Source organism: Rutidosis leptorrhynchoides, chromosome 8 (assembly GCF_046630445.1).
Source record: "Rutidosis leptorrhynchoides isolate AG116_Rl617_1_P2 chromosome 8, CSIRO_AGI_Rlap_v1, whole genome shotgun sequence".
NCBI lineage: Eukaryota > Viridiplantae > Streptophyta > Magnoliopsida > Asterales > Asteraceae > Rutidosis > Rutidosis leptorrhynchoides.
The window spans coordinates 305,920,683-305,992,771 of record NC_092340.1 but is presented as its reverse complement, the minus strand read 5'-3'; the positions used below and the strand labels follow the sequence as shown (position 1 = coordinate 305,992,771).

At 36.2% G+C, this 72,089-nt stretch overlaps 4 protein-coding genes and 1 long non-coding RNA gene across 5 annotated transcripts; 2 read left to right on the top strand and 3 right to left on the bottom strand.

The window, feature by feature from the left end:
- Positions 1–25,336: 25,336 nt before the first annotated feature.
- Positions 25,337–26,830, bottom strand: LOC139864385 (uncharacterized). The gene is made up of 3 exons (XM_071852963.1): positions 26,079–26,830; positions 25,478–25,968; positions 25,337–25,419 (listed from the first exon to the last, which is right to left on the bottom strand). The coding sequence occupies exons 1-3, from the start codon at positions 26,828–26,830 to the stop codon at positions 25,337–25,339; spliced, it is 1,326 nt and encodes a 441-aa protein (XP_071709064.1).
- A 2,565-nt stretch (positions 26,831–29,395) lies between these two features.
- Positions 29,396–32,631, top strand: LOC139864384 (transcription factor bHLH130-like). Its single transcript, XM_071852962.1, has 6 exons — positions 29,396–29,958; positions 30,718–30,887; positions 30,978–31,154; positions 31,473–31,538; positions 32,078–32,146; positions 32,235–32,631. Exons 1-6 carry the CDS (start codon positions 29,448–29,450, stop codon positions 32,301–32,303), a joined length of 1,062 nt encoding a protein of 353 aa, XP_071709063.1. The 5' UTR covers positions 29,396–29,447; the 3' UTR covers positions 32,304–32,631.
- A 310-nt stretch (positions 32,632–32,941) lies between these two features.
- LOC139864383 (uncharacterized) lies at positions 32,942–33,355 on the bottom strand. The gene is made up of 2 exons (XM_071852961.1): positions 33,058–33,355; positions 32,942–32,967 (listed from the first exon to the last, which is right to left on the bottom strand). The coding sequence occupies exons 1-2, from the start codon at positions 33,353–33,355 to the stop codon at positions 32,942–32,944; spliced, it is 324 nt and encodes a 107-aa protein (XP_071709062.1).
- A 1,027-nt stretch (positions 33,356–34,382) lies between these two features.
- LOC139861970 (large ribosomal subunit protein eL6) lies at positions 34,383–36,472 on the bottom strand. Its single transcript, XM_071850501.1, has 4 exons — positions 36,216–36,472; positions 35,976–36,082; positions 35,053–35,234; positions 34,383–34,709 (listed from the first exon to the last, which is right to left on the bottom strand). The coding sequence occupies exons 1-4, from the start codon at positions 36,470–36,472 to the stop codon at positions 34,554–34,556; spliced, it is 702 nt and encodes a 233-aa protein (XP_071706602.1). The 3' UTR covers positions 34,383–34,553.
- A 1,097-nt stretch (positions 36,473–37,569) lies between these two features.
- LOC139861109 (uncharacterized) lies at positions 37,570–39,932 on the top strand. Its single transcript, XR_011763653.1, has 5 exons — positions 37,570–37,696; positions 38,212–38,356; positions 38,459–38,530; positions 38,689–38,772; positions 39,542–39,932. It is a non-coding gene; the product is annotated as an uncharacterized lncRNA (long non-coding RNA).
- Positions 39,933–72,089: the final 32,157 nt, after the last annotated feature.

Here is a 72,089-nt window from a genome sequence, read left to right as displayed (position 1 = left end):
ATGGTGTTCATGTTACAAAGACTCCAATCTACTGTGACAACACAAGTGCAATAGCTATCACCAACAATCCTGTGATGCATTCAAGAACAAAGCACATTGACGTTCGATATCACTTCATAATGTAGTGACCCGAACTTTTCCATGTTTATATATATATTAAATGAAATTTTTATTTACATAATTAAGTGTTTCCAACATGTTAAGCAATCAAACTTGTTGAGACTTGATTAATTGAAATAGGTTTCATATAGACAATTGACCACCCAAGTTGACCGGTGATTCACGAACGTTAAAACTTGTAAAAACTATATGATGACATATATATGGTTATATATATAGTTAACATGATATTATGATAAGAAAACATATCATTAAGTATATTAATAATGAACTACATATGTAAAAACAAGACTACTAACTTAATGATTTTGAAACGAGACATATATGTAACGATTATCGTTGTAACGACATTTAATGTATATATATCATATTAAGAGATATTCGTACATCATAATATCATGATAATATAATAATTTAAAATCTCATTTGATATTATAAACATTGGGTTAACAACATTTAACAAGATCGTTAACCTAAAGGTTTCAAAACAACACTTACATGTAACGACTAACGATGACTTAACGACTCAGTTAAAATGTATATACATGTAGTGTTTTAATATGTATTCATACACTTTTGAAAGACTTCAAGACACTTATCAAAATACTTCTACTTAACAAAAATGCTTACAATTACATTCTCGTTCAGTTTCATCAACAATTCTACTCGTATGCACCCGTATTCGTACTCGTACAATACACAGCTTTTAGATGTATGTACTATTGGTATATACACTCCAATTATCAGCTCTTAGCAGCCCATGCGAGTCACCTAACACATGTGGGAACCATCATTTGGCAACTAGCATGAAATATCTCATAAAATTACAAAAATATGAGTAATCATTCATGACTTATTTACATGAAAACAAAATTACATATCCTTTATATCTAATTCATACACCAACGACCAAAAACACCTAAAAACACTTTCATTCTTCAATTTTCTTCATCTAATTGATCTCTCTCAAGTTCTATCTTCAAGTTCTAAGTGTTCTTCATAAATTCTACAAGTTCTAGTTTCATAAAATCAAGAATACTTCCAAGTTTGCTAGCTTACTTCCAATCTTGTAGAGTGATCATCCAACCTCAAGAAATCTTTCTTATTTATAGTAAGATATCTTTCTAATACAAGGTAATACTCATATTCAAACTTTGATTCAATTTCTATAACTATAACAATCTTATTTCGAGTGAAAATCTTACTTGAACTGTTTTCGTGTCATGATTCTGCTTCAAGAACTTTCAAGCCATCCAAGGATCCTTTGAAGCTAGATCCATTTTTCTCATTTTCAGTAGCTTTATCCAGAAAACTTGAGATAGTAGTGATGTTCATAACATCATTCGATTCATACATATAAAGCTATCTTATTCGAAGGTTTAAACTTGTAATCACTAGAACATAGTTTAGTTAATTCTAAACTTGTTCGCAAACAAAAGTTAATCCTTCTAACTTGACTTTTAAAATCAACTAAACACATGTTCTATATCTATATGATATGCTAACTTAATGATTTAAAACCTGGAAACACGAAAAACACCGTAAAACTGGATTTACGCCGTCGTAGTAACACCGTGGGCTGTTTTGGGTTAGTTAATTAAAAACTATGATAAACTTTGATTTAAAAGTTGTTATTCTGGGAAAATGATTTTTCTTATGAACATGAAACTATATCCAAAAATCATGGTTAAACTCAAAGTGGAAGTATGTTTTCTAAAATGGTCATCTAGACGTCGTTCTTTCGACTGAAATGACTACCTTTACAAAAACAACTTGTAACTTATATTTCAGACTATAAACCTATACTTTTTATGTTTAGATTCATAAAATATAGTTCAATATGAAACCATAGCAATTTGATTCACTCAAAACGGATTTAAAATGAAGAAGTTATGGGTAAAACAAGATTGGATAATTTTTCTTGTTGTAGCAACGTGAAAATTGGTAACAAATCTATATTAATCATATCCTAGCTAACTTATATTGTATTATACATGTATTCTAATATATTATGTAATCTTGGGATACCATAGACACGTATGCAAATGTTTTGACATATCATATCGACCCATGTGTATATATTATTTGGAACAACCATAGACACTCTATATGCAATAATGTGGGAGTTAGCTATACAGGGTTGAGGTTGATTCCAAAAATATATATACTTTGAGTTGTGATCTAGCCTGAGACGTGTATACACTGGGTCGTGGATTGATTCAAGATAATATATATCAATTTTTTTCTGTACATCTAACGTTGGACAACTAGTTGTAGGTTACTAACGAGGACAGCTGACTTAATAAACTTAAAACATCAAAATGTATTAAAAGTGTTGTAAATATATTTTGAATATACTTTGATATATATGTACATATTTGTTATAGGTTCGTGAATCGACCAGTGGCCAAGTCTTACTTCTCGACGAAGTAAAAATCTGTGAAAGTGAGTTATAGTCCCACTTTTAAAATCTAATATTTTTGGAATGAGAATACATGCAGATTTTATAAATGATTTACAAAATAGACACAAGTACGTGAAACTACATTCTATATTTGAATTATCGAAATCGAATATGTCCCTTTTTATTAAGTCTGGTAATCTAAGAATTAGGGAACAGACACCCTAATTGACGCGAATCCTAAAGATAGATCTATTGGGCCTAACAAACCCCATCCAAAGTACCGGATGCTTTAGTACTTCGAAATTTATATCATATCCGAAGGGTGTCCCGGAATGATGGGGATATTCTTATATATGCATCTTGTTAATGTCAGTTACCAGGTGTTCACCATATGAATGATTTTTATCTCTATGTATGGGATGTATATTGAAATATGAAATCTTGTGGTCTATTGTTACGATTTGATAAATATAGGTTAAACCTATAACTCACCAACATTTTTGTTGACGTTTAAAGCATGTTTATTCTCAGGTGAATATTAAGAGCTTCCGCTGTTGCATACTAAAATAAGGACAAGATTTGGAGTCCATGTTTGTATGATATTATGTAAAAACTGCATTCAAGAAACATATGTCGATGTAATATATTTTTATTGTAAACCATTATGTAATGGTCGTGTGTAAACAGTATATTTTAGATTATCATTATTTGATAATCTACGTAATGCTTTTAAAACCTTTATTGATAAAATAAAGGTTATGGTTGTTTTAAAATTGAATGCAGTCTTTGAAAAACGTCTCATATAGAGGTCAAAACCTCGCAACGAAATCAATTAATATGGAACGTTTATAATCAATATGAACGGGACATTTCAGTTGGTATCAGAGCATTGGTCTTAGAGAACCAGAATTTTGTATTAGTGTGTCTTATCGAGTTTGTTAGGATGCATTAGTGAGTCTGGACTTCGACCGTGTTTACTTGAAAAATGATTGCTTAACAAATTTTGTTGAAAACTATATATTTTTAACATGTGAATATTATGTGATATATTAATCTCTTAACGCGTTTGATATTATGTGATAGATGTATACCTCTAGAACAAGTCCCATTGACTCATCTAATAATAATGAAGAGTCAAATGTAAATTGGAATGATTCGTGGACTGATTCACAAGTTCCCGAAGAGGAACCGGAAGAAGAGTCGGAACCGGAAGAAGAATCGGAACCGGAAGAAGAATCGGAACCGGAAGAAGAAATAGAACCAGTGGGGGAAATAATAAAACGGTTAAGTAGAAGAAAATCCTCAACCAACCGACCAAAGTTAATTATGGTCAATGGTGTTTCCGCCAAGGAAGCAAAGTATTGGGAGGATTACCAATTCTCCGATGAATCGGATCCCGACAAGGATTCCGATGATGTTATAGAAATTACCCCAACACAATTTAATAAGGTAAAAGAGAACAATAAGGGAAAGGGCATAAAAATAGAGAAATTTGATCCCAAACCCGATGAACTTTATATGTATCGTCAACACCCGTATTTCTTAAGTTGTGACAATAACCCGGGAACCTCTAAACCACCAGGTTTTTCTAAACCAATGTGGAAAACAACGGCTCGTATTAGGGGAACATCATATATCCCTAGAAACTTGGCAAAATGAACCAAAATCGAAGAAGAAGAAACGAGCGAGTCGGAATAAGATAGTTGTATTCGTGTGGTGTAATATATGTAATATAGTGTGCTTATGCTTTATGATATATGTAAAAATTGCTTGTATTAATAAGTATTTTTTTTATGAATCTAACTTTTGTCTATTTTACAGTATAAAAACACAAAATGGATAGACAACCCAATATTTTAAGAGACCTACCCGGAGACATGATTGATGAAATCTTGTCTAGAGTCGGTCAGAATTCCTCGGCACAACTATTTAAGGCGAGATCAGTTTGTAAGACATTCAAAGAACGTTCCAAGAATGCCTTGATTTATAAAAGGCTTTCGTTCGAAAGATGGGGGATATCACATTGGAAAATCCATAAGTTACGATGTGTTTACTTTGACGCATATATTGCGGGGAACCCAAATGCTATTTTACGCGACGGGTTAAGAAATTATTTTGACTCAATATATCAGAATATAGGACTTCGTGATTTAGAAAAAGCGGCTAACATGCAACATAAAGAAGCATGTTATGCTTACGGGTTAGTAATATTCACTTCTCACCAAAGTGAGAACAAGAACATCGGGCTACAACTATTAAACAAAACGTTCCCACAAGTGACGGAGTCGGTAATTGGGGTAAGAAATGAGGTTTTTAGGTTATTACGAGACTGTTGGTCATTACGTAACCTTCATCCTTTTGACGATGTTACAACACATTATCTTACTATCGGTCACAACGGTTATGTTCCATAAAACCAAGGATGGGAAGTGGTATTAGTAAAACCAGAATGCATGACTGTTTCTGGACGTATGAATTACGTGTCTTTATTGCCTTTGCTGAACGCCTTATTTATTAACTAGAATTATCTTCGCAACTACTTTGTATCAAAGTTTTATGTGCTATATTTCATGCTATATGTAAAAAAAAGCGGTATTGTAAGTTTGCAAGTTATTGTATAAAGGTTTGAATATGATATTTTTTTTTGTGATTAGTTTTTCATATAGAATTGTAGTAGTTGAAATAGTATGTTAGTTACTAAGTATGAACTTAACGGGTAGGTACTACCCGAATTAAAGAGTATAAAACGCTAATATGAAGAAAGAGCTTTTATAAATAAGTTCATATTACGCTACGAAATACTATTGACTACTCTTGATATTCTATATGATTAACTCGTTTCATTTGACTATTTTGAAGGAAATGGCACCGACTACTCGACACACCTTGAATATGAGCGAAGAGGAATTTCGTGCCTTTCTTGCTTCAAACATAGCCGCAGTACAGGCTGCGCTACATACCAACAATAACCTTGGATCTAGCAGTACAGGAAATCGTGTAGGATGCACCTATAAAGAATTCACTGCCTGCAAACCTTTAGAATTTGATGGAACCGAAGGACCGATCGGATTGAAACGGTGGACCGAGAAGGTCGAATCGGTGTTTGCCATAAGTAAGTGTACTAAAGAGGACAAAGTGAAGTACGCTACGCATACCTTCACAGGTTCTACGTTAACATGGTGGAATACCTATCTAGAGCAAGTGGGACAAGATGATGCTTACGCACTACCGTGGTCAGCATTCAAGCACTTGATGAACGAGAAGTACCGTCCCAGAACCGAGGTCAATAAGCTCAAGACAGAACTTAGAGGGTTACGAACCCAAGGATTTGATATTACCACGTACGAAAGACGATTCACAGAATTATGCCTATTGTGTCCGGGAGCGTTCGAAGATGAGGAAGAGAAGATCGACGCGTTTGTGAAAGGATTACCGAAAAGAATCCAAGAAGATATAAGTTCACACGAGCCCGCCTCCACACAACAGGCATGTAGAATGGCTCACAAACTAGTGAACCAGATTGAAGAAAGAATTAAAGAACAGACTGCTGAAGAGGCCAATGTGAAGCAAGTCAAAAGAATGTGGGAGGAAAACGGTGATAAGAATCACCAATACAACAACAGCAATTACAACAATAATCGCAACAACTATCCCAACAATCGCAACATCAATCGCAACTACAACAAACGGCCCAACAACAACAACAACAACAACAACAGCAACTACAACAATCATCCCAACAACAATAATAACCACAACAACAACAACAATCAGAAGCAGTTATGCCAAAGGTGTGAAAAGTATCACTCGGGGTTCTGCACCAAATTTTGCAACAAGTGTAAAAGAAATGGTCATAGCGCGGCGAAGTGTGAGGTCTACGGACCAGGGGTTAATAGAACAAAATGAACAAATGGCGTCAGAACGAGTAATGGCGGAGCAAGTAGTGTCGGAGCAAGTTATGCCAATGTAGTTTGTTATAAATTTGGAAAACCGGGCCACATTATTAGAAATTGCCCGAACCAGGAGAACACGAATGGACAAGGCCGCGGAAGAGTTTTCAATATTAATGCGGCAGAGGCACAGGAAGACCCGGAGCTTGTTACGGGTACGTTTCTTATTGACAATAAATCTGCTTACGTTTTATTTGATTCGGGTGCAGATAGAAGCTATATGAGTAGAGATTTTTGTGCTAAATTAAGTTGTCCATTGACGCCTTTGGATAGTAAATTTTTACTCGAATTAGCAAATGGTAAATTAATTTCAGCAGATAATATATGTCGGAATCGAGAAATTAAACTGGTTAGCGAAACATTTAAGATTGACTTGATACCAGTAGAGTTAGGGAGTTTTGATGTGATAATCGGTATGGACTGGTTGAAAGAAGTGAAAGCAGAGATCGTTTGTTACAAAAATGCAATTCGCATTATACGAGAAAAAGGAAAACCCTTAATGGTGTACGGAGAAAAGGGCAACACGAAGCTACATCTTATTAGTAATTTGAAGGCACAAAACTAATAAGAAAAGGTTGCTATGCTATTCTAGCACACGTCGAGAAAGTACAAACTGAAGAAAAGAGCATCAATGATGTTCCCGTCGCAAAAGAATTTCCCGATGTATTTCCGAATGAATTACCGAGATTACCCCCACATCGATCCGTTGAATTTCAAATAGATCTTGTCCCAGGAGCTGCACCAATAGCTCGTGCTCCTTACAGACTCACACCCAGCGAGATGAAAGAACTGCAAAGCCAATTACAAGAACTTTTAGAGCGTGGTTTCATTCGACCAAGCACATCACCGTGGAGAGCTCCTGTTTTGTTTGTCAAGAAGAAAGATGGTACATTCAGGTTGTGTATCGACTATCGAGAGTTGAACAAACTTACCATCAAGAACCGCTACCCACTACCGAGAATCGATGACTTATTTGATCAACTACAAGGCTCGTCTGTTTATTCAAAGATTGACTTACGTTCTGGGTATCATCAAATGCGGGTGAAAGAAGATGATATTCCAAAGACTGCTTTCAGAACACGTTACGATCATTACGAGTTTATGGTCATGCCGTTTGGTTTAACTAATGCACCAGCTATGTTCATGGACCTTATGAACCGAGTGTGTGGACCATACCTTGACAAGTTTGTCATTGTTTTCATTGATGACATACTTATTTACTCAAAGAATGACCAAGAACACGGTGAACATTTGAGAAAGGTGTTAGAAGTATTGAGGAAGGAAGAATTGTACGCTAAGTTTTCAAAGTGTGCATTTTGGTTGGAAGAAGTTCAATTCCTCGGTCACATAGTGAACAAAGAAGGTATTAAGGTGGATCCGGCAAAGATAGAAACTATTGAAAAGTGGGAAACCCCGAAAACTCCGAAACACATACGCTAGTTTTTAGGACTAGCTGGTTACTACAGAAGGTTCATCCAAGACTTTTCCAGAATAGCAAAACCCTTGACTGCATTAACGCATAAAGGGACGAAATTTGAATGAAAGGATGAACAAGAGAAAGCGTTTCAGTTATTGAAGAAAAAGCTAACTACGGCACCTATATTGCCATTGCCTGAAGGGAATGATGATTTTGTAATTTATTGTGACACATCAAAGCAAGGTCTCGGTTGTGTATTAATGCAACGAACGAAGGTGATTGCTTATGCGTCTAGATAATTGAAGATTCACGAACAAAATTATACGACGCATGATTTGGAATTAGGCGCAGTTGTTTTTGCATTAAAGACTTAGAGGCACTACTTATATGGGGTCAAAAGCATTATACATACCGACCACAAAAGTCTTCAACACATATTTAGTCAGAAACAACTGAATATGAGGCAGCGTATGTGGATTGAATTGTTGAATGATTACGACTTTGAGATTCGTTACCACCCGGGGAAGGCAAATGTGGTAGCCGACGCCTTGAGCAGGAAGGACAGAGAACCCATTCGAGTAAAATCTATGAATATAATGATTCACAATAACCTTACTACTCAAATAAAGGAGGCGCAACAAGGAGTTTTAAAAGAGGGAAATTTAAAGGATGAAATACCCAAAGGATCGGAGAAGCATCTTAATATTTGGGAAGACGGAACCCGGTATAGGGCTGAAAGGATTTGGGTACCAAAATTTGGAGATATGAGAGAAATGGTACTTAGAGAAGCTCATAAAACCAGATACTCAATACATCCTGGAACGGGGAAGATGTACAAGGATCTCAAGAAACATTTTTGGTGGCCGGGTATGAAAGCCGATGTTGCTAAATACGTAGGAGAATGTTTGAAGTGTTCTAAGGTCAAAGATGAGCATCAGAAACCATCAGGTCTACTTCAACAACCCGAAATCCCGAAATGGAAATGGGAAAACATTACCATGGATTTCATCACTAAATTGCCAAGGACTGCAAGTGGTTTTGATACTATTTGGATAATAGTTGATCGTCTCACCAAATCAGCACACTTCCTGCCAATAAGAGAAGATGACAAGATAGAGAAGTTAGCACGACTGTATTTGAAGGAAGTCGTCTCCAGACATGGAATACCAATCTCTATTATCTCAGATAGGGATGGCAGATTTATTTCAAGATTCTGGCAGACATTACAGCAAGCATTAGGAACTCGTCTAGACATGAGTACTGCCTATCATCCACAAACTGATGGGCAGAGTGAAAGAACGATACAAATGCTTGAAGACATGCTACGAGCATGTGTTATTGATTTCGGAAACAGTTGGGATCGACATCTACCGTTTGTAGAATTTTCCTACAACAACAGCTACCATTCAAGCATTGAGATGGCGCCGTTTGAAGCACTTTATGGTAGAAAGTGCAGGTCTCTGATTTGTTGGAGTGAAGTGGGGGATAGACAGATTACGGATCCGGAGATAATACAAGAAACTACCGAGAAGGTCATCCAAATTCAACAACGGTTGAAAACCGCCCAAAGTCGACAAAAGAGCTACGCTGACATTAAAAGAAAAGATATAGAATTTGAAATTGGAGAGATGGTCATGCTTAAAGTTGCACCTTGGAAAGATGTTGTTCGATTTGGTAAACGAGGGAAATTAAATCCAAGGTATATCGGACCATTCAAGATTATTGATCGTGTCGGACCAGTAGCGTACCGACTTGAGTTACCTCAACAACTCGCAGCTGTACATAACACTTTCCACATCTCGAATTTGAAGAAATGTTTTACTAAAGAAGATCTCACTATTACGTTAGATGAAATCCAAATCAACGAAAAACTTCAATTCATCGAAGAACCCATCGAAATAATGGATCGTGAGGTTAAAAGACTTAAGCAAAACAAGATACCAATTGTTAAGGTTCGATGGAATGCTCGTAAAGGACCCGAGTTCACCTGGGAATGAGAAGATCAGATGAAGAAGAAATACCCTCATTTATTTCCAGAAGATACGTCAACACCTCCAACTGCTTAAAATTTCGGGACGAAATTTATTTAACTGGTAGGTACTGTAGTGGCCCGAACTTTTCCATGTTTATATATATATTAAATGAAATTGTTATTTACATGATTAAGTGTTTCCAACATATTAATCAATCAAACTTGTTAAGACTTGATTAATTGAAATAGGTTTCATATAGACAATTGACCACCCAAGTTGACCGGTGATTCACGAACGTTAAAACTTGTAAAAACTATATGATGACATATATATGGTTATATATATAGTTAACATGATATTATGATAAGAAAACATATCATTAAGTATATTAATAATGAACTACATATGTAAAAACATGACTACTAACTTAATGATTTTGAAACGAGACATATATGTAACGATTATCGTTGTAACGACATTTAATGTATATATATCATATTAAGAGATATTTGTACATCATAATATCATGATAATATAATAATTTAAAATCTCATTTGATATTATAAACATTGGGTTAACAACATTTAACAAGATCGTTAACCTAAAGGTTTCAAAACAACACTTACATGTAACGACTAACGATGACTTAACGACTCAGTTAAAATGTATATACATGTAGTGTTTTAATATGTATTCATACACTTTTGAAAGACTTCAAGACACTTATCAAAATACTTCTACTTAACAAAAATGCTTACAATTACATTCTCGTTCAGTTTCATCAACAATTCTACTCGTATGCACCCGTATTCGTACTCGTACAATACACAGCTTTTAGATGTATGTACTATTGGTATATACACTCTAATGATCAGCTCTTAGCAGCCCATGTGAGTCACCTAACACATGTGGGAACCATCATTTGGCAACTAGCATGAAATATCTCATAAAATTACAAAAATATGAGTAATCATTCATGACTTATTTACATGAAAACAAAATTACATATCCTTTATATATAATCCATACACCAACGACCAAAAACACCTACAAATACTTTCATTCTTCAATTTTATTCATCTAATTGATCTCTCTCAAGTTCTATCTTCAAGTTCTAAGTGTTCTTCATAAATTCTACAAGTTCTAGTTTCATAAAATCAAGAATACTTCCATGTTTGCTAGCTTACTCCCAATCTTGTAGAGTGATCATCCAACCTCAAGAAATCTTCTTATTTACAGTAAGATATCTTTCTAATACAAGGTAATACTCATGTTCAAACTTTGATTCAATTTCTATAACTATAACAATCTTATTTCGAGTGAAAATCTTACTTGAACTGTTTTCGTGTCATGATTCTGCTTCAAGAACTTTCAAGCCATCCAAGGATCCTTTGAAGCTAGATCCATTTTTCTCATTTTCAGTAGCTTTATCCAGAAAACTTTAGATAGTAATGATGTTCATAACATCATTCGATTCATACATATAAAGCTATCTTATTCGAAGGTTTAAACTTGTAATCACTAGAACATAGTTTAGTTAATTCTAAACTTGTTCGCAAACAAAAGTTAATCCTTCTACCTTGACTTTTAAAATCAACTAAACACATTTTCTATATCTATATGATATACTAACTTAATGATTTAAAACCTGGAAACACGAAAAACACCGTAAAACCGGATTTACGCCGTCGTAGTAACACCGCGGGCTGTTTTGGGTTAGTTAATTAAAAACTATGATAAACTTTGATTTAAAAGTTGTTCTTCTGGGAAAATGATTTTTCTTATGAACATGAAACTATATCCAAAAATCATGGTTAAACTCAAAGTGGAAGTATGTTTTCTAAAATGGTCATCAAGACGTCGTTCTTTCGACTGAAATGACTACCTTTACAAAAACAACTTGTAACTTATATTTCAGACTATAAACCTATACGTTTTCTATTTAGATTCATAAAATAGAGTTCAATATAAAACCATAGCAATTTGATTCACTCAAAACGGATTTAAAATGAAGAAGTTATGGGTAAAACAAGATTGGATAATTTTTCTTGTTGTAGCAACGTAAAAATTGGTAACAAATCTATATTAATCATATCCTAGCTAACTTATATTGTATTATACATGTATTCTAATATATTATATAATCTTGAGATACCATAGACACGTATGCAAATGTTTTGACATATCATATCGACCCATGTGTATATATTATTTGGAACAACCATAGACACTCTATATGCAATAATGTGGGAGTTAGCTATACAGGGTTGAGGTTGATTCCAAAAATATATATACTTTGAGTTGTGATCTAGCCTGAGACGTGTATACACTGGGTTGTGGATTGATTCAAGATAATATATATCAATTTTTTTCTATACATCTAACGTTGGACAACTAGTTGTAGGTTACTAACGAGGACAGCTGACTTAATAAACTTAAAACATCAAAATGTATTAAAAGTGTTGTAAATATATTTTGAATATACTTTGATATATATGTACATATTTGTTATAGGTTCGTGAATCGACCAGTGGCCAAGTCTTACTTCCCGACGAAGTAAAAATCTGTGAAAGTGAGTTATAGTCCACTTTTAAAATCTAATATTTTTGGGATGAGAATACATGCAGGTTTTATAAATGATTTACAAAATAGACACAAGTACGTGAAACTACATTCTATAGTTGAATTATCGAAATCGAATATGCCCCTTTTTATTAAGTCTGGTAATCTAAGAATTAGGGAACAGACATCCTAATTGACGCGAGATAGATCTATTGGGCCTAACAAACCCCATCCAAAGTACCGGATGCTTTAGTACTTCGAAATTTATATCATATCCGAAGGGTGTCCCGGAATGATGGGGATATTCTTATTTATGCATCTTGTTAATGTCGATTACCAGGTGTTCACCATATGAATGATTTTTATCTCTATGTATGGGATGTATATTGAAATATGAAATCTTGTGGTCTATTGTTACGATTTGATATATATAGGTTAAACCTATAACTCACCAACATTTTTGTTGACGTTTAAAGCATGTTTATTCTCAGGTGAATATTAAGAGCTTCCGCTGTTGCATACTAAAATAAGGACAAGATTTGGAGTCCATGTTTGTATGATATTATGTAAAAACTGCATTCAAGAAACATATGTCGATGTAATATATTTCTATTGTAAACCATTATGTAATGGTCGTGTGTAAACAATATATTTTAGATTATCATTATTTGATAATCTACGTAATGCTTTTGAAACCTTTATTGATAAAATAAAGGTTATGGTTGTTTTAAAAATGAATGCAGTCTTTGAAAAACGTCTCATATAGAGGTCAAAACCTCGCAACGAAATCAATTAATATGGAACGTTTATAATCAATATGAACGGGATATTTCACATAAGGGATCATTTTCAAAAAGGAGATGTGGAGCTACACTTTATTTCAACAGACCAGCAGTTAGCAGATCTATTCACATAGCCCTTAGATGAGAAACATTTTAACTATCTCATCTCTGAGCTGGGTATGCTTGAACTTTAAATAAAAGACAATTTTTGTTGGTGTGCTGACTCTACAACATGTAGGCCAAACCAGTAAGTCATTTTTGTGAACTTACTGCCTACATGTAAAACACTCAGCACAATAAGGTCTTTTATATTTTGGTTACTCAAAATGTTTTTTTTTTTTAAATAATAATTAGCTCACAAAATTAAATGATTCCTTAAATCTGAAACTCATTTACTCCTAATGATTTAAATTAAATTCATGACATATTAAATGTAACAAAGTATTTTGTATTTAATACAAAACTTATTTTGTGGTTTTTAATTTTTTTTTTAAATTAAAACCCGCTGCATTTAATGTTGAATGGGAGGTATGAGTGTTCAAGCCATATATACGTCAAATCATCAGTCTGTGTCCCCTCGAGTGTGCCAGTCTGTCACATCTGCCCACGCGCCTGCTAATGGCAGTTGTCATTTTCTCTCTCCTGCCTTTTTTACCCAATCACAACGGTTAAAAGAGTGTTTTATCTTCCATAATAACCTTCGGTTATTCAGTTTTCAGATTCACACTCTTGTTCTTCTCTCTAAAAATCCCCAAATCTTCAAATCAATTCATACATCCATCTTCTATGAAATCATCAATGGCAGAACAACAACAACATCAATCACCACCTGCTTCAAACCAGCCAGAGGAACAACAACCACAGCAACAACAACCAGTAGCACCACAACAACCGGAATAGCAACCACCACCGGTCATCGAAGAACAAGTGGTGCAGGGCCCTCTATTCAACCTGCACCCAAGCCTTGTTAGGGCTGCAAATGCACCAGAACACTCTTCCATTCGCCTATCAAGAGGCAATGCTGCTCATGCCCTTTCAATTCCCAAATCCAAATCCAACTTGGGCTATGATACGCTTATCGATTACATAAGACAATCACCACTGGCTCGAGCTATTACCGGTGTACCTTCTCGTCTTTATCCGACTTGTTTGGCCAGATTCTGGTATACTGCCACCACGGCCACCACTCAACAGAACGTTCCATGTATTCGTGGCATGGTGACTGAAACCCTAGCCTGCTCCATCACTGTTGATGCCATCCGACGTGCTCTCCAATTACCCATTGGTCCGTTCGTTAATTCACCAACCAGTGATGAGTTTAGAAGAGAGGTACTGGAGATTATAGGGTTTGATGGACCAGTGGCTCATACGCCCTTAAGGAAGCAGATGCCACCTCTGTGGAATTATTTCTTTGGCTTGCTGACTCATTGCATCAGTCAGAAGTTCGGGAGCTTTGATCAGTGCTCATATTTTGAGCTGAAGATTGGTCATGGGATGCTGTTCAATCGAAATATTGATTATGCCGGTGAAATTTACTTAAGGCTAAGGGAAATGGTGCTTGCACCTAAACGAACACACTTAATCCCCCTTTCAAGGTTTTTGAGCCTTGTTTTTGAAAATGAGCTGCGTGAAGGTTACCAGCAGATTGCTGATGAATCATTTGACTTAACTCCAAAACAAGGGGGAATGCCAAAAGATGCTCCTGCTGCTCCATATAATGTCCTGACACCAGGCATGCTTGAGTATCTTGCTGCTCGAGGTAGAGTGAACCAACCGGCTACCTCTGGTGCTGCACCAGCTGAGGGGGAGGGACCTCAGTGAAAGCCAGCTGTAAAAAGGAAGAAGCCAGCTACCTCAACTAGTACATCCACTGTCTTACATACTGGTAAAGCAGTAGTTGTATTAGAATCTAGTGCTCTCTGATCATAAAGAACAACCCTAGTCTTATATACTGACTATCCACTTCTAGTATTGGAATCTGTTGCTTAACTATTTCTTGGTAACAGGCAAATCCAAACAAGCAAAAGCTGGCTCCAGGCTCACCACAGGGTAGATTGCACCAGTCTCAACTGCTGCTCCTGCAAAGGATGTGGCTATGGAACCTGGTGCGTTTCTAGAGCAAACAGCAAAAAATTATAACATAATTAAAAATCTTTTATCTGCTGACTTGAAAAATAAAAGAGGAGTTCAAGGTATAACCCTGGCTCCCAAGCTGACTGGTTTTAAAACTAGTGTTAAAAAGAGTAGCAACCCATACTCTTCTAGCCAGACACTTCCACATTTTTCAAAATTGAACTTAATGCTATATCCTCTGCTGCCAGTACAACCAGCAGAGCACATACCTGACCCCCAAAGTAAACTTGAGCTGGGTCCTCATCGTGTTGAACCAGCTCAGGATACTGCACAGCCATTATGTTACTCGGATCATGATAAGAGTCTCACTCCTACATCATTACCAGCCATAACTCTTACACTATCTGGGTCAACATGTGTCGCCAATGAGTCAGCAGAGTCACAGCTGTACTTACAGACACCTTATTCTGTCTCATTCGAAGGGCTGACCAAATCACCAGTCTGTCCCCAGTGACCAACACCAGATGTAATTGTTGAGTCAAATTTATTTGGTTCTACAGTTGTTAACATAAAATGTTCTATTGTTTCAGTTCTTAGCAGGGTAGATGAACAGGCAGAGGGGGAGCAAGTTAAAGATGATATTATTCCTACTGAGCAGATTGCTACCTCTGCTACTGGTATTGGTGCTACTATTTCTCCTACTGGTGGTGTTGATGCTAGTACTGTTGCTTCTACAGCTGCTGGTGATACTGCTCCCAGTATTGCTGCTTCCACTACTACACCTGAAGTGGAAGATGAAATCATAGTGGATCCTCCTGTTCTTAAAAAGGTAATTGAAAATATTGTCAAGGATGTTCTACTTGATGAACCTGTCACTGAACCAAAGGGTGACATTGCGTCTGCTGCTGCTACTGATGCACAAAATGTTATTGTAGATGCTAGTACTTGTGCTACTTTTCCATCTGATGTTATCATGGAAGCTGGTACAAGTGCTACTTTTCCATCTGATGCTATCATGGATGCTGGTAAAAGTTCTACTTTTCCATCAGATTCTGGTTCACAGGGTAATACTGTTCTGGAGGGTCTTGATTTTGTTAATGCTGGCTATGTTGGCTATGTCTCCACAGAGCCAACGGTGGATACTGATGCTACTAGTGTTATTTCGGATGTTTCTGATCTTCAATCGAGACACTTTATTACTGTGGATTCCACTGGTAATCTACATGTGTCTGATTCCACACCGGATACTTTCTTTAAAGATGCTGCAGATGCTGCTTCTTCACCTACTGCACAGTTATCTACCGCTGCTACTGGTTCTACGGAACCCATTGTGGATGCTGGTACCTCTGCTATTGGCACTACTGATTCTTCTCAGGCTTCTGTTTCCGCGGAGAAGAAACCTTATGTGTGCCAGGTACCAGATCCTGATGAAGTTGTACCTAACTTCATCTATTGGGGAGCGTCTATTACTCCCAGAGTTGCTCTGCTGGTGGATCAGCTAACTATTGATCCTCAAACTGCCATAGTCTCAGCCAGCAAATTGCCTCGCGAGGAGCTGACTGAACTATTGTCTCAGCTTGATCGACCAGCTCGAGAAGAAGTTTATGAGAGGCTGGCTACTTTAGAACAGATCAACGAGCAGCTATATTATCATTTTTTTTGGCATGGCTCCAGCTGCTTCTCCATGGCCTGGTACATGGAGGCCTCTCAAGTTCATCAGAGATCCATCTACTGGTAAATATGTTATGCAGAATATTCCTGATTCACCAGTACCTTTTAATTCATCAGCTTTTTCCTCATCATCTTCTTCTTCTGATGGTGATGCTGATAAAGGTACTGGTAAGGATGAACCAGTCACTCATGATAATGTGACTGGTACCAAAGATAAACCAGTGGATCTCACTGATGATGCTGATCTTGATGCTGACAAGGATACCAGTGGTTCTAAACTTTTGGGTGAAGGTAAAAATGATGGTGATCATGGTGACGAGTCAGATTCTGACCTTTCACCTCCACCACCCCGCGGAGGTAATCCTGTGGTAGCTGCTTCTGACCACCCCTCAACCAGCTATGTTAAATTTAATGCTGATGAGGTGGCTAACATCTCCACCCTGGCTGTCTATAAGACACTAGCCGAGGTTACACCTGATCTACAATCCACCATTCGCACTGCTATTGCTGATAGTGTGACTGGAAGCCATAAGTAACGCTGGGCAAGCTACCACTTCCAATATTGAAGCCCAGATCAAATAAGTATGTGCCTTTGCAGATCTTGCGGTGGCTGCCATTGTCAAACAACATGAAGAGGAGGAGGACTTAAAGAAACGAATCATCTCTCACAATGAGTATAATGAGGACATTACCCGTCTTCAAGCTGATTTAGATGCTGCTAATCGCAGAATTCTTTTTCTTAATGAAGAAAATACGGTGCTACATGAGAGATTGGATTCACAGGAACAGCAAATGGCTAACATGATTCCTGCTTCTGCCTATGTTCAGATGGTTGAAAATATGCATCGACTGGCTACCCTACAGGGTGATGTTAGGGCCATGGTTGAGCAGATGGTTATGGGTGTTGCAAGGAATGAAGTTAGGTCTTCCAACCTCCTTCTTCGACAATTTGGCGTGGATCCTGGTGCCCATCTTACTCCTGAAGTTGCTGACTGAAACAATTTTGCATTCTCTGTTCCAGATTCAGATAGTGACCTTGATGCACAGGTCTCCCCTGTTCACCTTTCTGCCCCTGCTGATGACAAAAAGGGGGAGAAGAAATCTAAAAATAAACTCAAAAAGAGAAAACAATCAGAGGGGGAGTATGAGCATGAAAAGGCTCCAAAACAACCAAGGAGAGATGGTGATGGTGATGGTGATGGTGGTGATGGTTCTACTGGTCAAGACTCTGGCACTAAGCCCAGCAACGCTCATACTGAAGCTGGTGTACAGGCAGCTGGTGAATCTCAACCCAGTGTGTCTGCCACATCAGTAGATGATATTGGTTCTGGTAGTAAGCCCAGTGATGTTTCTGCACTGGCTGTTGCTGAAGCTTTTGTTGTCTCTCAAACTATTGAAAGAAGAATGAAAAGAAAACTGGAGAGACATCAGAAGAGACAGCAAGAATTAAATGATGCCTTCAATGTCAAATGGGATGCCTATGTTGCTCTTAAACGCCACAGAATTGAGCATAGGAGATGGCTGACCCCGAAAAAGAGGGACATTGATGATGACCTAATTGGCATTGATAAATTCAAAAAGGATGAAAAGAAATGCCAAATTCATGGTCAAATACGACAAAAAGAGGGCAAAGCTGTATGCTGAGCGAGCAGATAGGATCAAACGGATGACTCCAGAAGAAATGAAAGATTATCTTGCATCTACTGAGTCAGGGGGAGGAGTTAGAGCTGACATTTTTATGAAGTGGTTAGATGCTATGCTAGAAACCAGCTCATCTTCTCGCCCAACATCTTCTGCACAGCCTGCTACACAACATAAGCCAGCAGAAACAATCAATCTTGTTAATAATGATATTCAGGGGGAGCATCTTGCTATCGTTCCCTACCTACCTCCACTTGAGCCAGTATCAACACAAGAACCATCAGCTGAACCCATGCCCATAGATAAACAAAGGGTAAAATCTGCTCCTAGGGACAATCAGCCCCTAAGGAAAGGACCCTTATTTGAGGCAGCTGATGAAGATACTGAGGTGGTTGTACCAGCTGATACTAATCAGTCATCTAGTACTGAAGACACAGAAAGGAGTGCTGTGAATGAAGACCCAGCCAGAAGTGTGCTGCTGGGTGTTACAAGTGTTGAAGACCCAGCCAAGGTGGTTGAGCTGGGTGCTAATCAAGATGATGATACGGTTAATCCTGCTGACTTTACAGTCTGGGGTAGTGGAGATCATTTATTTGTTCAATCACCTATCTCTCCCCAGACCCTCACTTATTTTAACAGAACAAAGGATAATCGTGTCAATCAGTTTCCAGTGAGTTCATCTGGCATAGGTGAATCAATCATGTATCCTCCATCTTCCCCAAAACGTCATGGTAAACACAGAACTTGGAAAGATGATTCAGTTACCCGTGGTGAGCCAAACTTATTTAAAATGAATCCAGATGAAAGAGATGCTTACCGACTGGAGATCACTGTACAGGAATTGCTTGAGCAAAGACAAGCTGCTATCAAAGAAAGGATACACCAAGTTAGATTGTTGCATCATCCCCTTGATCAGCCACTCTACATTACTGCCTTGACTTATGGTATTGAAATTGGTGTATACTTTAACAACAGTGGTCAAAGGCTCTCTACTAATGAGGAGAAAGCTCAATTTCTAGAGGCTCACCAGCTGGGTATGGATCTAAGGGAGTATCGTGCTGCCCTGAGAACTGAAGAGGGTAGAAAGATGATTGAAACAGCAAAATCCCTGAAAATCTGTAACACCCGTGTTACATCCGTCCCACATCGGTTGCAGAGGGGAACGAAGCATGCCTTATAAGGGTGTGGAGACCTTTCCTAGCATGACGCGTTTTGGGACCACAAGCGCAGCAGATCTCATGATAACTCTGCAGTTAAGCGTGCTCAGGCGATAGCACTACCAGGATGGGTGACCTCCTGGGAAAGTGCTCGTCGTGTGTGGTTGCCAAGAAAAATCCGTGCGCCTACGGGCAAAGCGGACAATATCATGCGACGGGGAACGTTTTACCTGGGGTGTTACAGATGGTATCAGAGCCAGGCCCCGGACCAAACGTGCACAGCGAGGACGCTGTGTCCCATTAGGGGGAGGATTGTAACACCCGTGTTACATCTGTCCCACATCGGTTGGAGAGGGGAACGAAGCATGCCTTATAAGGGTGTGGAGACCTTTCCTAGCAAGATGCGTTTTGGGACCACAAGCGCAGCAGATCTCATGAGAACTCTGCAGTTAAGCGTGCTCAGGCGAGAGCACTACCAGGATGGGTGACCTCCTGGGAAAGTGCTCGTCGTGTGTGGTTGCCAAGAAAAATCCGTGCGCCTACGGGCAAAGCGGACAATATCATGCTACGGGGAACGTTTACCTGGGATGTTACAAAATCACTGTCGACGATTATTTGTTGGGTCTACAAGCTGAAATTCAAAGAAGGGAGGCTGCTGATGCTGAACTCGCTGAGACGGTAAGGCTCCAGGATATAGAAGACAAATTGGCTGCTGATAGAAAGCAAGAGGCTGAGTCCCTAGAATTAGCCAAAGTCATTGTCAAAGAACAGGATAAGGCATTTGATAAGATGGAAGCTGCTGAGAAAGCACCTGCTACTACTCCTATAGAATCTGTTCGTACCAGTAAATTTCCTGATCATTATTATAGGAGTAGGTATGGTGATGTGATGAATAGAAGATCCAATCCCAGCAGGATCATCAAAGTAAACAGAGGGTCAAAAAGTGCGTTCAATGTTGTAAGGGAGAATAAAGTTCAAGAAAGAATAAACTATAATGAGTTAAGATCCCTTGGATTTAGTGAATGGATGGAGATCTTGGAGTATTTCATTGGTAAAGGTGAAAGTGCTATCAAAAATACACTTAAATCTGAACTCCAACAGCTCTTCAAGAAAGCAACAAGGTTGGGAATGCACCAGTGGTGAATGTAGATGAAGTCCTCTCTCAAAAACCTAAAGGAAAGCAATCCACTGGTGAAGGACCAACCGGAAAAGGCCCCATCATTCTACCTCCCCATATCCCTGTATTTGACCCTGCTGATGTACCTTATCTGTTCCCTGAAGCCTGGAGAATCAAACAAGAGGAGCTATCTGAAGAAGAACGAGAAAAAGATAAAGATAGATAGTCTCCTATGTGCTCAAATTGTATCTTTTGTTTAATTCACTTTTCATTCTGCTGTTGTTGTAATTACTGTACATATTGTGTTGTAATGAAAGTGAAATGAGTTTATCTTCCAAGTCATATCAAATTATAAGATATGGATAACTCAGCAAAAGATCCCAAAACAAACTTAAAAAGGGACAAATTTACTGCCTATTTTTATTAGGTACCTCCGTGCTGACTTTAGTGTTTTCTTTACATGTCATAGGTTTTGTCATCATCAAATAGGGGGAGATTGTTAAGTCCCTAAAATAATTAAGAATTTAATTATGACAAAACTATAATTTATTTGCACTAAAGTGTTATGTGCAGTCAGCAGAAGTTTGTTCATGTATAGACAGCAGATATTGCTATGTCGAGTGTTTAGTTTGCTGCTCAGTCTACCAGCACAAGGTAGACAGTGTTCTTTAATCAGCACAGGATGTGTACTCAGCAAATCAAGAACATAAAGTGGCTCAGCAATGAAGAACCAGCACAGCTGGAATGCAGCTCACTACACAAGACAGCTATGCTCCATTATAAGCATAGTCGTTTCCCGAATGGTCTACATCAATGGTACTATTCAACAGAAGTCAAAGACAAAGTTGAACAGAAAAGGACACGCGTCGGCGGCTGACAAGTGACCTTACAAGACCACGTGGGAATGCAGAAGTTTAACGCATGTGCAGACATGGGTTATACTTTGTCATCACCTAGGGAACACAACATTCTATTTGTTTAATCAAATAGTGGTGCCAAACCGAATTGGGGTGTTCCTGCAAATAGCTACCAAAGAGGAAAGAAGAGAGCATGCTCTCTGATATAGTTGTCTCCACAAGTACAGACATCCTATATACCAGTGGACAATAGAACCATTACACGGTTAATAGGACTACTATAAATTGTTGTATCCACTATTGTAACAACTAGTGGTGTGGGTGTATTTTTATAGAGTCAAAACGTGTAATAGCTGTTAGTTTACCTCTTAGCTATAATCTAGATAATCTGTATCAACCAACTATCATTCCGCCAAGGATAGTTGTGATTCTTTGTGATTCAATCAATAAAGAATAACTGTTGAAAATTACCTGTGACTCTATTTATTTGCATGTTTGAATACTAATCGAGTTTAACTGTTAAGTTATTTTAAAAGAAATTGTATTCACCCCCCCTCTACAATACTCCTGTTGTTATCAAGGGACCAACAATATCGATATTTATATTTATCATAATCATAATATCAACAAGTCTTTTAGTTTTAAGTAGACATGATAAAAAAAACCCGTATTCGATGAAAAAAATCCGAAAATCGATATGTTTTGGTTAGATTCGGTTTAGGTAAATGGGTCTAGAGTCGGGTATAGGTACGTTTTTAATTTTTTTCATGAGTCCGGGTCCGGAGATGGTTTTAGACACAAAATCAATTACCCGGATCGTATACCCTAAAAATATCCGAGCCCATATATCCAGCCCGTACCTGATTACTCGTCCCATATATCCGAAAAGATACTCGAATACCCGTGGAAGAGCCCGTTTAACCGATAGTTCTTAAATAAATGGGGACCGGGATATCAAAGGGAAAACTCGTTTACCCGCTAGTAACTAAATGGAGACCCGCCGAGTCTGGGTCCAGGATCGAGTTTGAGTCTGGAATTACTTAAACCTGACCCGATACCATCCCTTCTAAGTCGGGCTCTAGCTGCCAAGTTAAAAGTAAATTACTTAATTTGATCCCAAAACCATCAGTCGATACTAACCAAGTAACCATAAACCTACTCACAGAACTTATATTCAAAATTAACATGTAAACCGATTAACCTGTTTACTATAACAGCTTAACTATTAAAATCGTGTCTGAGTTGGAGACTTTCAAATCACCAACTAGTTTATCACATCATGCTTGGTCCCGGCTGGGTATATTATAAATTATAAACAACGTAATTACTTGTTTATAAAAATGTATAGAAGGTTTATCCTGTTTGGGCTATTCGAGAGGGCTAGTAACCCGACCCCATACTCTGATGTAGGCACCCAGTAGAATTACTCTCTCAATGTTTTTTTTAACGGCCAAAGAATATATAGAAATAAAAGCGATCCCTAGCAAGACGCTAAGGGATAATTACACGGGCATAGACAACCAAAAGTTCCAGTTAGAAACTAAATGGCCTCTATTTTTAATCCAACAAAAAGAAAAAAGTCTAATAACATCAAATAAACTATTTTTAGAACAAAAAGAATCTTGAAAAACAACGCCGTTCCTGAAACGCCATATAGCCCACAAAGATGTAACCATGACCGCAATGATCCGATTCTTTGAAGAAACCGTTAATCGAACACCCTCTAGCCAAACCACAAACGAATCCCAAGAGGAAAAATGAGGCAAACCACAACCGAGCCAAATCCGAATTCTAAGCCATAAATTACGAGCCACATCAAAATCGAAAAACAAGTGATCCCGGGTCTCGACTCCATTGTTACCAATCGGACAAACAATAGAGTCAATATCTATACCTTTAGCGAAAAGGTTCCAGCGAACTGGAATGCAGTCTAAACGAAAACGCCATAAGAAAACATTAACTTTTCGCGGGACAAATTTGAACCAAACCGTTTCGACTTGAGATGAAGGAAGACGCCATCGATCAATACATTCCCTAGCGTCTTTCACCGTGTAAGACCCATCATCGCTGAGATTGCAGACCCAAGAATCAGGCCGATCGCATAAAACAGGACATCCTATCTCTTCGAGTAAAACTTTAAGATATTGTTCATTCCGGCCACCTACAATATCCCTAGTCCAATTAAAACGCCAATTATCATTATCGACTTTGTCCGCTATAGAACCATTCGGGTCAGAATCTAAGTGAAAAAGCCTGTTGAGACGAGAGGAGATAGTCGAATTACCGCACCAAAAATCGAGCCAAAAACGAATCGAACAACCATTACCTACGGCCATTTTGATTGTGTCTATAGGTAACAAGTCATCAGATAAACACTTTGAACAACTAGCAACAATGTTATTCCAAGAACTATTACTAGCGTACCTAGTCTTCTCAAAAACGTTACCATGAATGGATTTAATAATAGTCACCCACATATCATTTGGTTTCGTCAGGTACCGCCACCTCCATTTGAAAAAAAGAGCTAAGTTAAAAGCTTTTAAACTCCCGACATTAAGCCCACCTTTATCAAATGAAGCTAGAACTTTGTCCCACTTTAACCACGACATATTTTTCACCGAGTTGCTTCTGCCCCAAAAGAATCTAGCCCAGATCGATTCAAGTCTTTTAAGAACGGTCTCAGGACATTTGAACAAAGACATAAGGTATATCCCAAGACTTCCCATAACCGATTTAACCAAAGTCAATCTACCTCCCGATGAGATTAGACTCGCCTTCCAAGATGAGAGTTTAGACCGCAACTTGTCACATAACGAATCCCAATTAGAAATATTTTTCATGCTCGAGCCTATCGGGATACCAAGGTAGGATGTAGGAAACGAACCTACCCGAGCCCCCGCAACATTGGCGAGAGAAACTACTTCATGATCAGGCACACCAATACCAAAAACATGGGACTTCGTGACATTTAATTTCAACCCAGAAACTCTATAAAAAATCTCCAGAATAAGAAGAATATGATTCAATTCAAGAGCACTCCAATCAGAAAAAATAATAACATCATCAGCGTAGATAAAATGAGATAAATGAACGTTATCCATCCCAACTTTGATCCCACGGATAAAACCGATTTCCATTGCGCGATGAAAAGCAAGATGGAGGCCTTCCATGACAATGATGAACAAGAAAGGGCTAAGTGGATCCCCCTGTCTCAAACCCCTTTTCAGCGTAAATTCACGAGTCGGGCTGCCATTAACTAAGACCGAAGTCCTAGCTGAAAAAAGACAACCCTTAATCCAAGAACACCACTTCTCACTGAAACTGAGAGACGAAAGCATAAATAAGAGGTACTCCCAGTTAACCGAGTCATAAGCTTTCTCAAAATCAACTTTAAACAGAAGCATCTTCTTATTTTTATATTTATACCAAGATAAAATTTCGCTCAACATAAGAGGGCCATCAAGAATCTGACGACCTGAAATAAAAGCCGATTGAACCGGACTAATAATCTTATCGATAACACGTTGAAGCCGATTAGTCAATATTTTTGTGACCACTTTATAAAAATAACCGACTAACGAAATAGGGCGAAAGTCATTAAAAAGCATCGGATTAAGCACCTTTGGGATAAGGGAGAAAATGCCGAATTTGCTCCTCGGGGCATATTACAAGAAGAGAAGAAACTTCTAATATCCCTGCAAAAACCAAACTTGAATAAATCCCAAAAATGTTTTAAAAATCGAAACGAAATACCGTCCGGGCCCGGTGCCTTAGAACTACCACAATTCCAAACCGCGTTTTTAATCTCCTCATCATCAACATCTTTATCAATCTCATTCACATCAGAAACAGAAAGACGTGCGTGAGGAGTAACATGACCGGAGCTCACATCAAACCCATGATCATTGATCTTAGCTTCAAAATGATCAAAGAACTTGGATTTAATCACATTCGGATCATTGTACCAAACCCCGTCTACAAGAACACCCTGAATTTGTTGGCAACGTCGTTTGTGTTTGAGCGAACAGTGAAAAAAATTGGAGTTTTCGTCTCCCTCGACATCCCATTTAACAGAAGCTTTTTGGAGCATGTCGAGATCAAACATCTTAGAAATATCGTCTTTTTCGAAAGCCAAGGAATTTCTCAGATTAACTTCATTGCTGCTAGCATTACCCGAATCAATGATAGCATCTAACTCAATGATCTTATCCTTTAACTCTTTCAAACGTTTAGCTTCCGTAGACCTGGAAGAGTGGATCCAACTTTTAAGATGTCATTTCAATAATCTGAATTTAGCCACAATATCCATATTAGCATCAATACTAATAATGTCCAAGTCTTACGAACCGTTAACTCGAAATCAGGACGAGAAAACCAAGAATCAAATATCTTAAAGTAAGTCAGCCCAAAGTCTACTTTGTCTTGGAACAAAAGAATAGGAGAGTGATTCGAGTATCCCCGGGGCAAGACCAAACCTTTCAAATCATCGACAACATTAAACACGTTATTAGTAACAAAAAAACGATCAATTTTACTAAATTTGTTACCCGGTTTATTACGCCACGTGAATTGAAGCCCACCTAAAGGCATATCATAAAAAGCATTATGATCTATAAAATCTTTAAAAGCTCTGGCATCATAAGTACAAAAAGCAGAGCCACAACGTTCATCAATGCTTCTAACCAAAATCCAATCGCCCATAAGAATATACTCACCCGGATGAGCATCAATAAAATTCGAAATTTTCGCCCAAAGAAGAACTTTATCCGCCAAAGCTCGAGGAGCGTAAACATTGACCATAAACACAACTAAATTCACCTGTAACCAAGTACCCTTGACAATAACAAAGTTTTCATCACACCAAATATCGCTTCGAATAAAAGCATTCGGATCCCAAAGCGAAATAATACCACCCGAAAACCCACGAGCCAAACTTAAAGCAATATCAAAATTATGATTCCCCCAGAAAGAACGGAGACGAGACATATGCAACCGAGACATCTTCGATTCTTGAATGGCCAAGAACTGAACATTCAGCGAAACACATAAATCCTTAACCCATTTTCTTTTATCAAACATCGAAGATCCGCAATTGCTAATAGACATAATCTTCATTAAAAACCAAAACAGTCGTTATCGCGTTTCGAAAAATTCTTAAAACCTTTCAAGTTGTAACCAATTAACTCACCAATGCCAAAAATATCATCATTATGCTCTAAAATTAAAGCAATCGATGCATCATGGTTAATATTAATAAAAGGAGTGTGGCAACTTACCGAAGAGCTGGAACAATGCTTATTGTTAACGTTATCCAACCCATGAGAAAAACCTGGTGGGTGAGACACGTTCGGACTACCTGCAATCAGTTTTGTGGACCCCGAACTAATGTTAACACTCATATCATTTAACACTGGCTCATCACAATTAACCCCCTCCTTAGTACCTTCTTCTGATGATTCAATATTCACACCAATAAATTCTTTCAAGTGGTCTGATGTTGAGTGAACTTCTTCAGAAAAAGAACATTCCGAAGCATTACTCCAGTAATCATCTTTAGCTGAAACGTCCTCATCTTCATTATCAAACTCAATAGTTGAATCAATATCAAACAACCACGTTCCTACTTCCTTGACAAAAATATCCGTTTCAACATTGTCAATAACTACATTAGACAAGGTAGAAATAGGGGCTTTGTTATATGTGGCAATGCACACCCTGCTTGTAGATAAAGGCAGCTTGCAATTAGATTCGAAAAATAGAAAACGGCCAAAAGCAGAGGCAATTTTCTTGCTCGCATTAGTGCCCCATGCACACGTGGGTAGACCCGAAATTTCAATCCAGATAATTCTTTCATCAACTACAAACGAATTCGAAGGCTCTTTCAAACAAGCAAACAGTGACAACATGTTTTGGTTATTCTTAAATGGAAAACAAGAATCAATAGAATCGAATTGAAACCAAACCCAAAGACCTCCCACATATTGAATCTTAAAATTAGAAAAACCTTCTACTAAACGTTGTTGATAAACCGTGTATAACATTCCCACATCCTTGACCTTGGCCATGACAATTAGATTATCTTTAGGGACATTGATCACATCGTCCTGTTCCAAAATAATCTTCTTGGAAGGTGGTGTTGGTTTATCACTACGAAGTTTAGAAGCATAAGAACCACTTTCATCAGCCTTCTTTTCCTTTAACACCTCATTAACAGAACCCAAGTCTTCAACAACGATGGGGGTAGATTTGGCTATCGGGACCGGAGCAACAGGCGGCTTATGAGTAGTCAAATTCTTTGCCTTGTCAACCTTTGAAGCTTCGATGAACAGGTGGAAATTCCCCATCCATACGTCGGCGAGACTCTTTTCCATAGTTAAAACATTCTTGACACCCATGAATCTAGCGAATGCAAAACGTTTTCCAGATTTCGCCCTTTTTTTCCCGATATAAACGTTGATAAGGTATCCGTATTTATCGAACACCTTCCATAGCGTTGCTACATCTGCATAGTCTGGAAAATTCGTGACATAGAATGAATGGAATTCTGGATCAGAACGAATAGGAGGATCAACCTTAATCTTCCTGTACGTCTTATTTCCACTCCGTCTTTCTTTGCTATACCAACCGTCTTTGAGAGGAACATCTTGTACGTTGCCTACCATGGGATCGTCGGCGATCAAAGATGAAGGTGAATGAAAGATGATTAAGTTGTTGAAGTGTCGGAGAACTCCGGCGTTTGATCCCGCCGGAGAAGAAGAGGAAGGTGATGGCGTTAGATCTCCAGCGATTAAAGATGAAGGAGAATACTATACGATCTCGTGTGAACGCACAGAAGAGAGGAGAGAGAATTTTTTTTCAAATTGCCTCTACATCCTTACTCTCTCAATGTTTTCAACCATTCCCTAGCCAACACGAATATTTGTCCCGGACAAAAGTCGAACTTGAGACTTCTTGCGAAGAACTCAGGGCCCCAACCACTACTAAGCTATCTTGTGATAGATTTGTAAAAAAGGTAGAAGGTTATCCTTGTTCGGACTACCTGAATGGCGAGTAATCCGACCTCATACTCTGATGTACGTAGTCGAGCATAATTACTCCCTATAATTACATGTGTTATATACTCGGTATATTTTAGGTGATTTATGAAGTACAACGAGTATATTAGAGGATAAATAAAATTGTAAACAATATAATTACATGTTTTAAATACTCCGTATATTCTAGGTGATTTATAAAGTACAGTATAAAGAAGATAAATAAAATTTATATATCTTTCAATCGACGAATTATACACAGTTTTAAGATTTTATTTTAAGTCACATGTACCATTACTCAAAATGTACCCTACCATCTACCTTGCCATAGTTTCTGTTTTCTAGCTTTGTTTTATTTTTTAAACCAAAAAAATAAACTAAAAAAGTAAGTTTCCAAATAAGGCAGACATTTCTTTAAAATATTGTATCACTAAAGAAAGTAAATAAACAAAAGCCAATACCTTTCTATTTATGTCTGCTCTCTTATTTCCACCGTTGAGATTCATCTCAATCTCAATTTAGATTCCATTTTTCTTTCATTGGCTAACTTCACAAATACAACTTCAATCCAATTAAAGCCACTTCCAAATATCTCATTCCAACTATTTAATCCAAACTTTTAATTCATTTCTTCAATTCTTCAATAACATTAATAATATTGTTATATTGTTATTGTTATTCATCAAACCATGTATGGTGTTAATAGTTCTTCATCAGATGCAATATCTAGAGACATGAATTCTCTTTTATATTCATCTACTTTTAAACATCCTGCAGACACCGAGTTTGCGAAAATAAAACAATTAATATCACTAGATCCTTTTCCTGAATTCGAAAACAATCAAAATGAAACGCAACAATATGAAAATCACCATGGCACGTTACAAAGTTATCGGTCTACTCCTAGCTCGTTCTTTTCGAATCTACTTAACGACATTAGAGATAATGAATATTCAGATCCTGTTACAGGCTCATCGGATAACGAAGTTGATGAAAGGTTTATGGTTAAGTCAAATGCTCCACGTGATTTTTTGCAGTATGAATCTTCAAATATGAAGCAGGATATTAAAGAATCTGTAAACAACAAAAATGGTTATGGTTATGTGAAAAATCAAAGTAATTTGGATTCAAGTAACTTGAATCTCGCGAGACAAAGTAGTTCTCCTTCTGGTTTTTTGTCATCGTTGACCGTTGAAAATGGTAAATATTAGTAAAACTTACAACTTGTTTGTTAAGATTTAGTTTGTTTATTTTCAAGTTGTAGTTTAATTTGTTTATGTTTGTTCTTACTAGTTTTAGCAATTTGACATTTACTTTTAGTTGACTTTTTTTTGCTTTTTGTCTTTTGGATGTCATCTAGCTTATGTTCATGTTCGTTAAAGACATTTGAGTTCATTTTTATCAGTTTCATGATTCGTAGCTTTGTTTGGTTTCGTTGTTCTTTGATTTGTTTGTTTGTTAGTATTTGTAAGTGGGTTTGGTTTTGGTTGCTTTATGATAGATGAGGCTCAGTATAGTATAAATAGTTCTTTTCTAGGTACGAGCCTCATCGGTTTTCTTTCTTTTATCTCTCGTCGAATTCGTTTTCTGTTCGAAAATGTTTTCCATTTTTTATAAAAGTATTCGTTATTTTTTTCAAAAAAATAAAAATCTAGCTTATGTTTAATGAGGGTGAATAAATTTATATACTGTAAAATCCCCATACCTGAGAATGAGATTGACTATTGTTGTTGTTATAGTAAATTAATGTGTAAAATGGTATTCTACATCTATTATATATGGTCTAATAATATAGACTTTATACATATAATTGCACATGAATACTTTTAATTGGACTTGAACTAGTAACGACAACCTTGGTGGTGTGTACTGTTAGGCTTAAATGTTTGTTGGTTAAGGAAGGCTTAATTTTAAAGTGAAAATGATTAACACTTGACTAAGATCGATTTCGAAACACAGGTTTTGCAGGAATGAATGATGTGAGGAAAGGGAGTTCGTTCAGTTTCTCACTAGGGTCATCTTCTTCATCGAGATTTTTGCCACAAATAGCAGAAAACGATAGTGAGTTGCACGAATCCACGTTCAATAGCTTGAAGAGGGGCAGAGATGGTGCTTTAAAGATGTCACATGTACAACTTTTATTTAAGATTTATCACACTTATTAACCTGTGGTTACACAATTATGTTTTTTGTTATGGTTGAATTGAATTTGTTTGTAGGATGGAGATACTAGAAACCAAACACCTAATCTGGTTCATCACATGAGTTTGCCAAAAACTTCTTCTGAAATGGCTGCTGTTGATAACATCTTGCATTTCCAACCAGACTCATCGGTCCCTTGGAAAACACGTGCGAAAAGAGGATTTGCTACACATCCACGAAGTATTGCGGAGAGGGTAAGAATATTATTGAGTCCCAAAGTTAATCAATTAAGTTAGAATCAATTCAATTAAGATTAAGATTACAATGCTTAATTATAATGTTTGAACAATAACAACTACGGAAAAACATTGAACAAACGATATATCAATAATTGAATAATTATATGTATTATTATAATCTTTAAATACACAAATATACTTACCATCGTATAGTCTGGAATGAGCAACTAAACATTGCGTCTAGCCTACTCTATTCATACTGTTCTCTGTATGTGATTAGAGTCATTATTAAACATTGATGTTAAATAATTTTTATTTATGCATTAATATCAGGTGAGAAGAACCCGAATCAGTGAAAGAATCAAAAGGCTTCAAGAGCTTTTCCCTGATATGGACAAGGTACAAAAAAAATTTTTGGCCCTCAAATGTAAATGTTGTTTAGTATCACACTAAAACAAGAAAAATGAATTGTCTTTTTTGTCAAGTTTGTTTCATTAGATGTGAAAACTTTGAACATTTAGTTTTTTCTTTTAAATTTATGGATTGTTACAGTTGACTCAAATTTAGTTAAAACAGGATTGTAGTACTAGTACCTAACTGTATCAAACTCATGTACCTCTTTTAAAACAGAAACATACCATACACCTAATTAGTTGACCTCTTATGATTATCTGAAAATGTATCAAACCCATTTGAAATGTGGGTCTATATGATGACCTACAGAACTTTTGGGTAGAGTGTTACATTTTTAGACAATTAGCCATTCATTTAATGTGACATGTTAATGTTAATAATATTAATCAAGAGATGTTGGTTATCACTGCCAGAGGATTAAATTATACTGGTGGTTTCATTGGCAGAGGAATAAATTAGACTGATGCTTAATGCTTTATTGAAATGGGGACCTCAAAATTCATTTTTGTACAATTATTCTGCAGCATACAAATACAGCAGATATGTTAGATATGGCTGTTGAATACATTAAAGACCTTCAAAATGAACTGCAGGTACATAACGAAAGTGGCCTCTTTATGTCCGCAATCTTATTTGAATTATTCAAATTAATCTTACTAATTTTATTGTTTCGTATTGTAGACACTGAATGATGCTCGAGCAAGGTGCAGGTGTTCAAGCAAACAGTTACAGTCAGGTCAGACCTTGTAGGGTGCAATCTGTATTCAAATCAACATGTACCCACTGAAAATTGTTAAATACTTATGGTTAAATGCTACTTATTGTAAAATGTAAATCTTTTAGTTTATGTTAGCAATTAGATATAGACATTACCCTTTAAATTTAAGGATTACTTTTTTTTTTTTTTTTTTTTTTTTTGATTTTGCTAACGGCTAAGGGCTGTCGTGAACATGCAATAAGTTGTTGTACATGGCGGGTATTAGTCATTTTCATAAAGAAGGTTATCAAATTGTACTACAGTTTAAAGCGTGTTAACGACAACCCCAAGGGTTGTCGTTAGCAAAATCCTTTATATTTATTTATCTTCTTTACATGCTCATTTTGCAAAAAGGACATTCAAAATAAATACTCGTATTAAAGATGAACAATCAATTGGAAAGTAATTTATAACACGAAACACTCTTGATACTTCATTTAAATCTATAAATATAAAAATTAGCCAGTGAAATAATCCAATACAGGAACATTAAAGCTATTACATCAAACAACAAAACAAGCAAACCTAGGATCAATGTAAGACTAACAATTTCAACAATTAGTACTCTGTCTCCGCAGCAAAACACACACTCGACACTTGTTTATTCTACGCGACAAGACATCAATCTTGCTCACTCTTTCTTCTTCGCGAGCTCGCCTGCACAAAAAAACAAAATGAAGAAACCATTAAACTAGTATATTTTTAACTAAAGTGATCATTATGTATTTGTAAGTAGGGAGTGGGTACATGGTTCGAAGTTAACACTGCATTTTTCGGGAAGTTGCATAGCCATGCTACGATCAACACCCGAAATAGGAGGACCATTGACCAGAATACACATACAAGGTTGACCAAGAACTCTAACTGCATTACAACAAGCCTCATTCGGTGGAATGGGGCTAAACGGTGCGACTGATGCACGACAAGGTATCAGTTGCACCAATGCAGAGAAAAAAGTGCTACCACATGGGTGCGCAACGGTTCCTTGAACCAAGAGTCCGATCACCACCACGAGTGCCACCATTGTCTTTGCTTTATTCTCCATCGTTGCAATAAGATTGTAGTAATTTTGATATATTGATATGATATATGATGTATGATGTATGTTTATGTTGAAAATAACTTGATGGAGAATTAGAGATATGATGTATATATACAGTTAGAGATTTGTGTAAGGAGTGATGTAAGCCAATGTTTGGGTGAAACACAGTTGGTTCATGCCATTCTTAAGCCTATTTTATATTCAACACAACAATATTAGCATGCTTAAGGAAACAGTTGCTGAATTCATATGTCATGACTAAAGAACCTAATCATTAAATACTAAAGAAACAATTAAAATTGTCCAGTGTCATTTTTAGATTATGGTTATAAAACTGATGAACTGTAGTATTTGATTAACACATCAAACGAAAACCACCTATGGTTACCAGTTTTTACCCGTTTATCACAAGACTACAAGAGATCGCCATTTACGTTTAATACATGCAGTAAACATTGTGTCAATTCGACCCAATGACAATACGGGTCGATCCATTGATAGAAACAAAAAAGGCAAGTTAAATGTGAGCTTTTTCATAAAAGCTGGAAGCTAAACGCTCATTACCAAACATACTATATATAGTTCTATATTCTCAACAAATCAAAATTATATACTACTTATTAGGTTACAAAATTAGTATAAATATTCCCGATCAATAAGATGTCAGACACTCTTGTTGTACCGCTTTATAGGTACGAACCTCATCGGGATTCACCTTTTGTATTCTTCGTTTTAGACGTTTTCTTTTGGAAAAACGTTTCCGTTATTTATTAAAGTTCACTTTTTCGCCCCAAAAAAAACAAAAAAAAACAAAAAAAAAGTTCCAAAACCCATTCAACTCGATTTTTTGGTTTGACCCGTTTCAACTGTATCAGATGAAGCACAACCCAAATTGTTCAGATTCAAAAGTATATATCACCTATTCGGATTAATAAAACCAGAGCACACAAACTGGAGAGCATGTTTAAGAACATTGTACTCCAGAAACATGCAAAAAACAGAATATACAGATAAAGAAAAATAATTGAAGTTGAAGAACTTAGTAGACTGGAATAATAAAAGAGAGCAATGTATAGATTCCATAATTATGTAGCAATGGAATAGTAAGAGAATCACGATAGAAAACGAAAACAACGCACACTCTAAATCAAGAGTTGGTACAAACACAACTCGGAAAACAAAACTGATTCATAAGTTCCTTCTAAAAGACAAGCTCGTGAGGTTTCATGCCTGCTTTGAGTGAAAATCTTGCACCCAAATAGCTTTTTAGCTCAGGAACAGTCTCGATCGATTTTATCAATGCTGCATCAACCGACTTCTGGTCTTCCTTTTTGTCCTCTGGAAGCGTGTTCTTTTCCTATAAATAAATTAATGAACTTGAGTACATCATTGCATCAACAATTAAAAACCAGTATGATCTTTATTAATGTGCAAGCAACTGTTAGAGGCAACCATTTAGGTGGGCCAGTTAAAGTGTCAAAACCAATACTTTTGGCTTAATCAAATCCAGTTGATCGACAGTTTTTCATTACAACAGTTATTTATTTAGTATAATGATCTAACTTTAGAAAATCTTATACATTTGATGGCATTTCAAGTAAATTTTTACCCGGCCCCTTAATGTTGTATATACATAACAAAAACCATTTGACCCCTAATACAAAGTGTTACCCTAAAAAGTGAAAGAAGACGAGCCTTACCTCTTTTTCCGCTTCAAAAAACTCGCCCTCTCCTTTCTTCTTCTTCTTTTCAACTTTCTTTCCAAAGTACTTGTCATCAAATTTCTCAACATTGACTCCAGAAATGTCGACCTTTGTTGATGTGGCAATCACGTATGATTGGTTCACCCTCCTCAAAGGAACACCATTAATCTTAAAAGGACCTAAAAAATGGAAAAAAAGGGATTTAAATTGCTAAATGAAGCGAATACTGATAAACAACGGTAGAGAAAATAGTATCATATTCCTACAACATCAGAATGGGAAAAACAGACAATATGATCATTTGAATTTAAACAATACCATTATTTATCTTAATTAATATGATGAGCTAAATAACTTTAAGATATTAGCTTTCTCAAGATTCGAACATTACTCAAGGCCCAATACTTGCAAAAATACAAAATGGTTTGTTTAAAACCACCTTTATCTGAAGTTTTCACTTCCGAGGGTTTAGCATACTACATTTCAACTTCAAAACAAATGTAACCTTCAAACTGTTGGTAAAAAAAAACAGAAATACACTAGGCTATATATAATTGTCTTTCATGTGAGAATGAACAAAGATTTAAATAAGTCATGCAACCTATAACACCATATGAAGTTATTAACAGAAGTTCATCCTCAACACTAACACATCACTACAATTACTGGCACATATGAAACAGATGCAAAAAAATATTAACACAAGTTCATCCTCAACAATAACACATTAACACACCATATGAAAAAAAAAAAAAAAAAAGTCCAAATATAAGTTGTTTCAAGAAAACAACTCAAAAAATAAAAAATAAAAAAAATAATCCACTGATCTCAAATATGTATATTACCTAGGAACTATCTCAAAAAACAAAAGCCGTCATAACATAATATATTATATTATAACAAAATAGAAGAAAGATTACCAGTAACCAAAAGTAGTCCAGATGTAAGTTGCTTCAAGAAAACAACTCTTTTCCCCTTGAACCTCCCAGCCAAAATAATAAGCACAGTTCCAGGAGTAATGCTAGCTCTAAACACATAATAAACCACTTCAATAACCAATAAGCACATTAAAAAAAAATAAAATACAAAAACACACACCATTAATTAATTAATTAATTAATAAGTACTCAACTACAAATCTACAATACACAAACACACACCTAAGCTTAGTTGGCCTTGCTTTGCGCTTGTTAACAAGAGGTTTCTTCACATCATCAGCTGGATAGAACTTCGGTGGCTTCTCGACGGGGGCGGCGGCTTCGGCTTTTTTCTCATGCTTAGGAAAAACACCACCATTTTTAGCTTTAATGGCCCAAAGACCCCTTTTGTGGTACATTTTTGACCTAGAATACTTGCCAACACCTCTGATCAAATCAGGGTTCCTGCAAGCATGAGGTTTCTTCTGTTGTGGTGCCATTGATTTGAATCTAACCTATAAATAAATAATAACATGAAATCATTATATGTTATTGCCATTATCAAAATCATAATCAACCATATTTAACCTAAAGCTTAAGCATTACAATCACCATTATATGTTATTTCCATTATCAAAATCATAAGCAATCATATTTAACCTAAAGCTTAAGCATTACAATTACCACTACCATACATACAAACATTATTTATTAAATCAACATTTTAATTCAAACTTGAATTACTCAAATCCAGTATTAGAAAATTGACATCGAAATAAGATTACGAAAAGATAAGAATATATAATCTGTACATTGAATTGATTCTTGCTGCTACTGAAATAATAGCGTTATTACCTGAAGTTGGTCTGTGATGAAGGGGCAGCTCAATCCTGCAGTCGGCGGAATCGAAGAAAACCCTAATCCAAGGTTTATAAGAGTGTAAAAAAAATATATCTAAGGGCAAAATTGTAAATAACAATCTCTAGTAATAAATTTACATTTTAAACCTTCAACTTTGAGCATCCACGTTTTCTAAACCTATAACTTTTTTTGTTTCTTTATAAAAATTTCATGCAGAAAATATTAGACCGAGTAATGATACGTTTGATAAAACGTGTAACTACATATTTTAATTGATAATCTGAATGATTATTAAAGGTTTCTAATTGAACTTCATTTCTGAATGATAAAAACTTGCTTGATAATAATTCTTAATAAATAATAATATATAAATTGTGTACAATTATCGTATTAACCTTTTATATCCTATCCTATCATATCCTATCCTACTATACATTAAAAGAGAGTTTTTATTAGCTAATAAATGTTTAAGAAACTCCCTTAATCACCGTTAGATTAGAAAATTACGTTATAATACCCCTTAATCCAACGGCTCAAATTCATCATCTCTCATTATTAGGTAATAAATCAAAAAAAAATTATAATGTACCCAAAGTACCCTTGGTTAAACCTTCCGGATTCTTAATTGATGCGGAGTGATAAACATCTCCTTTATTCACCCTCATCCCGTCATTCCACAAAACCATTCATAATACTTCCATGTTTAATATTTTTTTTTAAACTGACTATATGTTTAATATTTTTTTTTGGTTAAACTTCCATGACCGATCAGTATATTCTTAAAGACAGTGAGGGAGAAGAAGCACATTGTCTTAGTGGATTTACAAGGGTCTTGATGTGTCAGCTCCACTCAGACCTCTAAGGTAAGATCACTTGGTATTGATGCCATTATGTGTATCATTGGTTTATGGGAGGTGTATTGCAAACTAAAGCATCCTCAGATGTTAGCTTTGTGATTGTGAAGAATGTACTGTCTGCAAAGTATAAGGTTATTTCTTCTTTTTTTGTTGTTCTTCTTCTGCTTTTACATTAAGTAATAACTCATGTATAAATAGTGTTGCTTGGTTAATTTTCAGTCTGAATTCTGAAATGTATTGTTATCCACTATCCGTCTTTAATACGGAGTATGTTTCTACACTTTTAATCAATAGTCAGCTGGTCTAATGGTTGCTGGTACTGACATATTGTTTGATTAGTGCACGAATTAGTTATCTTAGCACATGCTAGAAATGTTGAAACTATATGATTGATGTAATTGATTGGTTGTCTTTTGAAGTGAGTAGTATAGTAATTTATGTATCATTGCACATGTATATATTCATCTATGCCAAATACTTTATAAAGTTTCTACTTTGTTTTCTTTACATGTTTTTTACAGTGGGCTTTGAACATTTTGAAGAAACCAATTGTCTCCGAGAGTTGGTTGCACCAATGTTGGAAAGAACATCGAGTTGTTCCTCACGAGTCATACAAAGTTCTTCCATTTTCCGGGTTAACGATTAGTGTTACCCAAATTCCTTTAGGTTGAATAACATGAAAATCATAAAATTCTGTCTTTATTTCAACCCATAAGTTGATACATGTTTCTCTACTAATACCTAGAAAACATGTTTAATTTATCACAGATGAGCGAAAGGAGATAGAAAAACTTGTCCTACAAAATGGAGGCAAATACTCTGCTGAACTCACACAAAAGGGTACTCATTTAGTGTGTGATATATCCTTATTACATGATATTGCATTGATCTTAATGTAAATCATGCTTAATGTTACTGTATACTCGATCGTTCCAAGTATTTTTCTTTTAATATCTTAAAAAACGGATGTTTCCTTAACTAATAGTACGCTCCTGAAGGTGACAAATACAAGGTTGCCAAAAGATGGGGTCACATTCATATTGTTGCTAGGGCATGGTTTAATCAGTCTGTTGCTAGAAGATGTAATACTTAACTGTAATCCCACTTTAACTCTGATAGTTTGATGTTTTTCACCTTCAAAATTCTATAGTATGAGTTTAATGTTAGGGATTCCTGTTCTCTTTAACGTTTGACTGGTGTTGACTTTTGTAGTAAATTAATGTAAGTTTAATTTCGGTCTTTCTGTCTAAAAAATTATTTTTCTTAATTACATAGCAATTGTGTAACTTGGGTTAGTTTAGTCATGATAGTTCATTTTGTTTATGTGAAGGTGAAAGGAAGTTTTTAATCTAGGATCCTTTTTCAAGTTTCATTTTTGATCGCATATGCTATTAGTTGATTTATGGCTTAACATGAATTTAGATAAGGTTGAAATAGTTGCGAGTCGGGACGTTGGAGGAACGAGTCAGTCGGGTCGGGGATGAGTCGGGTGTTGACCAATATTGACTTTTAGTAATAAATTAATTAAATACAAATATATATTACATTAAAATATAACAAACATAAATATTTTAAACATAGATTAATCATATATGGCACAAAATCTAATGTTAAAAAACATAGATTTTTTTACTTAACTTTGACTTTGACCCGACTCAGCCCGACTTTGACCCGATTTTTAGCATTGACCGACTTTGACCCGATTTTTTAGCATTGACGACTTTTAATGCGGTTTTGGGCAAGTCAGGATGGGCTAGACCCCAAACCGACGTGTCGCCCGACTTTTACAACAGTGAATTTAGGATGTATCAGCTCGGATTCTGAAAATCATATATATTTTTTCCGTATCAGCATGCTTAAATGAGGACTCATATCCTGTCAAAAGAAGCCCTGCCCCATCCACAAATAGTCAGAAAACTTCTTTATAGAAGAAACAAGAAATTTCATCAAGAAAATCACATGTTGTTACACATTCTATGGCCCACCAAGAAATTTCAAGTGACGGGTTTTTAGATGCTGACCTGGAAGCAACGTTATCGCAGAATATGGCTTCTACACTCTCAGATATTCCCGGCATTGTTAATGAGGAGAATATGAATACACCACCACCAAACATACAACCTAATGTTCTATGGGCATGGATGGTTGTGTTCCTGAAGATTCTCAATCTGAAGACAATGATTTGTACTTGTTAGACTGCAAAATTCATCTTGTTGGTTTCAATGCTTCTGAGATGCGTAGATTGGTCAACATGGTCCGAAGAGGAGCTGGTCCCATTATATGTCTCTTAACGAACAGTTAACACACATAGTTGTTGGAACTCCCTCAGGAACGTAAATATATTTTCTTTTTTCTTTTTTTATTAAATATCAGTTTACTTGGATTGTACTATTTTGTCAAATATTATACAACAAATAAGTCACTTATTTGTTATGACTAATGCAGTGAAAAGAAAGAAGTAAGAAGCTTGTCTGCTATGGGTGTCATCAATGTGGTAAGAACAGTATGGCTCGAGGACTGTGAAAAGAAAGAAATTCCTGTTACCCGAAGACACGTTGCCTATGATTTGCTCCTCCCAAAAGGTGTAGTATTCATCTATTAGTATTTATTGGTTCTCATGTTACTTAAATTTGTGCACCTACTAATTAAAGTAGGTTGTTCTATCATACTTACACTATTGAAACTACAAAATTGTCACAAGTATTGGCATAACCTTGATAACATTGTCTAAGTTTGTTCATCTTGTTCAGTAACTGTGAATCTTGATTTTGCAGATTCCATATCTTCCAATAAAGGATCTATATGTGATGTGCCTATCCAAAAACAAAGGAACCCCTTAACTGTTCAACCGCCATATTTGCGTTATATGTTGCTGTCAAATCACAGCTGAGAACTGGAAGTCTAACCCAAAGAATCTGCAGTATGCATAAGTGTGTTGAAGTGTAATGGTACCTTGGAAAAGTGGAGTTTTGTTAAACTCAGGTAGAAGATCTGTTGTAAAGCAATTAGGACGCATTCCTCTTGTTTGATAAAATGCCTCTATGAATAATGGTTCATATATTCTGTATAATGTTTCATGAAATATGTATGTTATCTAAGGTTTAATTAATCTGTCCATTTTATTTCATTTGAAAAAATCAATTAAACTCGGGTAGAAGATCTGTTGTAAAGCAATTAGGGTATAGGGTTGGTGTTTTAAGTTATCCATTTTTATTTCAATTGAACAAATCAATTAAACTCAGGTAGAACATCTGTGTTAAAGCAATTAGGGTTTAAGGTTTAAGGTTTAGTGCTTAGAGTTTAAGATAGGTTGTAGGGTTTAGGTTTAGGATTCATGGTGTAGGGTTTAGGGTCAAGTGTGTAAAGTTTATGTTTATGTTTAGCTTTAGGGTATATGGTTTAGGGTTTATAGTTTTGTGCATAGTTTAGTTTTAGGTTGTAGGGTTAGGGTTTATGATTTAGGGTTTAGTGTTTATATTTAGGTTTAGGTTTTGCTTTATGTTTAGGTTTAGGATTTAGGTTTAGGTTTAGGATTTGGGTTTAGGGTTTAGGGTTTAGAGTTTAGTGTCTAGAGATTAGGAATAGGTTGTAATGTTTAGAATTTAGTTGTATAAGATAGGTTGTAGGGTTTTGGTTTAGTGTTTATGGTTTACTGTTTGGGGTTTAGGATTAGTTTGTAGGGTTTGGGTTTAGCTTTTATGGTTTATGTTTAGGTTTAAGATTTAGGTTCCAGTTTAATGTTCAGAGTTTAATGTTTATAAAAGAGGGTTTAAGGTTTAGTGTTTAGCTTTATAATTATATTTATGGTTTATGTTTAGGTTTAGGGTTTACAGTTTAAGATTTAGGGTTTAGGTTTTAGTGTATGGTTTAGTGTTTAGAGTTTAGACTTATTTTGTAGGATTTAGGTTTATGTTTAGGTTTGGGTTTTGCTTTACGTGTACGTTTAGGATTTAAGTTTAGGTTTAGGTTTAGGGTTTTGGGTTTAAATTTAGGGTTTAGGTTAGAGTTTAGGGTTTAGATTTTAGGGTTTAGGTTAGGGTTTATGTTAGGGTTTAGGGTTTAGATTCTGAGGTTTAGATTTTAGGGCTTAGGGTTTAGGGTTATGGTTTAGGTTTAGGGTTTACAATTTAGGGTTTAGGGTTGATGGTTTACGGTTTAGGGTTTAGTGTGAAGGTTGTAGGGTTTGCGTTTAGGGTTTATGGTTTAGTGTTTAGGGTTTAGGATTAGGTTGTAGGGTTTAGGTTTAGGATTTATGGTTTTGGGTTTAGGCTTTAGTGTGTAGAGTTTAGGTTTGGTATTTACCTTTATGTATATGTTTAGGTTTTGCTTTATGTGTAGGTTTAGGGTTTAGGGTTTAGGGTTTACGCTTTATAGTTTAGTGGAGAGTTTAGGATTAGGTTGTAGGTTTAGGGTTTAGTGTTTAGGGTTTAGGATTAGGTTGTAAGGTTTGGGTTTAGCGTTTATGGTTTACGGTTTATGGTTTAGAGTTTAGGTTTGGGTTTAGCTTAATGTTTAGGTTTAGTCTTAGCTATATTTGTAGGTATAGTGTTTAGGGTTTAGGGTGTAGAGTTTAGGATTAGGTTGTAATGTTTAGGTTTAGATTTAAGTTTAGGGTTTAGGTTTAGGGTTAGGGTTAGGGTTTACAATTTAGGCTTTAGGGTTTAAATTTTAGGGTTTAGTGTGTAGAGTTTAGGATTAGGTTGTATAGTTTGGGTTTAGGGTTTAGTGTTTAGAGTTTAGGATTAAGTTGTAGGGTTTGGGTTTAGCTTTTATGGTTCAGTGTTTAGTGTGAAGAGTTTAGGTTTGGGTTTTGCTTTATGTGTAGGTTTAGGATTTAGGTTTAGGTTTAGGGTTCAGAGTTTAGTGTTTAGGGTTTAAATTTAGGGTTTATGGTTTAGGTTAGAGTTTAGGGTTAGCTTTTAGGGTTTAGGGTTTAGGTTATGGTTTAGATTTTAGGGCTTAGGGTTTAGGGTTATGGTTTAAATTTAGTTTTTAAAGCAGAGGATTTAGAAGAGTTTAGGGTCTAAGGTGTGTAGGGTTTAGAGTTTAGGTGTAGGGTTTTGAGTTTAGATTTAGGGTTTTTAGATTTTGGGGTTTAGATTTTAGGTTATGGTTTAAAGATTTTAGGGTATAGAATTTAAGTTTTGGGTTTAGGGTTTAGATCTAGGGTTTAGGTTTAGATTTCAGGGTTTAGAGTAAAAACTTGCATCACACGATTTTTTTCATTTAAATAATGCCAATTAAAAAAACAAAGCAAGCGAAATGCTACAGTTTACAAAAAAAAACAAATACTTGGTTCAGAAGATTTAGAATATCAAGTAATTAGAAGAAGCTTGTGGAGTTTGTATTATTTGTTCACCACCATTTTGAATATATTATTTCTTTTATAAAGTTAAATAGGTTAGGGTTTAGATTCTAGGGTTTAAATTTTAGAGCTTAGAGTTTAGGGTTTAGGTTTATAGTTTTTTGGGTTTAGAGTTTAGGTTTAGGGTTCAGGGTTTAGATTTTAGGGTTTAGATTTTATGGTTTAGACTTTAGGTTTAGGGTTACCATCCGCAATTCTTAATTCAATCGCCTAAAACTATATCACAATATCGGAGTTGATTTATTTAATTTGAATCAAAATTTTGTTTTTTTATTTATTAGTTAGTACATTTTGAAACTTTAAAAATTTGAATCCCTTATAAAGCATTTGATTTAATGTTCATCATGGACTTAATAATAGTTCGTTAGTACATTTTGAAACTTTAAAAATTTCAAGCCCTTAAAAAATATTTGGTTTAATGTTCATCTAGACATAATAATAGTTTTTAATTTATATATTTAATTTTATACCTTAAATGATTAGACCCTTCAAAAATCCCGCGAAATCGCGGGTCTTTAACTAGTTATTATTATTAAAAGAATATAAAACTTGTTTGATAATTGATCTGGATATGATTTAGGGAGGGTATTAGAAAATGAAGGTGGTTAATGGTTAAGTAATACTTTCAAGTCTCAATGGTTATGTGTAGATTTTGTTTCATTCAGCATCACTTGTTTAGAAGTTACAAACAAACGCATTATTTTTGAACAATATAACATTTTTTTTATTAGCTAGAAAATCCCCTATGAACGAGCATATTAGCTCCTCCATAAAGGGTAAACCTCTAGTAATCAAGCCCCAGAGCGCGAGATCTAGTACGGGGTGAATTGCGCATTGAAATGCCCCGTTCATATTGATTATAAACGTTTCATATTAATTGGTTTCATTGCGAGGTTTTGACCTCTATATGAGACGTTTTTCAAAGACTGCATTCGTTTTTAAAACACACCATAACCTTTATTTTATCGACAAAAGTTTAGAAAAAAATAACATAGATTATCAAGAAATGATAATCTAAAATATATCGTTTACACACGACCATTACATAATGGTTTACAATAATAATATGTTACATTAAAACAAGTTTTCGAACGCAGTTTTTAAACAATATTATACAAGCATGCTGACTCAAAATTTTGTCTTTATTTAGCATGCAACAGCGGAAGCTCTTATGTAAGACCCAAATTATTATTGTACATGTGATGCCCCGTACAAAACCATCGTGTACAAATCATCAACAACAGGATCATTACAAGGTTAAGTACTATATGCTGTAATTAAAGAAGTTGCATTCACGATAAAAAGGTGATGTCATAACCGACATCAAATGTTTTACATTTCAAAAGCATGCTTTACTAAGTAGAAGCAAATAATAAGTGTATGTGACCACAATGGTCGTTACAAGTCATAGTTCAAAAGTGCGAATGTTTGAATGCAAATAAAGTAGTTCATGCGATGACAACTCTAAGCAGCGGGTGTCTACAGCACGACTAGTACACAGCGGAAGCTAACCTCAAGCACCTGAGAAAAACATGCTTAAAAACGTCAACACAAAGGTTGGTGAGCTATAGTTTAAGTATAACAGTATGTAAGGTAGGCCACGAGATTTCAGTGCTACAAAGAGCGTTTCAAAACAGTAAGATAAAGTATATGTTAACCGTGGGCACTTGGTAACTAACTTAACGTTTATACCCCCTGAAAGTACACTTGGCAAGTGCGTATGTCTACGAAGTATTAAACACTCGTTAAATGCTAGCGCGACTAGCCCGAGTGGGGATGTCAAACCCTATGGATCCATATCTAAGATTCGCGTTCACCGGTTCAAAAACCAATGACTAAACGTTACCGAGCTAAAGGGAATGTTTCTGCCGTTATATAACCCACACATATATAAGTTTTAAGTACTCGTGCCTAGTATGTAAAACATAAAATCCGCATGTATTCTCAGTTCCCAAAATAAGTTAAAGTAAAAAGGGAATGCTATAACTCACAATGATAATGTAGTCGTAAAGTCGGTTCGGAAAAGGTGTGCAAGTAATCGGTCCGAAGGTCCTCAACCTAAGTCAAATAGTACTAAGTCAGTAAATCATCTTAATAGGTTTAAAAGTATGTAATTAAGGTCTTAAGGGTCATCATCATTCATCATCAAACAAAAGGCGTAAAGTAAGTTTCGTTTATGAAAGTAGTTTAAAACAAGGGCTGACTTCAGTCAGTCACCACGGCCTCTACCCTTACTGAATTAAGGTGAGACCAGTGGCCATGGCTCCGTCTATGAGTCCTTTAGTTGTGGTAAAATTTACAGAAGCAAACTCGTCTTCGTTTGATCGTGGCGACGGTCTAAGTGCGAGTAGGTCAGAAATTTCTGCACAACGTTAAAGGACATAGTGACGATCGGAGGGCCATAAATCCTAAACCGTAACTCGGATTAAGACGAGTCCTATATGAAAAGTTATCTACTCAAAAAGATCTATCTAAAACTCATGGTTAGAACAGCCCATGTCTGCTGGTCTGTTACAGAAATAGCAGGTCAGTAGGTTTTGGACAGAAACAGTAAGTTTAAGTGAGTTCCGGTGGTCTTGGTGCTTGATGTTCATCATGGTTCTCATCCTTGATACATATAGCTTCAAGTGTACAAATCATGGGTGTGTTTACATCATCTTAACCAAGTCTTGACCATCATAACACTAGTGCAAGTCTAAGACATGAAGCACAACTAACTTAAGAGTTGTATGAAGTTTGATGAACCAAAGTTACATCAAAGTCTTAGATCTAACACATACATGAACTTTAAGACTAATAATAAGTTACAAACTTGAAAGTAAACTAACTAATCAAGATCTTAAGATGTAGAACATAGTTCTTAGTTAGATCTTGAAGATCCAAGACTCAAAAGTCTAGATCAAGCATAAGTATACAGAGTTATTTTTTAAAGAAAACTCATTTACATGTTCTTGAACTTTTAAGTTAACTTTAAGTTCCAAGAGATATGAGATCAAGACTAACTCGTAGTACTTGACCAACAACAACCAAAATCATAAAATTAAAGTGCAAGTAAAACTAAATAATCAAGTAAATAAGTTCACGAGTTTCATACTTTAAAGATTTAGAAAGTAAACATTAAGTTCACTTCATGTACTTCAAGTATGAGTTACAACACAAGAACTTTAAATCTTTTGACATAATGTATGTAGAACATAACTAGGTAGTTTGTTCTTGTATGTTCTTAAAAATACAAGATATTATGAAGAATCAAACTAGTAAGTTTGATTCTTGAAAGCTAGTAATTAAGTAACAAGTAACTACAAAGTAAGTAATTAATAACAACTAGTAAGTAACTAACAAGACAAGTATCAAACAACAACAAATGATGATGATGATTAAGAGTGCTTTAGGTTTGGTTTTGTAAAGAAAAGAAGAAGAGAAAAGAACTTCATAATACTTACAAGTATGAAGAGAAAAGAGAGAAAGTAAAGAGAGAAAATAAGATGCAAGTAATGTGTGTGTGAAGTGTAAATGAAACTAGTGAATGAAGTAGTCAAAAAAAAGATTTGAATCCCTCTTGTGCTCTCACCAAGTCACGGCTGCAGCAGAAATTAGGAGGGAGGGAGAAGTGTTCAATGGTTACTTAGATGCTAAAGCTTAAAAGTGTGGATATTAAGGGTGCATGCATGGGGAAGGTGTGCAACTAGATTCCAAGTCTTCTTTAACTAACTAGTTCATGATCTAATTACCATTTACATGTCTTAGTGGGTTAGTTAATCCATTAAAATGGGTAGGGTGGGCTTGTAAGCCCAAGGTCATAAGTCCATTTCACTAATAAAGCCCAAGTTCACTTAATTAACAAGTTAATCCAATTAAAAGCCCAAGTAACTAACTAACAACTTTAGTTAATTAAAATGATTAATAAACTTAATCATGAATGCAAATAATACTTGAAAATATTATTCGTGCAAGTTCCGGGTGTCACAAAGACGTTTCGGGCAATTAAAGTCAAGTTCGGGCAATCATGGCAACATGTAAATGTAATAACATACATTCGTTTAATCACATGTATTAATAATAATAATTATTAATAAATAAACGTTGGAAATTCCAGGGTCGTTACATTACCCACCTGTTAAAAAAAAATTTCGTCCCGAAATTTAAGCTGAGGTAGATGGAGGAGTTGGGAAAAGGTGAGGATACTTCCGCATCATTTGATCCTCTCGCTCCCAAGTAAACTCAGGTCCTCGTTTGGCATTCCATCGCACTCGGACGATCGGAATCTTGTTGCGTTTCAAAGTTTTGATCTCACGATCCATAATTTCAACTGGCTCTTCCACAAAGTGAAGTTTGTCGTCAATTGTAAGTTCCTCAAGTGGTATGATAAGTTCAGGTGCAGCAAGACACTTCTTCAAGTTCGACACGTGGAAGGTAGGATGAACTGAGCTCAATTGTGCTGGTAGATCCAAACGGTATGCAACGGGTCCAACACGTTCCAAGATTTCGAAAGGACCAATGTATCGTGGGTTCAACTTTCCACGTTTTCCAAAACGGATCACACCTTTCCAAGGTGCAACCTTCAACATTACACGATCACCAACGTTGAATTCAAAGTCTTTACATTTAAGATCGGCATAACTCTTTTGGCGGTCACGAGCAGTCTTAAGTCTAGCTTGAATCTGAGCAATCTTCTCCGTTGTTTCATGGACTACCTCGGGTCCGGTGATCTGCTTTTCGCCTACTTCGGCCCAACAAATAGGAGATCGGCACTTGCGGCCATACAACGCTTCAAAAGGTGCGGCATTAATGCTCGAGTGATAACTGTTGTTGTACGAGAATTCGGCGAGTGGCAAATGCCTTTCCCAGGCCTTTTCGAAATCAATGACACATGCACGCAGCATGTCTTCCAAGGTTTGAATCGTTCGCTCACTTTGCCCGTCAGTCTGTGGATGATACGCAGTACTCATGTCAAGACGAGTTCCCATGGCTTCTTGCAAAGAACGCCAAAATCTAGAGGCAAAACGGGGATCGCGATCGAAGATGATCGATAAAGGTACACCGTGTCGTGATACAACCTCCTTAATGTATAATTGAGCAAGTCTTTCCATCGTATCAGTTTCCTTCATCGCTAGGAAGTGTGCAGATTTGGTAAGGCGATCAACAATAACCCAAATAGTATCGTATCCGTCCACCGTCTTCGGCAGCTTAGTAATGAAATCCATTGTGATCCTTTCCCACTTCCATTGTGGGATTTCCGGCTATTGAAGTAACCCAGAAGGTCTCTGATGTTCGGCCTTAACTTTCGAACAAGTCAAACACTTCCCAACATAAGTTGCAACGTCCTTCTTAAGATTCGGCCACCAATACTGTTCTTTAAGGTCATGGTACATTTTGCCAGCTCCAGGATGAATCGAATATCTCGATTTGTGTGCTTCATCAAGTATCAGGTTTCGTAGATCCCCATAATAAGGTACTCAAATTCTTCCGGCATAACATCTTAGTCCAGACTCCCTAACCTCAAATCGAGAGACAAGTATGTTCAAATGTTCGTGAGATATATTCTCCTCCTTGAGAGCCTCTTCTTGGGCTACTCGGATCTGACTGTTGAGGTTCGAATGGATGGTGATGTTCAGAGCCCTAACACGAAGAGGTGTCGTCCTCTCCTTTCGGCTTAAAGCGTCAGCTACAACATTGGCTTTGCCAGGGTGATAACGGAGTTCACAATCGTAGTCGTTGAGTGTCTCGATCTATAGACGCTGTCTCATATTTAGTTGTTTCTGATCGAAGATGTGTTGGAGGCTTTTGTGATCGGTGAAGATAGTGCTCTTAGTTCCATACAAATAGTGTCTCCACAATTTGAGCGCAAAGACAACGGCTCCAAGTTCAAGATCGTGAGTAGTGTAGTTCCGCTCGTGAATCTTCAATTGGCGGGAGGCATAGGCAATAACCTTTGATCGTTGCATCAGTACACAACTAAAACCACTCTTCGATGCATCACAATAAACAACAAAGTCATCACTGCCCTCTGGTAGTGATAGGATAGGTGCGGTGGTCAACTTCTTCTTCAAAGTTTGGAATGCTGATTCGTGTGCGGGTTCCCAAATGAACTTCTTGCCCTTGTGAGTCAGCGCGGTTAAAGGACGCGCAATCAGAGAAAATCCTTCGATAAACCTTCGGTAATAACCGGTGAGACCTAAAAATTGGCGAATATGCGTTGGAGTAGTGGGGGTCTCCCACTTGCTGATGGCTTCAATCTTGGTGAGATCAACTTTGATACCCTGGTCGCTCACAACATGACCCAGAAATTGTACTTCCTTCAACCAAAATTCACACTTGGAGAATTTGGCGTAAAGTTGCTCTTGTCTCAAGAGTTCAAGTACTAGTCGGAGGTGTTGTTCATGTTCTTCTTCGCTCTTAGAGTAGATGAGGATATCATCTATGAAGACGATAACAAACTTATCCAAGTACGGCTTGCAGACACGATTCATGAGGTCCATGAATACGGCAGGTGCATTGGTTAATCCGAATGGCATCACGAGAAACTCATAATGACCATAACGAGTTCTAAATGCAGTTTTCTTCACGTCACTTTCCTTCACCCTCAACTGGTGATAACTGGATCGCAAATCGATCTTTGAGTAAACGCTCGATCCTTGTAGTTAATCAAAAAGATCGTCAATTCGTGGAAGAGGATACCGATTCTTGATAGTCAATTTGTTGAGATCACGGTAGTCGATACACATACGAAAGGATCCATCCTTCTTCTTCACAAACAACACAGGTGCACCCCAAGGCGAGAAACTTGGTTGGATAAATCCTCGATCAAGTAGCTCTTGTAGTTGACTCTGTAATTCTTGCATCTCGGAAGGTGCGAGTCTATAAGGTGCGCAAGCTACAGGTGCAGCTCCTGGCACTAAATCAATCTGAAACTCTACTGCTCTCTGCGGCGGCAATCCAGGCAATTCCTCTGGGAAGACATCGAAAAATTCGTTCACAATTCGAACATCGTTCATGCTCTTTACCTCTGTTTCTACCGCTTTCACATGTGCTAGGACAGCAAAACGTCCCTTCTTCATAATCTTTTGTGCTTTCACGCAACTAATGAGGTTCAACTTCGAGGTACATCTCTCTCCGTAGATGATCAGCGGTTCACCGTCTCCTTGTGGTATGCGAAGTGCTTTATCTCCACAGATAATGTCGGCCTTTATCTTGCTCAACCAATCCATACCGACGATCACGTCAAAACTTCCCAGTTTGATAGGTATCAAATCAATTTCGAAATCTGCACCAGCTATGTTGATAATAGCTCCACGACAAATATGGTCCACCTTTTCAAGTTTCCCATTGGAGACCTCGACAAGCATACTTTCTTTTAACGGGACTAATGACCAATTAATCTTATCGAAAAAATGTCTACATACGTAACTTCTATCCGCACCAGTATCAAACAAGACAGAAGCTAAAAGATTGTTGATTTTGAATATACCTGTCACCAAGTCGGGGTTATCGCGTGCATCCCTTGCATTAACATTAAAAGCTCTACCACGGGGTGGCCCGCCATCTTTTCGCTTGTTGGGGCATGCATTTCTGAAATGGCCCGTCTGCCCGCATTCATAACACTTCTTCGGCCCTGTGGGGTTCGGCTTCCCATTCAAAGTGGTGACCTTGCAGTCTTTTCCGATATGCCCAGACCGTTGGCACTTCTCGCAGACAACATTGCAATACCCAGTGTGGTGTTTGTAGCATCGCTTGCATTGTGGTAAGGTTCCTTTGTAGTTCGGGTTGGTGTTGGTGTTATTGTTGGGATTAGGGTTTCCACCATTGTTGTGCCTCTTGGCGGGGGTTTGATCGTAGCTTCTCCCCCTGTTGTTGTTGTTGTTGTTGTTGTTGTGGTTGTTGTCCCATTTCCTCTTTTCGCTACTACCAGCCTCAAACTTAGCCTTCTCCGACTCATCAACAAGAATCTGATTCATGAGGGTATGCGCCATGCGCATTGCTTCGGGAACATTCGGTGGTTTGGACGATGTGACGTTTCCTTTGATGGACTTAGGGAGTCCCCAGAAATATCTCTCCATACGCTTAAATTCCGGGGTGACCATTGTCGGACACATAAGGGCTAGTTCTAAAAATCTCCTGTTGTAGCCATCAAGGTCGTTCCCAACGGCCTTTAACTGCATAAATTCGATTTCCATCTTCTGAATTTCGATTCTCGGACAATACTCATCAATCATAGCAGCCTTGAATTCCTCCCATGGCGTAGCATACGCCTCATCGATACCTTTCGCTTGAGCTAACGTGTTCCACCACGTTAGTGCGCCGTCAGATAGCGTGCAAGATGCAAACTTGGTTTTGTTGTCCTCCGAACAGTTGCTAACTCGGAATACTGATTTAAGCTTTTCGAACCACCTGGTGAGACCAACCGGTCCCTCGGTTCCACTGAAGTTATGTGGTTTACAGCTCTGGAATTCCTTGTAAGTACACCCATTTCGAACGGGTGGGATAACCGGTGGTGGTGGCGGTGGAGCTTGGAGGTTTCTTTCTGTTAGGGCTGCAGTGACCCGTTCGTTGATCATGTCCTCAATCTGGGCTGCGGTAGGTGTGGTTCTTCCGTTGGCCATGATGTTCTAAATAAAATTTTTAACTCAGGTCAAAATCCAGTATTTAATATATAATAATACAGTATATAGTAGCCAACATGGAATCAAAACATCACATGTTATTAAATAACGCATCTAGGTACAAATACCACAGAATCATCGTACAGTAATGTAAATAGAACATTGTGCAAGAATTTAAATAACGCAAAGTTCCATTCATTAATAATAATAAGTTTCATACATCTGAATAAGTCCGTACAATACATGAGTAATATAATAAACTACAACTAGATTACATAACGAAATCTAAATACAAAAGTCCTACGGTGAAGGTGGGTGTAGGATGTCCAAAACCTGGGACAGCTGGTCCTCAAGCTCAGTGACCCGAGCTCGGAGAGTCTTAATCTCCCACCTCAATTCCTCGTTAGAGGGAGATGGTGGGGCAGGTGGTGCGGGTGGGGCAGGTGGTGCGGGTGGTGCGGGTGGTGCAGGTGGTGCCGGTGGTGCCGGTGGTGCTGAAGTAGATGGTCCAGCTCCGAATGTAGACGGTATGTCCCTAGATGGGAATGGTCCGTATCTAAATCTAGGCGGTACGGTTCCAGGAATAGTCAATACGTAACGGGGAACCTTACGTATCTGTGGGTCGGCAGGGTACGGCACAAGCCGCTTACGGGCAGTAACCCTCCGGCGCCGACCAAAAGCGTCAGTGAAAGAACGACCTCCATTCACCCCTGGAATGACGGTGCCGTCAGGACGGTACCGCTTCTTCGGCGGGGTGGAGGGTGCCTGAATAGGTATATCAACAGGGTCCTCGTCGTCACTGGAGTCATCCGAAGAGGTGTCGTCTGATGGAGCATCAGTGGAAGACCCGTCGTCTGAATCATGTGGTGGCGACACGGGTGGCTCAACTGGCAGTCCGAAGGCGGCCAACATCTGTCTGTGTCTGCCTGGCGGAATCGGCACTAAACGTCCGTCGGGAGTGCGTCGGCAAGGCGTGCGCATGTGGTTACGAAACGGCCCTTCCCCGAACTCCGCGAGAATCTCGATCCCACCGATGCGGGACTGTGACCCCGAGGGTTCGGGAGCAGACGGAGATGGAATCTCCGTAGGGTCAGAAGTGGTCACAGGTGCCGGCGCACTACTACTCGCTCCGGAAGATGAAGCACTGGGATCACTAGTGGGTAACGGGACCGGTGTATCAGCAACAGTAGCAGGTGGTGTGGTGGAGTCTGAGTCTGAACTGCCCAAAACGCTAGCAGGTGGTACATCCGACATCTGAACAAGGAAAAATAAATTTTCCATGTCAGTAAGTCATAAGCAAGCACGTATTAGGCCAACAGTTTAAATCATGTATAACAATAAGTAGCATGGCAATAATAACGAATCGTACAGAAGTAGCATGCAATCGAAAGCAAGTAATATCATGCAGTAGTGAAATCATGTAGTAGCATACGGCATATAGCAGTAAAAGTAAGCAGCAGCATGCAGTAAGTTCAGCGGAAACAAGTAAACTAGCAAGTTGTAGATTAGTCTTATTAGTGAATCCTACTCGGGTCGGTCTTAGACTCACTAATGCAACCTAATTCCCTACAACCAATGATCTGATACCAAATGTGATGCCCCGTACAAAACCATCGTGTACGAATCATCAACAACAGGATCATTACAAGGTTAAGTACTATATGCTGTAATTAAAGAAGTTGCATTCACGATAAAAAGGTGATGTCATAACCGACATCAAATGTTTTACATTTCAAAAGCATGCTTTACTAAGTAGAAGAAAATAATAAGTGTATGTGACCACAATGGTCGTTACAAGTCGTAGTTCAAAAGTGCGAATGTTTGAATGCAAATAAAGTAGTTCATGCGATGATAACTCTAAGCAGCGGGTGTCTACAGCACGACTAGTACACAGCGGAAGCTAACCTCAAGCACCTGAGAAAAACATGCTTAAAAATGTCAACACAAAGGTTGGTGAGCTATAGTTTAAGTATAACAGTATGTAAGGTAGGCCACGAGATTTCAGTGCTACAAAGAGCGTTTCAAAACAGTAAGATAAAGTATATGTTAACCGTGGGCACTTGGTAACTAACTTAACGTTTATACCCCCTGAAAGTACACTTGGCAAGTGCGTATGTCTACGAAGTATTAAACACTCGTTAAATGCTAGCGTGACTAGCCCGAGTGGGGATGTCAAACCCTATGGATCCATATCTAAGATTCGCGTTCACCGGTTCAAAAACCAATGACTAAACGTTACCGAGCTAAAGGGAATGTTTCTGCCGTTATATAACCCACACATATATAAGTTTTAAGTACTCATGCCTAGTATGTAAAACATAAAATCCGAATGTATTCTCAGTTCCCAAAATAAGTTAAAGTAAAAAGGGAATGCTATAACTCACAATGATAATGTAGTCGTAAAGTCGGTTCGGAAAAGGTGTGCAAGTAATCGGTCCGAAGGTTCTCAACCTAAGTCAAATAGTACTAAGTCAGTAAATCGTCTTAATAGGTTTAAAAGTATGTAATTAAGGTCTTAAGGGTCATCATCATTCATCATCAAACAAAAGGCGTAAAGTAAGTTTCGTTTATGAAAGTAGTTTAAAACAAGGGCTGACTTCAGTCAGTCACCACGGCCTCTACCCTTACTGAATTAAGGTGAGACCAGTGGCCATGGCTCCATATATGAGTCCTTTAGTTGTGGTAAAATTTACAGAAGCAAACTCATCTTCGTTTGATCGTGGCGACGGTCTAAGTGCGAGTAGGTCAGAAATTTCTGCACAACGTTAAAGGACATAGTGACGATCGGAGGGCCATAAATCCTAAACCGTAACTCGGATTAAGACGAGTCCTATATGAAAAGTTATCTACTCAAAAAGATCTATCTAAAACTTATGGTTAGAACAGCCCAGGTCTGCTGGTATGTTACAGAAACAGCAGGTCAGTAGGTTTTGGACAGAAACAGTAAGTTTAAGTGAGTTCCGGTGGTCTTGGTGCTTGATGTTCATCATGGTTCTCATCCTTGATGCATATAGCTTCAAGTGTACAACTCATGGGTGTGTTTACATCATCTTAACCAAGTATTGACCATCATAACACTAGTGCAAGTCTAAGACATGAAGCACAACTCACTTAAGAGTTGTATGAAGTTTGATGAACCAAAGTTACATCAAAGTCTTAGATCTAACACATACATGAACTTTAAGACTAATAATAAGTTACAAACTTGAAAGTAAACCAACTAATCAAGATCTTAAGATGTAGAACATAGTTCTTAGTTAGATCTTGAAGATCCAAGACTCAAAAGTCTAGATCAAGCATAAGTATACAAAGTTATTTTTTAAAGAAAACTCATTTACATGTTCTTGAACTTTTAAGTTAACTTTAAGTTCCAAGAGATATGAGATCAAGACTAACTTGTAGTACTTGACCAACAACAATCAAAATCATAAAATTAAAGTGCAAGTAAAACTAATAATCAAGTAAATAAGTTCACGAGTTTCATACTTTAAAGATTTAGAAAGTAAACATTAAGTTCACTTCATGTACTTCAAGTATGAGTTACAACACAAGAACTTTAAATCTTTTGACATAATGTATGTAGAACATAACTAGGTAGTTTATTCTTGTATGTTCTTAAAAATACAAGATATTATGAAGAATCAAACTAGTAAGTTTGATTCTTGAAAGCTAGTAATTAAGTAACAAGTAACTACAAAGTAAGTAATTAATAACAACTAGTAAGTAACTAACAAGACAAGTATCAAACAACAACAAATGATGATGATGATTAAGAGTGCTTTAGGTTTGGTTTTGTAAAGAAAAGAAGAAGAGAAAAGAACTTCATAATACTTACAAGTATGAAGAGAAAAGAGAGAAAGTAAAGAGAGAAAATAAGATGCAAGTAATGTGTGTGTGAAGTGTAAATGAAACTAGTGAATGAAGTAGTCAAAAAAAAGATTTGAATCCCTCTTGTGCTCTCACCAAGTCACGGCTGCAGCAGAAATTAGGAGGGAGGGAGGGAGAAGTGTTCAATGGTTACTTAGATGCTAAAGCTTAAAAGTGTGGATATTAAGGGTGCATGCGTGGGGAAGGTGTGCAACTAGATTCCAAGTCTTCTTTAACTAACTAGTTCATGATCTAATTACCATTTACATGTCTTAGTGGGTTAGTTAATCCATTAAAATGGGTAGGGTGGGCTTGTAAGCCCAAGGTCATAAGTCCATTTCACTAATAAAGCCCAAGTTCACTTAATTAACAAGTTAATCCAATTAAAAGCCCAAGTAACTAACTAACAACTTTAGTTAATTAAAATGATTAATAAACTTAATCATGAATGCAAATAATACTTGAAAATATTATTCGTGCAAGTTGCGGGTGTCACAAAGACGTTTCGGGCAATTAAAGTCAAGTTCGGGCAATCATGGCAACATGTAAATGTAATAACATACATTCGTTTAATCACATGTATTAATAATAATAATTATTAATAAATAAACGTTGGAAATTCCAGGGTCGTTACAGTACAGCCGATGTGGGCCCCGTTTTGTAAAACTCATTTTATGATTGAATCGTATGAGTTTTTCATATTAGAGCATGTTGTGAAAAGGGTTTCGTCTAAAAATGTCGGGAAGTGGGAGATCTTTTACGGAAAATGGAAAAAGTGGACAGCGGGCTGCCAGGCCCTGTGCCACCGCGTACAGGTGGGGCTGCGCGCCGCGCACCCCATCTGGACAGCCCTGTTTAATTTTTTTTTATTCCGCGATTTTGGTTGGTTAATGGGTTGGGTTGTTACAAGTGGTATCAGAGCATGGTCTAAGGGATTTAGGCGACTTGAGATAGGTGCCTAGACTTAGACTTTATTGTGTATGCGCATTATGCGGGACTTGTAGGAGACGGGTCGGATCGGGGATTGGTTAGTGCCTAGGGTTAGGTGAACTAACTATACGATACTTGTTTTGTGTTGTGTTTTGCAATCATCAAGCGAGATAGACGTTGTACTAGCGAGTTAATGCGACGTGATCGCGTAACAATGATTAGCTACCATTGTTACAGGTTTAAATCGTGTCGAACAAGCGATGTACGACGAATGTTGAGCAAGATGGGGCGGTGAGGTGTTCATGTATATTGTGTCATGTCTTTTCATTTGTTATTTAATTTACTTCGTTTTATAGAATGAAGATGATAAATGGACATGATACCAATGAAGGAGGCACGAGCGAGGACGTTGAACTCATGGCCAAGGTTGAGGCCATCTTTAAAAGGCTAAAAATGGAATTTCTTGACGATGTCCGAAAGGTTTTCCAAGAATTGGTTGATGGGCAAGTAACCGAAATGATCAATGAGCGAATGAATGCCGCGATTGAGGAGGCATTAGAAGCTAGAAACATTCATCCTCGTGGTGAAGGGGGTGATGGTAATGGTGGTTATGGAAGGCGAGACTTCCACTACAAAAACTTCAAGGATGCTCAACCTCCTATGTTTAATGGGGTGAGGTGTGAAGACCCATCCTAATCCATCCGGACGAAGTCCATATCGATTATAAATGATTCACAACAGTTGATTACATCACGAGATACTTGACCTCTATATGATACATTTTACAAACATTGCATTCGTTTTTGAAAAGACAATCTTTCATTACATCGAAGGTTTACAGGCATGTATACCATTTCATAATATATCCAACTATAATTGACTTGATAATAATCTTGATGAACTCGACGACTCGAATGCAACGTCTTTTGAAATATGCCATGAATGACTCCAAGTAATATCTATAAAATGAGCAAATGCACAGCGGAAGATTTCTTTCGTACCTGAAAATAAACATGCTTTAAAGTGTCAACCAAAAGGTTGGTGAGTTCATTAGTTTAACTTAAACAATCGTTTCCATCATTTTAATAGACCACAAGATTTCATATTTTCATTTCTCATAAACATAGGTCCCATGCATAGAGACAAAAATATCATTCATATGGATTGAACACCTGGTAACCGACATTCACAATATGCATATAAGAATATCCCCTATCATTCCGGGATCCTCCTTGGGACATGATATAAATTTCGAAGTACTAAAGCATCCGGTACTTTGGATGGGGCTTGTTAGGCCCGATAAATCTATCTTTAGAGTTCGCGTCAATTAGGGTGTCTGTTCCCTAATTCTTAGATTACCAGACTTAATAAAAAAGGGCATATTCGATTTCGATAATTCAACCATAGAATGTAGTTTCACGTACTTGTGTCTATTTCGTAAAACAGTTATAAAAGCAGCGCATGTATTCTCAGCCCAAAAATATAAAGGGTAAAAAAGGCAAATGAAACTCACCTCACTGTATTTTATAGTAAAAATACATATGACGACATTGAACAAGTATAGGGTTGGCCTCGGATTCACGAACCTATATCATTTGTGTATATATTAAGACTTATAATAACAATTAAGCAAGTATATATATATATATATATATATATATATATATATATATATATATATATATATATATATATATTAATATTAATATTAATATACTTAATAATTTGTATGTGATATTAATAAATAAATTAGTTTTAACTATTTTATATACATTAGATAATTAATTAATATTTATATACACAATTATATTAACATATGTTTATCTATCGTATGTAATTTAATTAATATTTTATGATAATAACATTTCATTTTAAAACAATATGTAATATTAATATAGTTATGATACATATAAAAATATATTTTTTATATAAATATTATTTGTTTGTTAAAATTATAATAATACTAAAATAATGTTAATAATAATAATTCATTGTAATTTAATCATTTTCATGATATTATTTGTATCTTTATTCTTTATGTTGGTAATCATAATAATAATAACGTTAATAATTATAATAATGATAATAATATTATTGATATTAATAATAGTAATAATAATAAAAAAATAATAATAATAGTTATAATAATAATAATTTCACTAATAATGATAATAATAATGATATAATAATAATACTTATAATAAAAAAAATATTGATAATAATAATAATAATAACCATAATACTAATAATAATATTAATAAATAATAATAACATCAATAATGCTAATAATAATAATAATAATTGTAACAATAATAATAACATTAATAAATAATAATAATAATAATAATAATAATAATAATAATAATAATAATAATAATAATAATAATAATAATACTTAATAATATTATATATAATTAATATATATACCTAATTAAAATGGAGAGCTGGATAGTTCAATCAGATTGGGAATGGAAACACGCAGGACACATATAACTATTTTAGGGTTCTTAGATTCATCAACCGATCAAACAATCACTGATATGCAGTAGGTTATGGGTTCTCAATCATCATCGATTCCAATTAAAAGGGAAACGGGTCGACTAAAACAAATCGAAGATAGCACACGGAGGAGAAGGAAAAATCGTGAATTCAAGGTTTCACCAAATCATCAATCCATCGACCAAGCAAGAATCACCAATGTTTAGTAGGTTGTCGTTTCATCATTATCATCATTCACAGACATCATCAATCTTATCTGTCTTCGTTAATCATCATTCCCCTATCGGTCAGTCATGTAATTCGATTAATCAATTGCTTCAAGTAAGTATTCAATTCAATTATTATTCTCTTAATTTCATTAATCCTTTTATAATTTTCTGTATAATTATTAGGTTGAACAATAGCAGAAATTTTATGATGTTCTTGATGGCTTGATAATGATAATTGAAAGAAAATGAGATTTGTAAACGGTGTAACAGATGTTCAGATCTATTTAGCTCTTAAAGGTTGTAATATGGATACTAATGAAACTGTTAAACATCTGTTATCTCAAGCTTTATTAAGAAAAAATTAACTTGTTTGCCCTTTTTGATTTTATTGTTTATATTAGTGGTAGATTGCTACTCAAAAGTGATTCTTTTTATGGAAAATCAGGTTCTTTCAGTATTACAAGTTGAAGTTGATGATTGTTTTGTACTCACCAGTGTATATATATACATATATATAGAAATGATGAAGATGATGGTTGCAGGTTAGGTGATCTACGGTGGTTGTACAGAAAACACAAACAGCTAGCAGTAGCAGCAAGTTACTTGATAGGTTGGTGATTGGTGTTCGTAGGAAATAAGCAGGAACAACCGTAGTAAACAGAAACCTTGCAGTTGAAAGTGAAATGGAAATAGATAGATGGTTGTTTGAGTGACACATTGGTTTTCTTGTTGACAGAAATGAGTACACAGTAGCTGCAGTTGCAGTAGGAGAAAGAAGAGGAAATGAATAGAAGGTGGTAGTTTCTTGGCCTCAGGAAATGGTGGCGATTGTGGTATAAGGAAGAGATGATGTTTGAGTTTCTTTCTGTGTTTCATACGTATATAATATACACGTATTAGAGATATTGATAAATAGAGATGTTGATAGGTAAGGATGTGGATAGATAACAATATGTTGGATGATTAATACACGGATATAAGAATATATCTTTTTCATATAGCAAGCAAGTTGTTTTCATGGACACAGGGTTTTTAACTTTAATCCTACATCTTGTGAATTGTTGTCTCCCTAATTGATATCATGATATATGTAAAGTTTATCATATTTATCATTAGGAGATTTCTCAACTTTGTATATTTTATCCCATATTTTATGTATTTTAAATAGGGATCTCAGTTAGCTTGTTATCTAAAATAGTGGTAACTATAAATTGTATATATCCGTTTGTTTGGTGGAATCGTAAACACACAGAATCAATTTCCTATAATTTCGAATTTTCGATAAAGTGTGATAACAGAGATGTTGGGTCTGGTAGTTCTCGACAGTAGCAAATAAAGCAACTATGATTTAGCTTTGGTGTTGATCGGATAAGTAGAAAGAAGAACAAGAAGAAAGAGTATATGTGTGAGTGATTATTCAAGTGAGCAATCAAACAATCAAGTACAGTAAAGCCAATTATCAAAGTTAGAATATGGCACAGTTTCAAATAGTAATCAAAGTTTAATTAACAGATGAATGGAATGATTCATGTGGGTTCAGTTTCTTTTTAATCAAAATCACTAGAATATTATGTGATTTTATAATTAAAATGTGTGTATTGCCTAGTTAGCCATCATATATTTGTTTTTTCTACCTACAGTTTTAATTACGGATACTATATCGAGGTTCGTGGTTAATCAATGGCGGATAAAAGTTCTTAGAAAAATCCCATAATTTTAAATTAAATATTATTATGTAAAACTGGTCATTAACTCTTTTAAAATTATTAAATAAAATTAAATCAATTATTATTTATACCCTTATATTTATATTTAAATATATATATATTTAAGTTTTTATTTACACACAATTGTTCGTGAATCGTCGGGATTGGTCAAAAGTCAAATGATATTATGAATATAGTTTACAACTTTGTTACTCAACATTACCGACTTTGCTCATCGTGTCGAAATCAAATACGAATTAAGTTTAAATTTAGTCAGAAATTTCTGGGTCATCACAGTACCTACCCGTTAAAGAAATTTCGTCCCGAAATTTGAGTGAGGTGGTCATGGCTAACAATAAAAATGTTTTCATGACGAATATGAGTTGGTAAATGGAGTTTTATCATCATTGAGTAAGATGGATAAAATGATTCGATTAATCGAAGCGTATGAGTGAAGTCATCACAAAAGATCGAGATGAAGAAATGGAGATTTTTCCATAACTTTTGACGTAGTCGCGATTGAATTCCGGAATTCAAGGGAAAAAATCTTCGAAATCTAAAAGATTTGATTCTTCGGCGAATAAGGAAAATAAGATTTCTATAATTAAATACGGTGATCTGCCTCGATTACTCTGTCTGATATTTCCACTATAAATTAAGCTCTTCTGTTCCATTATTCTCACCATTCCTATACTTTTTTTCTTAGTTCATACATCCAAAAGATTGTGAAAATGCTTAATTCTGTTCTAATCCTTGATATTTTCTAATTATCATTTCTGTCATCCTTCTTTTCAATCTTCCATAAGAAAAATCTGTTTACTTATACTATTACCTTGGGGTGATATTATTCTTAATTCTATCATGTCTTTATATTTCTATTTGTATTAATATCCACAGTTTGTAATTTCTGCGTTGTTGTAGGATTTTATATCTTCCCTTATATTTCGATGTCCTTGCTTCTGTCTCCCATAATCATTGTCATCCACAGTTAATGCTCTCTCCTATTTGCTGCGATTTATACCCCAATTTCTATTTCAGAGTTTTGTCCTTTCGTTTCTTCTTCTTGTGATTAAGCACTGCTTGTAATGTTCCAGTATTCACAGATATGAATTTCGGAATGAACATTGTTAATGTTCTAAAAAGGGAATAGTAATGGTACGGTCTTGCTTTGTCAAATTACCAGAATATCCTGGAAAAGACCGAATCATCAAGAAAAATATTTTCTTGATATGTTTAGAGATTAGATCGAATGTAAGAGTCGTGTAATTGGCACATGATGATGGTACTGAGAATCATCACGTTTCATTAGAAACTCAGCATAAATTACTGTAATATAATCACGTTGATCAAGTGTCATTATATTATACTAACTCATGCTTCAGTTCCCAACATTACTTCAATAACATTCATATTTTAAGCTCGAAAGTTTACAAAATATAGAAACTAACAGTTTCTATATGATGTAATACTGATAGCACGAAGAGATTAATGATTTCAGATAAGAATAGTTATAAAAATGTCTCCAGAAATATGGAGGATATTTATAATGAAAGATACGATAATATCTCGAAATATCTAAGATCAGAGGATGATAGAAACTATTGTCTGTAAGGGTTTAGAGTAAGGAGAAAGATATTCACTAAAGACTTTAGCAGACATTGAATCATTTGGATTCTTTGAAGTCAAACTTATTCTTTGTGATTTGTCCACGGCTTTCTTCATAGTTTCGCATAATCTGCTTTTCGGTACTAAATTTTCTATTGAATGTTTCCAATATAATGATACACAGGAAGCACGAAGAGGTATATAATTTCGGACGATAATATTTATGAAAATATCCTCAGAAATATCGAAGATATTGATGATGATATTTTGGAATTTCTAAGTTCGATGGTTGATGAAGAAAGATTTTCCACAAGATTTAACATGACTTCAGAACAAGATATTATCTGAAGATTTCATTGGATCCAGAATTACCTGAATTCTTTGAATATAGAGTTTGGTCCTTGTATTTGTCCTCAGTCTCCTTCAGGGTTAGCTCAATCCATTTTTCAGTACTAAATTTTATATTGAGCGTTCCCATCCTTCCATTCTTTATTATCAAACTTTTGGCTGTTGAGGTCGTTTTCAGTTTTTGTTGCTTCATTCAATTTTAAAAATTCAGAGCATTAATTCGCAGACTGGGTGTCTTTCAAAATTTCAGAATGGAAGATCATAGTTCTAAGAGACAAATGTGATATGCATACATATAACTATTGATGTGGAAACGTTGCGAGACTCACAATACAGATTTGCTGATTCCCGGTAATTGGTATGGCAATACTTGTTACAAGATGCGGATGAGTACATGATGAGACTTCAATAGATAAATATAGTGATTTGTCGGAGAGATTTAAGTCAAGGAGAAACGAGGTTGCTGGTACGTCTGCTGGTAATATGTTGGAATATAAAAGGTTCCCCGGTAACAATAAAAGAGCACGCATATATATCAAGGTTATAATATGGTTGTTTCGAACGAGAAGTCGAAGTTGACTTGTTGAAGCTGTGACAAAATTGGCTACTTTGAAAGGGATTACCAAATTATTTTGGGTATAATAATACTTACAGGATCAGGTACGGATTCATGTAAAACTTTTACTTCGATTCCGAGAGTTTTTCAGGCGCATAACTATATGCATCAATCTTTCCTTCCGTAAATGAAGTGCGGTTAGTTCATCCTCTCGATTAAGGTGTTTTCAAGAATTATGAAAGGTGTGAACGCAGATTGTAATCGTCAAGATACAAATGAGGTTTAAGTTGAGATCAAGTGGCAAACTTGAAGAAATGTTTAGTTTCATATGTTGTAATCAATATTTTAATTCATTTTAATTGTCCAACATTATTAGTCCACAGTCGATAGTCCACAGGTAACAATTCAATAATTCATATATAATATTCGAATTAATTAATACGTATCATGACCCGTGTACATGTCTCAGACTCGATCACAACTCAAATTATATATATTATTATAGAATCAACCTCAACCCTGTATAGCGAACTCGATCATTACAGCATATAGAGTGTCTATGGTGACTCTAAATAATATATATATATATATATATGCGTCGATATGATATGTCAAAACCTTGTATACATGTCCCGATATTTAAAGTGCGTAAAATAAATAACAGAAATTAAATGACGATAAATAAAGTGCGTAAAGTAAATAACAGAAATTAAATGACGATAAATAAAATTGCGAGAATGTAAATTGCGATAAATAAAATGTAATCAGTTAGCTAGGAACAATTAGCTAGGAACAGTTAGCGTGGATTCTTGACAAAATTTCTCATAGTTAATTTGTTTGTTTCTAACAAATTTTATTTTGTCAAATGTTTTCTTCATTATGCCACTTGTTGGATTATGATAGGTCAAAATCCAAATATGAAACTGAATAAAAATGGTTATTCTGCGGTGAACGGATTTGTATATCGGTGGATGTAAGTAGGATAGTAAACGACTGTTGAATCAGCTTCGAAGAATGTACAGTGTAACTTATTAATGTGAAATCTGAATATTCCTCGGGTATTACCTACCCGTTAAAATATTTTCACCATTAACAGTTTGTACGAAAGAATGTTTAATTACAATCCTTATGAAAATATATATACATATATATTTTCTTCAGATGTAATCATGGATTTAATGAGTCAATATGATATAAACTCATTTGATTTTTGGTTTGAGCTAGAATAAATAATCTCTAAGACTTTAGAGATTATATAATCGCCATGAAGAATGAAGATAATTGATGTAGATCGATACGTAGAACGGTGATTATACTCGAGGTACAGAATGAGATGTTGAGGCATGGATTGTTGATGGTACTGGTGCTGTTATTGATGGTACGGTTGGTGCCTGTAATGTTGCTGAAGCTGATACGTTTTGCACCATATTTTCCAAATTGATTACTCGAGCGCGAAGTTCGCTAACTTCTTCTATTATTCCGGGATGATTGTCGGTCGGAACGAGCGGGTGAATAAGGTTTAGAATTGTGGATAGAATATAATCATGTCGAGCTACTCTGGAATGAGAGATAAAATAGTATTACGAACAGGTTCGCCGGTAAGTGCTTCAGGTTCATCGCTAAGAGGTAAATTCGGTTGGTGGAAAGGAAATGATCGCTTTCTTCATGTCTCTGTTGGTTTAGTCGACTACGAACCCATCGCCAATTCATCCCGAATTGATGATGACTAATTTTGTTGATCCATTCCAGTTATACTGCTTTCGAAACTCAAGTGTGTTTCCATATCGGAATAGCTGTCGGAATTCGAGGAACTTGAACTGGTTGAGGGATTCATCTCGTACGATCAGATGAAGGATTTTCGATAAGAAATAGATTATAGGATGTAGATTAGTACCCTGCAATACATAATTTACATATGTATATATAATACTAAAATCCCATAAGTTACGGAGGAATCTACGGAAATTGTCAGGCAAAGTCTACAGTAACAGATATGCTAAGATATGAATTAGTAGATACGTTAAGATACGAATTTTGTCTATACACTATTCATGCAATCATTGCAGTAAGATGTGTCTAGACTAAGAATGATAAGTAAATGATTCCCTAAGAATGATAAACAGGTAATTTTCGACACGAAATTATAAGCAAAACTTTTGACATGCAGACACGGTCGAAGTCCAGACTCACTAATATATCTAAACAACTATTAGTTAGACACACTAATGCAAGACCTGGTTCGCTAAGACCACCACTCTGATACCAACTGTGAAGACCCGTCCTAATCCATCAGGACGAAGTCCATATCGATTATAAATGATTCACAACAGTTGATTACATCGCGAGATACTTGACCTCTATATGATACATTTTACAAACATTGCATTCGTTTTTGAAAAGACAATCTTTCATTACATCGAAAGTTTACAGTCATGTATACCATTTCATAATATATCCAACTATAATTGACTTGATAATAATCTTGATGAACTCGACGACTCGAATGCAACGTCTTTTGAAATATGTCATGAATGACTCCAAGTAATATCTATAAAATGAGCAAATGCACAGCGGAAGATTTCTTTCGTACCTGAAAATAAACATGCTTTAAAGTGTCAACCAAAAGGTTGGTGAGTTCATTAGTTTAACTTAAATAATCGTTTCCATCATTTTAATAGACCACAAGATTTCATATTTCCATTTCTCATAAACATACGTCCCATGCATAGAGATAAAAATATTATTCATATGGATTGAACACCTGGTAACCGACATTCACAATATGCATATAAGAATATCCCCTATCATTCCGGGATCCTCCTTCGGACATGATATAAATTTCGAAGTACTAAAGCATACGATACTTTGGATGGGGCTTGTTGGGCCCGATAGATCTATCTTTAGAGTTCACGTCAATTAGGGTGTCTGTTCCCTAATTCTTAGATTACCAGACTTAATAAAAAGGGGCATATTCGATTTCGATAATTCAACCATAGAATGTAGTTTCACGTACTTGTGTCTATTTCGTAAAACAGTTATAAAAGCAGCGCATGTATTCTCAGCCCAAAAATATAAAGGGTAAAAAAGGCAAATGAAACTCACCTTACTGTATTTTATAGTAAAAATACATATGACGACATTGAACAAGTATAGGGTTGGCCTCGGATTCACGAACCTATATCATTTGTGTATATATTAAGACTTATAATAACAATTAAGCAAGTATATATATATATATATATATATATATATATATATATATATATATATATATATTAATATTAATATACTTAATAATTTGTATGTGATATTAATAAATAAATTAGTTTTAACTATTTTATATACATTAGATAATTAATTAATATTTATATACACGATTATATTAACATATGTTTATCTATCGTATGTAATTTAATTAATATTTTATGATAATAACATTTCATTTTAAAACAATATGTAATATTAATATAGTTATGATACATGTAAAAATATATTTTTTATATAAATATTATTTGTTTGTTAAAATTATAATAATACTAAAATAATGTTAATAATAATAATTCATTGTAATTTAATCAAGCTCCGGTTTTAGTATTGCCGGAAGGTGTAGAAGACATGAAGGTTTATTATGATGCTTCTCTAAATGGGCTCGGGTGTGTTCTAATGCAAAGAGGTAAAGTCATCGCTTACGCCTCTCGACAATTAAAGGAACACGAAATGAGATATCCGACTCATGATCTTGAGTTGGCGGCGGTTGTGCATGCGTTGAAAATTTGACGCCATTACTTGTATGGTGTCAAGAGTACGATTTATTCGGATCATAAGAGTTTGAAACATCTCTTTAACCAACGAGATTTGAATTATCGCCAACGTAGGTGGATGGATGTGGTAAAAGATTATGATTGTGAAATACTTTATCATCCGGGCAAAGCGAATGTGGTCGCGAATGTGTTAAGTCGAAAGAGTCATCACCCAGCATTACGTTTGGGGTTGTTACGTATGATTATTACTAACGATTTTCTTGAAAAACTTGGTGAGATTCAAATAGAAGCTTACGTTCACAGCAAACATGATGAACAGATTGTTGGGCAAACAGAGTTTATTAATTCAGGCCCGCTTGGTTTGTTGTCCTTTCAAGGAAGGGTGTGGGTGCCTAAGATGGGGGATTATTGACGAGTGCTACTTGATGATGCACATAAGTCAAAGTATTCCATTCATTCGGGCGCGACAAAAATGTATCTTGATTTAAGGAAGGAATATTGGTGGCCGGGCATGAAACGTGACATTGTTAAGTATGTTGAGCAATGCTTCACATGTTTGCAAGTTAAAGCCGAACACCAAAAGCTGTATGGTAAGTTACAATCGTTAGAAATCCCAAAGTGGAAATGGGAGCACATTACCATGGATTTCCATCACAAAGTTACCTAAGACGGCGAGAACCCAATTTGACTAGATTTGGGTGATAGTTGATCGATTGACGAAAAGTGCTTTGTTTCTTCCCATACGGTAAGCGATATCGTCGGAGACCTTGGCTAAATTGTTCATCAAGGAAGTGATATCGAGACGCGGGGTTCCTATATCTATTATTTCGGATCGAGATACCCGTTTTACATCTCGATTTTGGGAGAAGTTTCATGAAGATATGGGTACACAATTGAAATTGAGCACGGAATATCATCCTCAAACGGACGGTCAAACCGAACGTACGAATCAAACATTGGAGGATATGTTACGGGCGTGTATTATTGATTTTTGTGGTAGTTGGGATGAGCATTTGCCTTTGGTGGAATTCTCGTACAATAATAGTTATCATACTAGTATCGGGATGCCACCTTACGAGATGCTTTATGGGCGGAGGTTTCGAACTCCGATTTGTTGAGGTGAAGTGGGTTAAAGAGAAATTAGGAGTACTGATTTGGTTTTAGAGACGAATAGCAAGATTGATATGATTCGGACTCATTTGAAAAAGGCCCAAGATAGACAAAAATCTTATGCCGATAAGCGAAGACGACAAATTGAGTTCCAAGAGGGTGACATGGTGATGCTTAAAGTTTCGCCATGGAAAGGTGTTATTCGGTTTCGAAAACGGGGAAAGTTAGCTCCTCGGTTTATTGGTCCTTTTAAAATTTTAGCTCGTGTTGGTGAAGTCACGTATCGTTTGGAATTACCCAAAGAGCTTGCGGGGATCCATAATACATTTCATGTTTCCCATCTCCATAAGTGTCTTGCGGATAATTCATCTTGGGTACCTTTAGACGAGATTGAGGTAAATAATAAGTTAGAGTATATTGAGGAGCCGATTGCTACACTCGATGAGAAGGTCAAACGGTTGAGGAATAAAGAAGTGAGAACTTTTAAAGTTCAATGGCATCGTAGTAAAGGTTTCGAGTTTACGTGGGAGCCCGAAGAATTTGTGTTGGTTTATCTTCCCTCTTGTCATGTGGCTTGGATAGCGAGGACGCGCTCCGATTCAAGTGGGGGAGAGTTGTAAGACCCAAATTATTATTGTACAGCAGTGTAAATATGGTACATAGAGAGTGGGTATTACTGTGTATTGAAACTGAGGTCAGAAACTGTCCAGACCTTCGTTCACGCCGCACACACCTAAGGGAGTGCGCCGCACACTAGCCCTGTGCACAGCATTCTGCTTTTTAATTAAAAGTTAAATGAAGGGTATTGTTGTCTTTTAACATGAGGACGAGTTGGGGCTGTAAAGGCCAGTTGTGTGGTGGTTGAAAACACATTCAACACTACACCAACCTTACCTTCAACCCCAAATCAAATTCTAGAGAGAGAAGTGTGTTCTTGAGAGAGAAAGCTTGAATCAAGGAGGAAGAAGCTTGATCCGGGTTAAAGCTCAAGTATTAAAGTTGTTCATCTAGTCTTTTGCTACGTTTTGGTTGTGGTGGTATGTTCTAAACTTGATTTCCTTATTTTAATTTGTCTAAGGATTAGGGTTTGGGTTAATGATGAACACAAAACCCATATTTGGTGATTTTGGGTGTTCTTGGGTAAGATTGAGTCATGAAGACTCAATAGTAATTAACCTAGGGTTTCAAATGGTTAATTGGGGTTTATGAGCCTAAATTGGTTAGTTAATTACTAGCACACCCAGATGTTGGTAAATGGGTGTCATGTGGGTTTGTGGATGACCCGAAATGGGTGTGTTGATCTTAAAGTGGTCAAATGGGTGATATTTGACCTAATTGAAATAGATGGTTATGAAACACTAGTGTTGTTAGACCTAAATCACTAGCTTTTAGTGATATGTGGTGGTTTTGACCTTAAGGGTCGGTTTTGGTGAAAATGGGGTATTTAATGCATTAAGTCATTAAATGCACATGTGTAAGTTGTTGGCTTTTAGCCCAACTAGTTTGTGTGTTAATCGAGTACTTATTGTATTAGGTACTTTGCTTTGAGGCTTGCGGAAGTTAAAATCGTCACCGAATCGTTAAGGTGAGTGGAATAATTATGCGTGTATGTATAAGGCGTATTTATTTGTGAGTGTTATAGTATGAACCATGAGCCGGTAGTACCATATCATGTATGTGATGTATCATGATGTGAACCACAAGCCGGTAGCATCAATTGTGAACCACGAGCCGGTAGCACTATAAACAAGTGTGAACCACGAGCCGGTAGCACTATAAACAAGTGTGAACCACGAGCCGGTAGCACTATAAACAAAGTGTGAACCATGAGCCAGTAACACTATAAAAGAGTGAGACTCAAATGCGTATGGTGTGAACCACGAGCCGGTATCACCATAGCGTTATGGTTAACCATATTATGTTGATGGATATTGTTTAGCATGCTATATATATATATATATATATATATATATATATATATATATATATATATATATATATATATATATATATATATTGTGTTGTGTATATGCTAATGTGATGTTGTGATAGTGTAGGAGTTGTTAGCATTATGAGTAAGACGGCATGCTATTTGAGTTATATTCTCGTACAAGGTATTTGGTGGGTGCGAATGCAAATAAATGGGTTATATATGTGTATGTATAATTGTTGTACTCACTAAGCTTTGCTTACCCTCTCGTTGTTTATCTTTTTATAGGCTCCGGCGGAGACAAGGGTAAGGGCGTTCGTTTGGAATAGAGATCCCGCTTTGTTTGATAGGGGACGCTTTTGGGGTGATAGCTTTTGGAGTTTGATCAAGAATTGGGTAGTTTAACCCCCAAACACCATGCTCATGTTGTCGTTTGGAATTTAAACTCTTATGGTCGAACTTGTATGTTTTGAACGAAACTTGTAAAACGGCCGATGTGGGCCCCGTTTTGTAAAACTCATTTTATGATTGAATCGTATGAGTTTTTCATATTAGAGTATGTTGTGAAAAGCGTTTCGTCTAAAAATGTCGGGAAGTGGGAGATCTTTTTACGAAAAATGGAAAAAGTGGACAGCGGGCTGCCAGGTCCTGTGCGCGCCGCGCACAGGTGGGGCTGCGCGCCGCGCATCCCATCTGGACAGCCCTGTTCAATTTTTTTTATTCTGCGATTTTGGTTGGTTAACGGGTTGGGTTGGTACATCTTAATAATCACCTGAGAATAAACATGCTTTAAACGTCAACAAAAATGTTGGTGAGCTATTGGTTTAACCTATATCATAAATCGTAATAATAATAGGCCACAAGATTTCAATTATTTTACCGCACACGTATCTCGTGTACAAAATATGATACACATAACCTGTGTATAAAAATCATTCATATAGTGAACACCTGGTAACCGACATTAACAAAATGTATCTAGAATATCCCCATCATTCCGGGACTCTCATCGGACACGATAAAATCAAAGTACTAAAGCATCCCTAACCCGGATGGGGTTTGTTAGGCCCAATAGATCTATCTTTAGGATTCACATCAATTAGGTTTTCTGTTTCCTAATTCTTAGATTACCAGACTAAAAAGGGTGATATCGAGTATAATAATCCAACCATAGAATGTAGTTTCAAGTACTTGTGCCTATTTTGTAAAACATTTATAAAACTGCATGTATTCTCATCCCAAAAAAATAATCGATAGCAAAAATGGGACTGTAACTCACATTCACAGATTTTCAATTCGTCGAGAATAGGACTTGGCCACGGGTCGATTCACGAACCTATAACAAATATATACATATATATCAAGGTATCATAGAAATATATTCACATCATATTTTTATTTACGTTTTGATGATTTAAGTTGTCAAGTTAATAGTCTAACGTTAGTAGTCAACAATTAGTAATCCAATGTTAGTAATACATATATAATTCAATATATCACCCTATAATAATCAAAACATAGTATACACGTATTGTATAAGACTCAATCATGACCCACAATACCGCTATTGTAGTTACACGTATTGTGTATGTAGGTCTTTCGATTTATTCGACGTTTTGTGTAACTAATGTCTTAACTAATCAAGATTACATGATATTGTCTCGGACTCACCCGAGACCAGTATATTACATGAAAATACTCATGACATGTTAGAATACATGTATAATACAAGAAAAATTAGCTAGGATGTGGTTAGTATAGATTTTTATAAAATCATCACGTAGTCATTTTAGCCATTTTTAACCAATATTGTTTTGCTCATAACTTCTTCATTATAAATCCGATTTGGGTGAATCAAATTGTTATGGTTTCGTAACGAACTGAAATTTGTAAAACTAAACTGGAAAAGTGGT

Bases quoted from the DNA above. Each gene is read 5' to 3' on its own strand.
- LOC139864385 (XM_071852963.1), bottom strand. From the start codon at position 26,830: ATGTCTATTAGCAATTGCGGATCTTCGATGTTTGATAAAAGAAAATGG. The intron at 25,969-26,078 runs GTTAACGGTTCG...CCACTCTTCCAG, and splicing joins TTTTCTCGTCCTGATTTCGA to GTCTACGGAAGCTAAACGTT. The intron at 25,420-25,477 runs GTATTTCGTTTC...TGGTTTTTGCAG, and splicing joins TAAGGCACCGGGCCCGGACG to GGATATTAGAAGTTTCTTCT.
- LOC139864384 (XM_071852962.1), top strand. From the start codon at position 29,448: ATGTATGGTGTTAATAGTTCTTCATCAGATGCAATATCTAGAGACATG. The intron at 29,959-30,717 runs GTAAATATTAGT...TTCGAAACACAG, and splicing joins ATCGTTGACCGTTGAAAATG to GTTTTGCAGGAATGAATGAT. The intron at 31,539-32,077 runs GTACAAAAAAAA...ATTATTCTGCAG, and splicing joins TTTTCCCTGATATGGACAAG to CATACAAATACAGCAGATAT.
- LOC139864383 (XM_071852961.1), bottom strand. From the start codon at position 33,355: ATGGAGAATAAAGCAAAGACAATGGTGGCACTCGTGGTGGTGATCGGA. The intron at 32,968-33,057 runs GTACCCACTCCC...TTTTTTGTGCAG, and splicing joins CAGTGTTAACTTCGAACCAT to GCGAGCTCGCGAAGAAGAAA.
- LOC139861970 (XM_071850501.1), bottom strand. From the start codon at position 36,472: ATGGCACCACAACAGAAGAAACCTCATGCTTGCAGGAACCCTGATTTG. The intron at 36,083-36,215 runs GTGTGTGTTTGT...TTATGTGTTTAG, and splicing joins GCAAGGCCAACTAAGCTTAG to AGCTAGCATTACTCCTGGAA. The intron at 34,710-35,052 runs GTAAGGCTCGTC...ATTTATTTATAG, and splicing joins TTTTTGAAGCGGAAAAAGAG to GAAAAGAACACGCTTCCAGA.